This window comes from Adiantum capillus-veneris, chromosome 2 (genome assembly GCF_014529385.1).
Source record: "Adiantum capillus-veneris isolate H3 chromosome 2, ASM1452938v2, whole genome shotgun sequence".
Taxonomy (NCBI): Eukaryota; Viridiplantae; Streptophyta; class Polypodiopsida; order Polypodiales; family Pteridaceae; genus Adiantum; species Adiantum capillus-veneris.
In genome coordinates this window covers 128,621,417-128,693,505 of record NC_140932.1, presented here as the reverse complement: position 1 = coordinate 128,693,505, position 72,089 = coordinate 128,621,417, and the positions used below count along the sequence as shown (strand labels likewise).

The window sequence follows — 72,089 nt, the reverse complement described above, 5'->3', positions numbered from 1 at the left end:
CTAGTTTCCGCTACATCAAAAGTAGCAGGTGCACCCGCCTCAACTTTTACCTTAAGGTCAGGAAAGAGTCCGGCTATGAACCTCTCCTTCTTTAAAAATTCTGCACCATCACCAGGGTTAGCAACATTTCGTATCCATAGAGCCCAAAGACGTAGAAACTCTTGCTTGTACAAGTAGTAGTCATCTAAGTCTTTTTGCTTATGAGAAACAATGTCTTGCCATAATTTCTGAGTGTTTTGGGGATCAAAGAATTATTTCTTGAAACAATTCAAAACTTCCGTGTAATTCCCTTTAACTTCCTCAGGCAAAGAGTCAAACCAAGTGCTAGCATCTTTCCTAAGGACCACCTCAAACATTTCTACACGTTCTTGATCAGTTACTCTCTTCTTGATACGGCAAGACATCTTGAAATTCGCTAGAAATAATTTTGCATCCTCTCCAGGCTCTCCAAAGAAAAGAGGATATCCAGACATTTGGCGTTGGCTCTCCATTGAATTGATTTCAAAGTGACGCGTTTTTGTTTTTTCTTCTTTAAAATATTTACACAATAATATTTTCTAAATTGTAATCTATTCTACAACAAAATAAAAATATTCACATCAAATGACCTATGATAATCAATAAGAGGTAGAATGACAGAGTTTGGTGATGCGAGAATTTCTCCTACTCTTTGGGCACCAAACATGAATACCATACGTTGTTGAAAATGGATTTTTCTACTAATTGCAATGTTTAATCTAATGTGTGGAGTGAAATGAAAGGGAAAAACCTGTATTCTTGGGCCATTATCCATGGTCTATGCATGACCTAATTCTTAAAACAAAACAAAAATATAGACGTCCAAACTAAGGTCGTACCTAATGAGAGGAAAAATAAAAGGATTTACTGATGCGTTTATCTTTACCAACCTAAGAGGACCTAAAATTCTACGAATTACTCGCTGAAATTGCAACTTAGTACTAACAGTTATGTGTAACTTTTGCCTTGCAATGGGAATGAATGGATCATACAAATTCTCATGATTCATGAAAGCTACTTGATTATGCTAAAGGTTGAGCCTTCACAAAACATACACAAGCCTTTCCTCCATTGGGGCATCAATTTCAAGCGGTCCGGGGCGGGCAACAAGAAGAGCAACCTTTAGACACCCTTCAAGGCTCCCGTGCTGCTCAATGGGGCTGGGGCACATCACAACACAAACCAAAACAACAAACCCCCAGCCAAATCCCAACTACACAAGGGGCACCACCTAGTTTAAGAGCGAACTAGGATGCAAAAGAGGAGAATCGTTAGAGCAACCCACAAACAAGCAAGGAATTTACACTAACCCTAACACCAATGGAACGCTCTCACACACTAAAACACGAGAGAGAGAGAGAGATGGTGCTCGGGCTGCTTTGAAGTGTATCGTTAATGATCAAGCAAACATAAATATATATATATATGTAAGAAAGAGAGAGAAGGGGGAAGAGGGTGCTTGTTGCACTAATGCCTTCTTACAAATCTGTCATGAACAATCAAAGTGAGATTAGTATTTGTTCAACATAGCCTGAGTAAATTACACCACAACACATCACAAGAAAAAAGCCATCCCAATCACTGTCTTAAGGCCAGGGGAGTCCTCTCCACCCTGTCACCCTCTTACAGCATGTGGGATTTATGGCTAAATTGATAACAATACCCGGAGACAAGCTATCAAGAACTTAAATAAAATACCAAGACACTTACACATCATTATTGTCCATGACTTCACGTTGGAAGGGAGACAAGGTATCCATGCTTAGTCCAAATTCACCCTCCTTGATTCAGCAAATGTTGGGCTTACACTAGTAGGAGAAATGATAGATTTCCTACTCTCAATTTAATGATCACTCTCTCTTACAATGGCATAGAGTTCCCTTGCTAATCACCCCTAATACAACACATACATATGCCTAATGCCAATGAGATTCCACTCAAGAGCTCCTTCTCAAGAGGTTGAGCTTGGCTTCTCAAGCTATAGCATAGTGCTCTTTCTTCTCCCCTCTTTTTGTGCTAGCTACACCCTCCTTTTATAGCAATTTTGAAGGCTAGGGTTACTCCTCTAACCATGGTTGGGTTAGATTTTCAGCAATTTATCTAATTTCTTTTGCTTGGAATTATCAAGAAGTTGGTGGGGAAAGAGAGAGGAGAGAAATGGAGGTGATAGGACTTTTCATAGTGGGTTAGTGTTAGTAGAGTTAGTATTAATTTACAAATGGAATTGGATATTTACAATGGGAGTATCCATGTAGGATACAAATAAGGAAGAAAAACTCTAAAGAGGTAAGAAAAGGTGGATTTCTTACAAGGTTGATGCTCCAAGTGTCTTGAGTAGGGCCAATTTTGACGCTTGTTGACGGTCCACTAGCTTTGACGGTACATTTTTTCTCCACTCTTGACCTTCCTTGAGAGACAAGGTAATTGAAGCTGAGTAATCAACCACCATGATGCTATCTTTTTAGAGAAGAGGCTGAATTTTGTGGTTTTTTTGATAGATATGGGTAATTTGGAGGAGGAAAAATGAGACTAGGTGGTCAATTTTGGAATGGAATTGTGTGTGGGAGGTATGAGTTCACCATGGTTTCTCTTATTCTTCAAGGTTGAGGAGAAGGTGAGTAGGGTGCAGAGAGGAGTGGTGAGAGAGGTGGGGATGATGAGTGGAGAAGTGTGTGTGAAAGAGAAAAATGATAAAGTGGAAGAGAGAGTGTGGCTGCATAGCATGGGAAAACTGGGGTCCACTAATAAAATCATAGCTCACAACTCGTAGCTCAAAAAAATATGAAAACATTTGAGGCAAAAGTTCAGCCCACGAGCTACAACTTTTGTTTGTATCACCTTTTCAAATTCGGAGAGCAAATGAACTTTAAAAATTTAGCAAAACCGACCGTTTTTTTCCACTGCACAAGGTCCTTGTGGGGTCCTTCTTTGGATGATTCTTTTGAATACCTCCAAGAGTGAGCCCTCCATAGTGCATGTATGCATGCCACCTATCCTTGACCTTATTTGGTAGGTCTATAATTGAAGATATTGTTGAGATCATGATATAAGTGAATAGTACAACTAAGAAAATCAAATATTGAGGGGTCTAAAAAATATGTACATGTCAAATATAAATAATATAAGTGGAAAAAATATAAAGGGGTCAAAAGAAATCTCTCTCATTATGAGGCTACCATAAAAAGATAAATATTTTTGGTGTTCTAATTTTGTAGAAAAAAACAAAATAGATGTAGGAAGGGAAAAATCACAATAGTGAAAAAATATACACATAAATAAAACTAGTTTTTTTGGATTTTTGTTGGGGTGGAGTTACACCAAATATAAGAGAAGCTTACATGAAAATATTTCTATATGGAATAAAGAGTATGAAAAATAGTAAGAAAAATTGTGGTAATGGTGAAGCAATGTACAGAGCATAAATAACACACACCTAGGTAGAAATATTTAAATAAATACCAAAATAATTATGAAAAAATCTTTTATTTAGGCCCTATATACAAAGAAATATTTACATACGCATGGGCCATAATATACTTATATTTTTTATATTTTTTATTTTTTTGGCTCAACTAGCCCAATGACTAGCTAATTGAGGGTTTTTTTATTTCAGTAAGGAGATATGGGAAAAGTCCCCTAACTCACACGCACCATTTACAGTGAAAGGGTGAGGGTAACCACAGTGTTTGAGTGATTTGATAGGGTGAGATAACTCACTATGGCAATTACAGAGAGCCGAAAAACGGCTATCAATGACATACAGGTATAGGCACTACAGCTTGTTCCTCTGGTTCTTCCACAATGAGTGTATACCTCACATCTATAGGTCTTTCTCCTGGAAGTGGTGGTTGTTGCCCCAAAACTGGCTGTGGTCTTTCAATCCCTACTTGTCCTGGAAAATTCCCTTTCGTATATCTAGGCATTGGTGGTACTTGGGGAGGTGCTACTGTGCTTGTGGAGCATAGTGTTTTTCTCGCACATAACCCTTATTGTAGTAACACTCTTCAGTCGCGTGATTCATACATTTATATTTGATGACGTACCATTTTGGTTTCTTAGCCTGCGGCTTAGCAAACGGGGTAATCCTCTTCAACACCTCCCTCTATGAGTTGCTCTTTATTTTCCACTCACTAGCTCCTTTGTGCTGATTTTGTGGACTTAGTTCCACTTTGTTGTGATGATGAATCATCATCTCTATCTTTTTGGTCTCCATCCTTGTAGATCGCACAATTGTCTACCAAGAATAAAGCCTCCTTAGTTAACTCACTCAGGGTGGGGCTTTTCTTCATGTGCAAATCCTTTGGAAGGTTTTCATTTCTCAGTCCCTGGATAAATATCAACATGAGTCTAGGTTGAGTGGGTAATTCTTCCACCAGGAAAATTTTTCCAACCGTAAAGATGCTTTCCTGACAGATTCTCCCTCTTTCTGCTTGAACTTTTGGATTTTTGAGACCGTATTGTGGGCTATCCCTCTTTGAGAGAATTCCTCTACAAATTCATCAAATAATTTTTGGATGGTCTCAAAGTCTCTTCTTTCAACAGAATCAAACCAAGTGGCAGCGTCTTCCTCTAAGTTGAGTCCAAATCCGGCAAACTATGTATCAAAGTCCTTGACCTATTCTGCTCGGATCACTCTCAAGAATGCTGCCACATGGTCTCTAGGGTCTCTTTCCCGTGAATATGTCTTGTTAACCCATTTCTAGACTTGAGAAGTTCTAACATGTATGTGGTCTACTAGCTTGACTGTAGAATCTCCTTCTCCTCTCCTCTTTTAGGTTCTCGTTTATGTCTCAATCTGGCGTCAAATGCTTCTTCCAACCAGGCCCTTAACAATGAGGTAATGTATTCCCTCATCATCACAAAATTTGTCCCCATCATCATACACTAGAAGGGCTTCCACTCCATCGACTAGTTTTTCCTCTATACATATGCTTTTACGTCCCCTTGCATAGTCATATACCATAGCTCCATGGGCATTTGGTCCTTCTAAGTAAAGGGTTGTATACCTTGTTGTCCGAGTGGGGTTCCTAGAGGTGCTACCTCCTCCCACTTGGTTCTCTTGGTTAACAATGATATTTTGGTCATCCATGAGGTAAATAGATTGCTCTAAAGAGGTGTCAGACCCACTACCGTCCTCTATAATAGTGCTAGTGGATCTATTCCTGCTTGGGTCACACTCTCCTCATTAGACACTAAGCTGGCATGGTCTCCTAGTGATCTCTGATCTCTTTGGATATTTCTACCTGATCTCAATTACATCAATTTTGTTAATTACACAACTATCAATCCAGCCCTTTTACCTCAAAAGTTTGCTCGTAGTCGTTCCCTGTTCAGGGTAGTCTTCACTGCTCTCTAATTTGTTGATTGTTTGTACTTCAGATTGGTCTTGACTTGTTGGACCTTGTTGATGGCCATCTATACAAAACTTTAGACTCTAAAAATCTTTGTCAAACAGTGATTCTCACTTTAGTACTATTTAGTGTTGATTAGTATGAATTTGCAGGCAATTTCCACCCAAAAATTGTTTTTGGAGGATTGGCTCCCTATATATGTTCTTTACACTGATTTGAAATGACAAAGGGGGTGCTAGAGTTAGTTGGAAAACTCTAGCAGACTCAATCCAACCACATAAATTATACGCGTATGATGTTTATGTGCCAGATTCAAGTCAAATTCAAATCTTAGGTTCTCCTTGATGTATTAAGCCTCAATCCAATCTCCTTCTGTGGTCTTAACACCTGGAATCTAGTTAAATCCTCCTAAAATTGTCTGAATATTTCTCAATTCCCTCAGAGGTTTTTTAAACCAAAATATGACTCAAATTAGGTGGTGAAACTAGGTCCCTAAGTTTTTCTTGAGGTGTTAGACCCCTTGGTCAACCCTAAAGTCAGCTTTAATCTCTAAATATTCCCTTGAGACATCATATGGGTTGATGTCTATCTGGCCAAAATGAGAAAGATTTCCACTCCATAGGTTCTCTACCATGCAATCAACTCTCAAAAGCATTCAAAACTCAGTTTCAACACTTTTCGTGCTAGATATGAACAATGTAGTCATACACTTGTTTCAAACCGTCTTTTGGCACTTTTTAGCTCCAATAGTGCTTCCCACTTGATGAAATTGGTTCTATGCGCTCATTATTTGCTATAGATCACAAGGGTATACTCATATGCACAATTTGACTCAATTCTGACCTCTAAGACATTATATGCGTATGATGTCTTTTTGCCCTGAATGGAGTTCTGTTTCTACCATAGCTGCCCCTTGATATGTGCAACATGCATATGTACTCACATCCAATTTTGGATATCAGACACTACAAGAGCTCGCTTGAATTCCGACCTCAAATTACCGGCGTCAATGGCGGGCGTTAGTATATAGTAGGTAAATCTAGAGGGAGATCAAGTTTTTTAAATTTTTAATTTTTAATTTTTGACGCTCATACCGGCGCCTATATAGGTGCATGTACCGGTGCGCATTCCAATGCTCATACCGGCGTGTATATCGGCACCTGTATCGGTGGACTGTGCAAAAAACAAAACCGGGGTCTTTCCTGTGCATTTCCCTCCTTTCTTCGCTTCTTCTCTTGCCCTCCTCCTCCTCACTTGTTGCAGATCTGCTCTGCCAACGGACTTGCCGGAGGTGAGATTCTCACTCATGGACTACTCCCCATCAACAAGGTGAGATTCTTTTCAAGTTTCTTTCTAGATTTGTGTGTGTGTGTGTGTGTGTGTGTGTGTATGTGTGTGTGCATTTTTGCAAGTTTGGGGACGTTTTTCCAACTCTTCCTTGCTCAAATAGGCCGCATGTGAGTGCTCCAACATTCATTTTTGTTGTATACACACATACACACACACACATTCACATAAACATGCACGCAAGTAAATAAAAAAGCACATTAAACAATATAAACACAATATATACGACGCAAACACATATTTTTTAATTTAAAAACAATAAAATGTTCTTTTATAAGTAATATGAATTAAAAATCATCATTAAAAGAAAGAATTATTTTAATCTATGTTATTTTCTAATTAGTTTTGTTGTTTTTGTGTAAATAAATTTAAGAATTTTAAAAATATATTCTTTTTATGTATTGTGACTTATCGTAGGCTATTCCCTTAATTAGGTTCATTTAACACTAATTGATTTAGATAATAAGTGGTTTTATCGCTTAGATTGTCGTATTTAGATTGGCAAATAGTAAAAAAACCGCAAACGGACTTCAAAAACGCAAGTCTTCAAAAATGACTTGTGTAATCCAAAAACACAAACGGACTTCGACAAACAAAGTTAAATAACGCAATCGGACTTCAATAGTACATACAAGCTTCAAAAACCCTAATATATAGTCATTGACCAATGCACACAACATTATTACCTTGTGGTCCTGATCTCCGTGCACCTCTGGACCGAGGTGTGCGGAGATTGGTCATGGCTAGAGAATGTGAGGTTGTTACAGCTAGCGAGAAATAGTGGAAGAACCGCAAACGGACTTCGAAAACGCAAAAGTTTGCGACAATTAACTTGTGTACTTTAAAAACGCAAACGAACTTTGAACTAAGTAAAACAACGCAATCAGACTTCAAAAGCGCACATAGACTTCAAAAACCATAATATATAGTCATTGACCAATCAAGACGAGATTATTACCATGCGGTCCTGATCTTTGTGCACCTCTAGACCAAGGTGTGCGGAGATCAGACATGGCTAGAGAATGTGAGGTTGTTAGAGCTAGCGACAAATAGGAGAAACAATACAAACGAACTTCGAAAATGACGTGTACTTCAAAAATACAAACGAACTTTGACAAACTAAGTAAAATAACACAATCGGACTTCAATAGCACACACAGACTTCAAAAACCCTAATATATAGTCATTGACCAATAAAGACGAGATTCTTACCATGTGGTCCTGATCTCCATGCACCTCTAGACCGAGGTGTGCGGTGATCGGGCATCGCTAGAGAATGTGAGGTTGTTAGAGCTAGCGGCAAATAGTAGAAAAAATGCAAACGGACTTTGGAAATGACTTGTGTACTTCAAAAACTCAAAGGGACTTTGATAAATGAAGTAAAATAACACAATTGGACTTCAATAACACACAAAAACCCTAATATACAGTCATTGATCAATAAAGACGAGATTATTACCCTATGGTCTTGATCTCGGTGCACCTCTAGACCGAGGTGTGTGGAGATCGAGCATGGCTAGAGAATATGAGGTTGTTAGAGCTAGTGGCAAATAGTAGAAAAAATGCAAATGGACTTCAAAAATGACTTGTGTACTTCAAAAAAACAAACGGACTTTGATAAACAAAGTAAAATAGCGCAATCGGACTTCAATAACGCACACAGACTTCAAAAACCCCAATATATAGTCATTGACCAATAAAAACAAGATTATTACCATGTGGTCCTAATCTCCGTGCACCTTTAGACTTAGGTGTGCGGGGATCGGGCCTGACTAGAGAATGTGAGGTTGTCATGTATTGTCATGTAGTTAGTAGTGTGTACTTATAACAAGAGTGATTTAATTATTTGTTGCATCATTGGTAGATAAATTATGGATGATAGGATGACGTGTCCTTGTGCACATTGCAAGCATCAAATCTTTTGAAAACAAAAAATCTGTGACCAGCACATACGCAATAACGGTCTCTTTTCCAGAGAGCAACTACAAAACCTGCATCATCGATCTCATGTTCTGGAGGCAGTAGATCAATCTCCGCAAGTAGATATTGCTCCAACCTCATCCAAAGAAGAAAATTTTCAAACGAATGGCCATCGACTGAGTCCACCCAACCAATACCTGATTCAGAATTTCAAGAAGAAGATATGGAGCAGATGTTAGACGCGTTCTTTGACATGGATCCCATCATTGAAAACATAGAAGATGACAACATTCAAGGCAATACTTCAAACCAACCTCAGTCATCCCGTCCACATCAACGGCATGATAGCAATGATAAAGAGGGTGAGATGATGCAAACTCTTGCACGTATGTCACTTTATAATTGTGAAAAAATATTAGTTCTCCGTACCCCTTTGGCAATGCTTAATTTGTAGTATGTCTATTGGTGGTCTGACGTCTCTGTCATAAAGCTTTTCAGGTAAATACATTGTATCCTAAGCATGCCAAAGTGAAAATTACAGTTCAATAATGTGATCAAGGGGTTGACTTGTTCATGTAATGACAGGTTGCTCAACAAGCAAATCTTGCCAAAAGGCAATCATATGCCCCCTACCCATCCAGCCACTAAAAAGCTTCTCACTAACTTGGACTTGGATTATCACAAAATACATGCATGCCCTAATGATTGTATACTTTTTCACAATGAGTATGCAAATTTGGAATAGTGTCCCAATTGTGGATCAAACAGGTATAGAGAGGACACACAAGGAAAATTTATCCCTGCAAAGGTCCTTTGATGCTTTCCTATCATTCCAAGAATAAATAGCATGTTCATGTGCAAGTCTATAGCCGCTTTGATGACATGGCACTCAAATACTAGATCGACAGATGATGTGATGCGGGTACCTGTTGACTCTTGTGCATGGAAGCACATAGAGGAAAGTTAGGCTACATTTAAGGATGAGCCTTGATGTATCAACTTTGGTCTGGAAATGGACGGAGTAAACCCATTTGGATTACGGAGTTTGTCATGGAGCACGTGGCATATTTGCTCGGTTAATTATAATCTTCCACCATGGCTAACTATCAAGAAGGGACATCTGTAGTTGTCATTAATCGTCCCAGGAAAGTACAAAGCAAAGAACATGGATATCTATCTGGCACCACTTATAGAAGATCTCCAAATCTTGTGGACAAGAATTGATGTGGTTGATATGTCCCAACCAATCAGACGAAAAAGTGTAGATGTGCAAGGAATTCTCATGTGTACCATGCACAATTGGCCAGGCTTCGATGAGTGTTCACGTAAGTGCCTTTGAAACCCTCACATACATGTTATTCCTGGCTATGCCAATGCTTTTATATTTTAATTTTATAATTTTTCAAGCTTGAGTTACTCGGGCAATCATGCATGTCTGAAATGTGGTCCTCGACTTGGATTTTGTCGCTCTTATTATTTGAGTAAGATACTTTACAAGGAGCATGGTAGATTTTTGCCTAAAGGACATGAGCTACGTGGACCAAACATATGCAAACATGACATGCATCCACTGAAAGTGAGTGATTGGAAAAACATGTGACTGGAGAGGGGAGATTTCATGCCTCCCGGAATGAAAAGGCTTTCTATTTTCCATGAACTCCCGTCTTGGAGTGACATGTTGATTAATCATCTGCTCAAACCAATGCACATCTTCAAGAATGTGGGGGAGATCATATGGAAAACCATCACTGGAAAAGGGAGAGCAAGGCCCAAAGAGATGACCTACAGGCTGTGAGTCGAATGCCAGAGATGTGGCCTCGACTTAAACCCAATGAAAAGTTTGCTATACTAAAAGGTCCATGGGTTTTGAGTTGTGCAGAAGAGCAACAAGTGAAGAAGACTATATCTTCATTCAATACTCCCACTGGGTGCATGCGATGTTTGAAAACAGCTTTTACAAGAGATGACAATCTTAGTGGTCTTAAGTCCCGTGAGGATCATACAAACCGAAAAGTGGTGACCTGCATTTTGCTGCCTATCTTCATACGCGATTGTCGCACGGGGTGTTTCTAGGTAGGGTATCGAGTCAACCCCATAAGGTAATGACCTCTCGATGAGAAGAATATTTCCTATGAGTTTCGTGACCTTTCGAGTGTGTTTGGTGTAGTTTCAAATAGCATGAGCATTGTAGGTTGAGTTGCATTCACAAGCGCATAGGACGTCTAGATTTGGTTTCCTTGAGTAGAGATTGTCTTTGAAGGTCGAGTAGGTGATTGACACCCATCCTTGTTTTCATGCACCTACAGGTTAAGCTTCGTGCTTGGTTGACATAGAGTTGTTGGTCTTGTTCTCGTTATGTTAGTGTTCGCTAGCGGCGTATCCGCCAACATTGGCACCGTTTCCGGGGAAGAGAGCCCTCGGTAGGTGACCTTAGACCAATCCTACGAGGTAAAAGTCTCTCTGGTCTGCCAAAATTTTACTACTTTACTTTAGGTAGAATCCAATTGTAGGACTTTTGAGACCTTAGGGAGGTGTGAGGAGTGGGCATATGGCTTGCCCAAGCCATCGGCATTTGACAGTTTTGTTGTAGTTAGTGTAGCTAGAGAGTCAGTGATTTGTGAGGTGTTAAAAGCGTAAACTAGTCCGTGTGTGGTAGTAAAGATTTTTTCTACTCATGAGTTCAAAAAAACCCCATAGAATGTGTAGGAGTAGGGTAAGTAGAACTTGTGATTGAGATCTAGAGCTGATCATCATAGAATCAATTTGATTGTTTTCTTGTTTGCATTTGCAATCTTAGGAAGTGAATTTTAGGAAGAGAAATGCAATAAACAAACATCAATGGTTGATTGAACATGGTTGGGTGTTGTTGGGCATAAAAGAATACATCTGCAAGAGATCTAGGTGAGAAAACTGCAATTTTTCATCAGCAGACATCATATACGTATGATGTCTTAGGGCATAACGAGAGACCAAATTTGGAAAAACAAACTACACCAGAGTGTTGTAGAGGGGTGTTTAACCCTAAGTGCAACTTGAGACCAAGGCTTTGACCAACCCTTGATACCCAAAAGACAAAAGCCAAAAAGTCAAAAATGGAAAACTAGGGAACTGGTGATTCTGGGCACATTTGTTTGCATGAAAATTGATAAAAGTGTTTGAAAATCATTGCTAAGAACTTGTGGAAGCCTGCAAGAAAAATCTGTGCAAAAATCCATTAGTGAACATTATACGCGTATAATGTCTCAAAGGGTGATCTAACAATCAAATTGAACCTTTGACTTCATACTCACATTCTACATATTTGTGAAACACATTCACCAAGTTTCATCTTATTTGGGCAAACAAGTTAAGAATTGAGTGTATATTACTCTTTTCGGAAGGTTCCTGGGTGAAAAGTAGTGAAATTGTACAACTCTCACTACAACACCTCGCGCAAGAATCGACGTAGATGCCGATGGTTCAAAGCTTGTTTTAAAAGTAAAATGCACTGGAATAAGCATCAGAATAGCCGTCGGTATCGTGTCGACGGTATATGCACCGATATTTTTATCGTCGAAATAAACAATGAAAAGTACACCGAAATAAGCGTTTCAATACGTGCCGGTATGTAAATTTGCTATACCGACGTCTATGTCGAGGTCTATTCCAGCGTGTATACTGATTCCTGCACCGACGGTAAAACCTATAAAAAAAAATTTGGGCAGAGAGGAGGGCTGGGAACTGATGTGCATTATTGCAGTAGAGCAGAAAACAACCCTCTCTGCCCAAAGGAAGAGTGCACAAGCAACCGCACTCCACCTACAGTTTGACGCTAAAGAGCGAGTGTATGCAAATTAGCAAAATTGTAAGATAAACAAAACCACAAAGCAAAAGTTTAATCATGACAAGCTCTCAAAAACATAACCGTCGACTTGAAAACCGTAAAACCATAAACATAACCAACTTTCCATACCATAACCTGCTATCATACCATAACCATAACAACCATACCATCATTGCAAAACCATAACCGGCCCTAACCATAACCTGATTGTCAAACCATTACTATAACCATAACATGATTGCCAAACCATAACCATAACCTCTGTGCCATACCATAATATCAAAACCATTACCATAACCTTATTGTCATACCACAATCATAATTGCAAAACCATAACCATAACCTGATTGCCAAACCAAAAGGTTTCTAGTGCCACGGTTGCGCTTGAATTGTAAGCGAGCTGTCAAGCGTTGTTGCCTTTTTCCTTCGTACCTCTCTAGCCACTTTTGCATGATGTCTGAGTTGAGAAGGCAAAATCTCATAACCTGTTCTCGCATTGTGATATCCATCTTCCTAATGATTCCTTGTCCCTGCGGCTTGTCCCCTGTCACCGTGACGTTGACCTCAATAGTCCACATTTGGGGCATCTCTGGATCAATTGAGCCCAAAAATCCATTGATGATGACAAGAGACTCTTGTACAAGCTATCCTTTGTCCATGCTACCCTCGGGATGAGCCCTTTGACAAAGGAACCCCTTTAAAGTCTTCATGAATCTCTCCAAGAACAACATCCACCTGCTATGGACTACCCCAACAATTGCAACTTCATTGACTACATGCACAAGTAGATGCATTTGGATGTTAAGAATGTTTGTTGGAAAGTACTTCTCCACCATACACACGGCTTCAATAGCATTTAAGCGTGCTGCATCGATGCTGTCTTTTCTTATCTCTTTTGAACTGATCCAATTCTCTCTCCAAACATGTCCTTCAATTCAATCAACTCTTTGAAATTATATGACTTTACACAATGCCTTCACATGAATGAGAATCCAAGGTGAGATTGCAATAGGAACAAGCATACATCATGTCGTCAAACTCATTTACAAAGTTTTAGCCATCATCATCTTGTTCATTTACAATAATCATTAGGGTCACCAATCGAATACACGGTTTGCAAGAAAAATCACCCAAAAGCTTGTAGGAGCTCGCTTCACGACAACACCGGAATAGTGCAAGCTTGGCGTTGGATTAAAGCCCCCGATATTGCTAATGCATTGGTGGTTTTTCTCTCACAGTGGAAACTCCATAGAGTGCGTAGGGAAGAGAATAAGCCTCACTCTCTCACTCTCTCTCTCACTCTCTCTCAGACACAACGCGCAATAAATGTGAGATTAGATTAATTCAAAAGTCTATCTTAGGGTTACAAAAATTAGCTTATATACAATTCCTTCTTAGAGGCTCGTTCTCACAAAGAATATTGGCCTCTTGACCCATTACAAGATATCATGTTGTTTCAAAAAAATAAGTGATACAAAAAAGTTGGGAAACGCTTCTTCTATGTTCAACCGTCAACAACCATCTCTTGGTCTCAGATTCTAGAGAGACGGAATCATACGAAGAAGATATGCAACACAAATCCAAAGAAGAATGAACGAAGAGCATGCAAGTAGAGATGGACTCATTACATCGCAACCAAACATGGGAATTGGTTGAGTTGCCTAAAGGTAAGCAGGCACTACAGAACAAATGGGTGTATAAGCTAAAGGAAGAAGAAGGTGAGAGGAAAAGGTACAAGTCCAGGCTTGTGGTGAAAGGGTATTCTCAAAAGAGAGGTATTGACTTCAATTAAATATTTTCTCTTGTTGTAAAAATGAACTCAATTAGGTTTTTCTTAAGCCTTGTGGCTGTTCATGACTTAAATCTTGAGCAAATGGATGTAAATATGACTTCCCTCATGGTGACTTAGAGGAGGATATTTACATGCTTCAACCAAAGAGGTATGAAGTAAAAGGTAAGGAGAAAATGGTTTGCAAATTAAAGAAGAGCTTGTATGGTATCAAGCAAGCATCAAGACAGTGGTACTTGAAGTTTGATTGATGGATGCTAGATCACAAATTTAGGAGTTGTAACTCAAATCACTGCATCTACACAAAGAATTTTGGAGATGGGAAGTTCATCATCCTAATGTTGTATGTTGATGACATGCTGATTACAAGTGCTAACATGTAGGATATCAAAGACCTAAAAGGGGAGTTGTCTAAATATTTTCCAATGAAAGATTTAGGTGTTGTAAATCGGATACTCGGTATGAAGATATCAAGGGACATGACGAAGAAGACAATAAAGCTATCTCAAGAGGATTACATCAAGAAGGTACTAGAAAGGTTTGCAATGAAAGATGCAAAATTGGTTTCTACACCTTTGGCTAGTCACTATAAACTAACCAAGGATATGTGTCCAAAGACACAAGAAGAGATAGCCTATATATCTAAAGTTCCATATGCTACAGAGGTAGGTTCTCTAATGTACGCTATGGTCTGGGACAAGGCCAAACATTGCACATGAAATGGAAGTTGTGAGTAGATTCATGGATAATCCATGTAAAGAGCATTGACAAGCTGTGAAGTGGATACTTAGGTATTTAAAGGGGACAACCACAAATGCTTTGCATTTTGGAGGCACTGACATTTTCTTGCAAGGTTATGATGATGCAGATACAGCAGGTGACAAAGACACTCGAAGGAGCACTACTTGCTACGTCTTCACATTTAGAGGCACATCAGTAAGTTGGGCTTCAAAGCTGCAGAAAGTGGTTTCACTTTTTACCACAGAAGCATAATATGTAGCAATGATGAAGGCAAGCAAAGAGATTTTGTGGCTTTATAGACTCTTGGAGGAGGAGGTGCCTCTCATGAGAGAGGGTAGCTACCCCTTTTGGCCTATAAAAGGAGGTCTCTTCTACACACAAAATGCATTGTGGTGCATTGTGAAGTTGATCCAACAAGGTTTGTGTGAGGTAGTGAGAGTGAAGCAAGGCGAGCGCTCTATTAAGTGTATAATCTCTTTGTAAGCTACTTCTAGTTTGAAGTACTAAAGCCATTGAGTGACTGTTTTCCCCTATATGTAGCCCACATTGGGTGAACCACGTATATCGTGTATGCTCTCTCTCTCTCTCTCTCTCTCTCTCTCTCTCTCTCTCTCTCTCTCTCTCTCTCTCTCTCTCTCTCTCTCTCTCTCTCTCTCTCTCTCTCTCTCTCTCGTGTGTGAAAATTATCTCTCTCCATTAACTAAACTACTCTAATATCTACTTAGCTACGTCCTATTTCCTAACATTTAATACCATTGTATTTGCAAAAAAATGGGTGCTTATGGTAATTTCCACAAGCCTTTTGTATGCCCTCAGTACTTAAAATGTAAGCCTTGCTTATGCCCTTGGTACTTATGGAAGCCTTGCTTCACATAAGTTTGTCCAAAAAAAAAACAAGATGGAACCGATATGGTCATAGCTAATGGATGTTCCGGCCAGCTGCAAAGTGTGATGTGTAAACCATGCACGGCCTTGCTATTACAAATTCAAGTCGTGCTTGTTTATGTAGAGATGTTGTAATAATTGTGTATCAATTCCTGCATCAATTGAGGAACATCTTAATGGGTTAATAGCCTAACTATAACTTAACACAATCCATGCTTGTTTGAAATGATGTGAAAACATATTGTATATGCACAAGTTATATGCACGTGCAATTCTAGATGAATGGTCAACCATGCTTGCCAATCCATGCAGAGAAATGGAATTGACTAAGTCCAATAACAACCTTGTTGTAACAACACTCCATCCATGCTTGATCAATTACAACAAACCCCTTGGGTGGCAATGAGTGCACAAGTTGGAATTCACAAACTTAAACAAAATGCAAATGATTGCATAACCAATACAAAAGTGAAGCGAAAACTTAAACATGAGTACCTGGAGTCTTGGTGGATGTACTATTATGCCGTGCAATACTTCAAAGAATCCTCAACAATACTCATTTTCATTAGGAATCTGTCAATGCTCTATCCCATGGATAGCCATGCATGCATATGGGAAGAATTTTCCCCGATTGCGTCTTTTACGGCCTTCAAGTCCATTCCCAAACTTGTTCATGCTTTGCAAACTTATAACCATCTTTCATCTTGGTTTGACCATTCTCGAGGAAACTTTCATGATCCTTGGATCAAGGCTCCATGGAGTAGCTCGGTACATAATTACCCATAACCAAATTCGTATTTGGCACAAGGGAAATCATAAAAGAAATTTGTGTAATTTCAAGAATTACAAGGGTTTTGCAGCAACACATCGATCAATATTGCCTCCCTCCATCGATGTTTGTCGGGATTGTTCCTTCCGTCATAGTATCCGCCGAAAGCTAGAAGAAGGGGGATGTGTGTACGCATGAGCATGCTCTCTTGGCCCATTTTTAGAACCCCCTTATTTGCACCTAGTAGTTGGCCCTCGAGGCCTTCAATGTTGAACTCGATATGAAGCTATGTCTTTCTCTCTCCGCACTCTCTCCTCTCTTACTCAACTTAAATACACATTCAATCCTAAAAAACAGCCTCTGTGTCTTTTATTTTAGATATGCCTGCACTCCAAACTAGCTGATAAGATCTTCTAAAAAGTCATAGCACTTGAAGAGATCTCCGTTTTGATTTTACAAAAATTTGAATCCTAGTTTTCTAGCTCAAGTTATGAGCAAAACAATGACCTACTATCACTCTGTCGTAAATTGAGCACCTGTTTCTCTCTCTCTCTCTCTCTCTCTCTCTCTCTCTCTCTCTCTCTCTCTCTCTCTCTCTCTCTCTCTCTCTCTCTCTCTCTCTCTCTCTCTCTCTCTCTCTCTCTCTCTCTCTTTGAGCTCACAGAAAGCTCAATCTTTCGCCCCTTGCAGCTTGTGGTGTTTTAGTCCCTTGCCACCTTAATACGTGAGCTCTGTGTGCCAACCTCACAATGCCTCCATAGTTATGAAAGTTCTGAGCTTAGATCCATTGCCAATGTGAAGCTTGATCGGAAGAAGGAAACGTCGAGAGAGGAGTAACAGTACAGTCTTCGGCTCTGATACCACTTGTGAGTGTATATATATATATATATATATGTGGAGAGAGAGAGAGAGAGAGAGAGAGTTGGTGCTCTCCCCCACCATCATTGTTTCCAAGATCAAGAAGTCGCATCTTGTAGTATTGTGTCCCAACCAACCTAATGGAGCAATCCCTAGCATAGCAAGCAACTTCCATCTTTGTTAGAGTGAGAGAAATTATAGATGCCATCGCCTTCAATGGCTCCATTTTGTGCATGTGTTGCTCTATGTCCATTTATAGAAACCATATGCTATGTTTGTAGTTACTATTGTATCTCACAACAAATGGATTGAGGTAGACCCTCACGCAAACGTCACCTATGCCACACACTCGGCTACACAATAGCCACACCCACTGCGCCATCTTCAAGACATTGATTGGCCACAGCAAGGTCATCATCCAATGGTTGCAATAATGTACAACCCACTACCTTTAGGCACCCTCATGATGTTAGGGCCATGTCCTTACACGCTTCACCATAGCCAACTCCTACTCACATTCTGCTTGGTTTGCAATGAGATTGCTTAATTCATCCATTGGCCACAAAAAAAGGTCATGCACATGCTACCCAAGCTAGCTACTTGGGTATCACCATTTGTTGCACACTCATCTTTGTTGATGAAAGTGGACGATAGTTAATGAGTACACGCTATAGATGTTGGATAGGCATGCACATGCTATCGATGGGAGTTTATGTGCACATTCCAAATGGGGCAAGGAAGCGACTCCAATGGCCAAAACCACCTCCTACTATGTGAGTGTGTGTGTGTGTGTGTGTGTGTGTGTGTGTGTGTGTGTGTGTGTGTGTGTGTGTGTGTGTGTGTGTGTGTGTGTGTGTGTGTGTGTGTGTGTGTGTGTGTGTGTGTGTGTGTCCACTTTATATTTGCATGTGGGGGTGTTTTTCTATTGTGGTTAAATGTGAATTTATAAGGCTTGAGTATTTGGAATCATGTGAATGCTTTAAGGGTTGCTACTATAGTTTTTACATCTAGGAACCCCCTACTGGGGTCCTACTGGCTTGTATTAAAGAAAATCATTAGTTTCGTAGATTCTCTCATAAGATTCTCTTCCCCCCAAACCCCCCCAAGCTACCCTCACCATTGCTAGAGAATCTCTACACCGCGCCAAGGCACTTGAGTTGTAGATTGCTCGCAAGAAAGGCATACAGATGTGACTGCCTGCCTCTTCCCTCGACCCAAGAAGGATTTGCCCTTTGACCTGGGAGAATAAAAGCTATGCATGGGTAGAGAGAGAGAGAGAGAGGCCTCGGAAAGAAATTTTTCCGAGGTAGAACTCTACGCTGCCAGTGGAGAGAGAGAGAGAGAGAGAGAGAGAGAGAGAGAGAGAGAGAGAGAGAGAGAGAGAGAGAGAAACAAAAAAAGGCTCCCAAACAGATTTTGCAACAGCCTACGTCTTCTTGCACGAGAGAGAGACTGACATCGCTCATGCGAGAGAGAGAGAGAGAAAGAGAGAGAGAGGGGGGGGGGGGGGGGGGGGGGGGGGAAGCAAAGGGGAAGCGACACAGGTGTTAGCTCCCTTCTATTTTCGAAAACCACGGCAACCTTCACCTTTCCTACCCTGCGTGCCACCCTTGCTAATGAGCGAATTTTTGAATTTTCTCCAGCTAGTACCCTCTACTTACCCCCTACCCTACTGAAAAGATGAAATAAAATTCATAAGACAGAAGATCCTTCAGAATCTTTGTGCAATATCCTTAGTGCAGACGAAGGGGTCATGGAATCTCTGTAAGAAATGAAATAGTTTTCTCGTAGCTATATGAACTCAAAGGGCCATAGGGTGATCTCCCCCCTCCTGCACGGTGCGACCTCCCTCCTGCTGTCGCTGCTCTCGCGGAGCCTACAGAGAAAGAGAGAGAAGCCAGAGCCTGTCCTGCCTTCGTCCACGACTGACCCTATCTGGCTATGGAGAGAGAGAGAGAGAGAGAGATGAGATGAGTGCTCTCCAGGCAAAGAGGGCATTGCTTCTGCCTTGGACGACACACAAAGAGAGAGAGGGCAACCCTGGACAGCAGAGAGAGAGAGAGAGAGAGAGAGAGAGAGAGAGAGAGAGAGAGAGAGAGAGAGAGAGAGAGAGAGAGAGAGAGAGAGAGAGAGAGAGAGAGAGAGAGGGAGCGCATATGAGCCACTTACAAACACGACCCTATCTGGCTGTGGAGAGAGAGAGAGATAGATAGATAGATAGATTTTATTATCGTCCTCGGAGGTCAAATATGACCTATGGGACCAAAGTTACATGTGATGTAGTATGTGTATGGCTGATGAGTGACTCTTGATGCTCCAAAATTGTAGTGATGAGAGTCGCAATGGAGAGCCCACACTTTGGCTGGGAGAGGAAAGTGTGTAGGTCTAAGTTATGGCTGAAAATGTGAGAGAAGCAAGTTCGGATGTGATAAAAAGCTGAGCACTCTAGTAGTGTGTGGTACTCAGACTCTCGAACTTGCAGTGAGCATAATGTGCACAATCGACTTGACTCTTCTCCATTGCCCCAACGCCCTATCTCGCATCGAAGGAAATGGGAGCTAAGCCGAATTGCTGCGATAGTGCGTATCGCGGACAAGGGAATAGGCTCAAGCATGTAAGTGTGAGTACGGTTTCCTCTCTCAGCGAAGAACATGGTTTTGTAGTTGGGGGCAATATAGGTGGTGTAATGTATGAAGCGTGACCCACCGGATTTCTCCCAAGCCGTAATACATTGGCGTTGTAGAAAAGCTTCATTCACTTGAGAGTCAATTGAAGCATCATGTAGCAAGTGTAATGCATCCCATCTCCCAAACCACTTCTTTATGTCTTGCATCCATCCCGTGCTCAAGATCTTGCTTTTATGCATCTTTTGAACTTTTTTGCTTGCTTCCCATGCAATTGTAGGAAGTCGATGTGAGGGGTTTTGACGCATCTTTATCATGTACTCCACAACCCTTTCCATGCCCATAACCTCAATTGGAAGAGATCCCGACTCAAGAAGTAGGAGCATATATGGTGTTTGTGTCTTAACTTGGAGAAAGTTTGTAAGAAAACGCTTTTGGACATTCTCAAACTCTTTCCAAGTAGACTTTGAGATGCTCCCGCCCCACACTTCAACTCCATAAAGAAGAACCGGTGTCACCAATGCATCAAAAAGATACTTCTTGAGAACCCAACACTTGATGTTTCCCGCATTACACATGTTCTCAAATGCATAAGATGCTCTCTTTCCCGCTTCCAAACGATGCATAGCACATTCATGCCACTTGTGATTGGATGGAACCTCAAGGCCAAGGTACTTAAAGCTCTCAACAACTTCAAGTGTCTCCTTGTTGTACACAATGCATGGCTTCTCCTTATGGTTGGTTTTCACAAGCATAACCTTTGTTTTGGATTCATTTACAATCAGCCCACTATGCAAGCAAAAGTTCTCAAGGACAACCATAAGCTTTTGTGCATCTTCTAAAGTGTGTGCTAGAAGCACTACATCATCCGCATACAACAAAAGCATGATTACCGCATTGCAAATAGTGACCTCTTCAATGCCTTCTTCTTGCATAAAGTCAAGTACCATTTGTTCCAATTGATCGATGCATAGACCAAAGAGAGTTGGTGACAATGGACATCCTTGTTTAACCCCAATAGTGCTTACAAAAATTTCTGAAATTTCTCTTCCCATGCGCAATTGACAAATCACCTTCTCATAGATTCGAGAAACCGCAAGCATAAACTCACTTGGCACTTGGAGTTCTTCCATCCTTCTCCACAAATTGTTACGTGGAATCATATCAAAGGCTTTCTTAAAGTCCACAAAACAACAATACAATCGCTTGCCTTTCAACCGACTTTCCTCCATGAGAACACGAAGAGTGACAAGATGATCAATGGTGCTATGGCATCGACGAAAACCCGCTTGTCCCTTTGCACGCTTGTCATTCTCTTCAGCCCAATCACTCAATTTCATCTCCATTATGCACCCAAACAACTTTGCCATAAGAGACCCAATCATTATAGTCCGGTAGTTGCTTACATTCTTTACATCCCCTCCTTTATGCAAAGGCTTAACCCAATTAGTACTCCAATCATAAGGCATACCATGTTGAAGTGCAAGGTTGAACATATCACACATCCACTCATGGGTAAAATCTCCCGTCCATTTGATCATCTCCGGCTTGATACCTTGAAGATCTCCCGCTTTGTGAGTGGCCAACTTTTCAAGCCCACCGCATACATCCTCAATAGTAAAAAAAGACGGCATACATGGGAGTGAACCATAAAATGACATTTTTTCAGTATTTTCTTGCTCATATAATTGCCTACAATGTGTGTACATATCCACTAGACTCAAGTTACCAAAATTCTCAACCCGCTTGCCTCTCAAGTTTCTCCAAAATCTTCCACATGCATGTGCCTTTTCTTGGACTTGAAATTCTTGTTGCTTTACTTCCCATCTTCTTCTCTTCTTTTGAATCAATGCCTTGTATGTATGCAAATGACTTTGATAGTTGTCTTTGTCCATAGTTGCATCAAGCTTTATCAAGGACTTTCGAGCATCTTGACATTCTTTATCAAACCACCTTTTGCGTGATCTATCTTTGTTGATACCATGGAGATGCTTTATGGAAAAGCATTCTTCCGCACAAGAACAAATAGCTTTCTTGAAAGCTTCCCATTTAATTTCCAATGGTGCATCACATTGAAGCTTTGTCATCCATAATTTTTGCTCAACCATTTCAATGTACATTGGTGCCCGTTTGAAATCCATACATAGTGATAACTTCTCTTTCCTTTGGCTGAGATTATCATGCTTAGTTGCTTCTCCACATGAAAGGTCAATACATAAGGTGCGATGGTCGGACTCCGGGGTCCATTGACCAAACATAAAACTCTTTATGCGATACATGATGGCTTCAGAGAGTAGCATATAGTCAATCACACTATCCCCATTATGTCTTCTACATGTAAATCCATTGGTTCCACTCCACAAAGATACACCATTGGCAATGAGCATACCGGTGCTATTACACATGTGTAAAAGTAACTTTCCATAGTGATCCGGCTCTTTCTCATCCATTGAAGTACGATCATACAAGTGAACTTCCTCCAACTCCCTTGAAATGTATGGCATATCAAATTGTTGAGTATCATGTTGCAATGTTTTTGTACGAGCATTCATATCCCCAAATACAATAACATCACCTTCACCTTTGAAATAAGCAATGTCCTCTTCCAAATCACAAAATGGTTGATCTCTATCCATGCAAGCATAAAAGGGAGAATCATGATGAGGAATGTAACAACCGGCTACAAAAATGGGTACTCTTTTTGGTGTCATAATTTTCAGCCATACATAACGTTTGTACTTGTCATCTTTCACAATTGATACAAAATCTTCCAATCCTTTCTTAACCATACATGCTAACCCTCCTTGTCCTCTTCGTTGCTTGAGATTCTTTGACCACATCAATGAATGTACATTGTAATCCTCCAAGCCGTTAATCCTTTGTGTATCATGCTCCCAAGTTTCAACAAGAAGTACAACATCGGCTTTGCTTGTTAGTTCATCAATGCCAACCCCCGCATTCCATGGGTATCCATTACAATTCCAAAAGCATATTTTCAATTGTAACTCGGTCTCATAGGTCACGCATCCCTATTTTCTTGAGAGACTTGCCTCCTCCTTGGGCACATTTTCTTCATGAGAGATCTCCTTGTTTTTATTATTCTTTTTCTCATATGCCTTGCGACGCATATTTTGTTTCTTAATAGTGCGATCTTCACATACAAAACATTTTGTATCCCTCAAATAGATCCAACTATTATCAAGGATAATCTTTCGCTTGGTCTCATCTGGCATGGTGCATACAATTGGCCGTTCTCCCGAGCGAGGAGCTCCTTGCTTCCCCACTCTATGTGCTCCATAGACCATAACTCCGGACATGCCAAAGTGGGTTTTGAAGAAATCTTCAATAACAATGGCAAGAGAAGGAGGTGTCTCTAACTTCTCTTCGGGAATTCCACGAATAAAAATGTTCTTGGAACATCGCTCCCGTTCCTTCAACTCCTCCACATCCACATTCTCAACATTCTTTGTTTGAACCATAGCTTGCATGAGTGAGGAATTAGAAACCACATTGCTACCACATACATCAGCCCAAGACTTGTTTGTGCATACATTTTTCATGTCGCATACATCCCAGCTCATAGTGTCAAATTTCTCCGCTTTCAATACATGGTCATGCTCTACTTTGCTCATCCGCTCCTTCAAAGCATTCAAGTCCACAAGAGAGCGTTTACATTCCTTGACTTCCTCTTCAAGTTGCATCAAACGTGTTGTTTGCATCTCAAGTGTCCTCTTGAGATTCTCATTCTCAACCACAAGTACCCTTAGTGTGCCATTCTCCATTGCAAGTGCTCGTAAGTCTTCGCCTTGTTTGTTTACGGTCTCTTGCAATGATACCAAGTACGCCATGATCATGGTTTCCGATGTCGTTGGTTGGGTGGTTGTGTTGCTATCTCCACACTTAGGATATTTTGGATCATTTTCCACAATGGTTGTGGACCTTGTTGAAGAAGAAGAACCCTTGCGAGTGCCGGAAGACATTGTATGTAAAATAGGAGATGAGAATCAATTTTGTTGAACTTGTTCATTTCGGAAATGCTGCTACAAAAACGCCTTCCATAACTCTGAAAATTTCTGTCTTTACATCAATGCGTAGAGGACTTCGTGCTCTTCGATTGAGGCTATAGATCACCCAAATCGGAGTTCGGATGAAGAAGTTATGATCAAAAGAGTGGACTGCTGTCTACTAGGTCAAAAAACGGTTGCACTGAGAGAGAGAGAGAGAGAGAGAGAGAGAGAGAGAGAGAGAGAGAGAGAGAGAGAGAGAGATGAGATGAGTGCTCTCCAGGCAGCGAGGGCATTGCTTCTGCCTTGGACGACGAGAGAGGGCAACCCTGGACAGCGCACAGAGAGAGAGAGAGAGAGAGAGAGAGAGAGAGAGAGAGAGAGAGAGAGAGAGAGAAAATACGAGCCACTTGCAAGTTGCGCATCCAGAGAGAGAGAGAGAGAGTCTAAGTGACCACTCTCGCGAGTCGCAGGTAACCTGACGCGTGCACGAGAGAGAGGGAGAGAAAAAGGAAAGAGAGGTATGGTTTCCACCTGGTGTGCCTTTTCTTCTCTCGCATCTGAAGGCTCATACATCTTTTTAGATTCTTCAAATTTTTTGATTAAAAACGATTGGGTACCCCCTACTACCCTCTACTATGTTGTTTTTTGCGTTTAAGGTGTTGGTGAATGTGAAGAATCATTTTTGGCTTGCTAAAGAAAGGCCCTAGCAGTGTTAGAAAAAAACCAAGGTCTAGTGTATTTTAACCGGCTGAAATTATAAAATCCCGGTTAGATTTTGAGCTTGCCTTTAAGAAAACCGGCAAATTTACACAAGTTTTAGTGTAATTACCGGCAAAAGCTTCAAATTTTGACCTAAAAACCAAGAGAATTTCAAGTTTCCCCTTATTTTGTTCAGTTAGGAAAAATGTATTTTTCTAGCCTTGGGCCCTAGTATTGGGTCAGCTTAGGTGCCCTTTAACGGATGGCATCCACGTGGATGACCATTATTTTTTTTGAGCGTTTCGTTGCAAGTGAACTCGTGAGCCTCAATCCTGCAGCACTGCGTTCAGCAGACAGACTTTGTGTCTGTGTCATTGAGAGAGAGAGAGAGAGAGAGAGAGAGAGAGAGAGAGAGAGAGAGGGAGAGAACAATTTTCACGTATGTGGCAGTGTCCTCTGGTGCCCCTCGTTTTCAGAGCTGACGGAGCCTTATCATCGTCAGCACAGAAATGAAGCACTAAATGCAGGACTCGTTCCTGTTCCGTGCACGCACACATACATAGGGAGTCATCTGTGTGTACACTGTACTGTGTGTGTGTGTGTGTGTGTGTGTGTGTGTGTGTGTGTTGAGAGAGAGAGAGAGAGAGAGAGAGAGAGAGAGAGAGAGAGAGAGAGAAACTGTCTTCGTGACTCGTGAGAAACTGTCTTTGGATCAAGCAAGACCTAGCTTTGCCTCTTGTCATGGAGCTAGACCGTGTTATCCGCATAGAGCAAGAAGTAGCATTAATTTGTACCCTTTGCAGAGGGAGGTGGATCAAAGAAAACCCAAGCCCAAAAGGCTGTGGGATTCACAAGAAGATGCCGCCCTCTTTGCAATGCCTATGTCAGATGCTCCGTCGTTTACTATCTTGCAATGTCCAAATGGTTATGAAGCAGCCAATGAGTCGGCTACCTGGTTTCACACCGTATCTGATGTGACCGAATCGCCCACTCTGGTGTCTGAGTCAAGGTTGGGTACCAAGGCCAATGGAACCAAACCTTGCAAAATAGTCCAAAATGCTCCCTTGGACCGGAAGAATAAGAATGGGAGTATGGTCAGGCCTAGGAGGAGTTGTGACGACATTTTGATGCTATCAAAAGGGCTGAATCAAGTGCCAGTGCTTGGAATCCACGCTGAGCAGAGCCTCAGAACTACGCATGCAGCCGAGAGTGTCAGCCCCAAGGCGGTGCTCCCAAATCAAGCCTCCAGAATACATGCAGTGGAGGGTGGCCTGTCAAGGCTAAGGCGGGCATCAACGGACCCTCAAATTGTCGAACATCAGCCAGGTGTTACAGATTCCAAGCAATCAAGGGAATGTGATCACCAGAACTGCTTCTCTGTCGCTCCCTGAAAGGTGGGCTGGGCCTGCATATTGTGCTTCAACAGCACCTAGCTCCCTGCCTCTTCCAAAGTTCTCACTCCTCGGCCAAGAGATGCATGGCTCTCCTTCGGTTGGAGAGGGACAAAAGAGTAACATAACAAAGCCCGTAGGGTCAAGATCCACATTTTCTGCCTCTGAATCTCACCATGCGGAAGGGGAGTTGGATGTGGCCATTGCAACAATGAACCTGCGAAGGATGTTGAAATTGGACCCATCTTGAGTTACAGATAGAGTTAATGCTCTGATGTGGAGCAATAGAAGAAGTTGCAGCTTAGTTAAGTAGGTTTTCTAAATGTATGTGCGCGCGTAGGGGATGAGTATAGTCAGGGGGAATATGTAAAACTTAGTCAACATATTAACTTACTGCAGGGTCAAGTATCTGCAAACATGTAAATATACCTGGCAGGTGACCTCACTGCTTACTGCATGAGGCGGATAAGTCTATGTAGAGTGTTTAGGCTTGCCTTCGGCTTGGAGTGGCACAGGGGTGCAAATCATCATCGACTTGTATGATGGCAGGAGCTCTGTTGTCGCATGGATTTTTTGACATGCATGACAGCAACGAGATGCTTCTGGGGAGGGTGGTTTTTCCACATGCATGAGGTGGAATCAGGTGAATGATTCCAGAAGGATGGAGGGGATGGATGGTTGATGCCAATGGTGAAGGAAAAATTGTGCCAGGTATGTGTGTCATGGAGGGAGCGGAAGGGATAGTTGTGGAATAAGAGCTGCTCTTTGGGTGAAGAGCGGACAATATCAACGCAGCAATAAAGGTGGCTCTCTTCATTATCATTCTGTGTAGGTGTACAAAATGTAGTATCACCCCCAAGATTTTGATAGTGGGTGGCTGTGAACTTCTATCTCATCAAGTAGATATACTTGTGTCCGTTTTAATATGGCAAATTGCACTTATCTTCTAGTAAAGATCTAGATATTGGCATGCCCTTGGTCTTGTATTAGTGGCTGTACCAAGACTGCTAGCAATGACATGGTGTGGATTTGAATATATATAGAGGGTTCTGATGCACTACATATTATGGTCATCTGTGTGCTTGCTTGTGGCAAGTTTTGTTGGCTCCATGATTACGTATTGATATAGATGTCTGCTTTCCCCCTTGTTTCTCGAGTGTCCTTTTGGCCTACATAAGGCCTTAGCCATGTATGGATCTTTTAGGATCATTTGCGGACTGCTGGATAATTGTTGTTGATTAGTGTGCAATTGCACGATGAAGGATCATATACAGGTCATCCTAGTGCTCCTTTTCATTGTTTTCTTTGTTCCGACTCTCCTCTCTAGTTTTCCTTAAAACCCGTAACTTACAAGAATCTGACAAACAAACTAATTTTTTCAGCAGTAGAGCTAGTATCACATCTTTTGCCCCCAATTCATTGTAATTGGGTGATGGAGGTGTATAGATATGTACGGAATTAAGGAAAGTCCCTGCTATTATGTTAGTCTCAAGTATTTTAAGCAAAGTGATAAATGTTGGAGGTCTAGTTTGTGGAGGGAGCTTAAGAAAATGAGGAAAAGATTCTTCGGGACAATCAGTTCTCCAACAACACATTCTCCAACAACACATTATCTAGCTCTGCGTGCATCAAAACTTGAATTGCACATAGATGGAGTTATATAGGTAGTGTGCTTATGATTGGTTTTCTGAAGGTTGATTAGTTCTTAAGCAATACAAACCATCTAGTTCTTGGACCTTAACGCAGAAGAAAGTTAGTACGAGTAGTAGAGCGAGTACTGTCCATGTCTATGCTTACCACTCCTTTGTGCTCTCGAGAGATGCGTCACTTGTGCATTTCAAACTTTGTTTCCTAATCAATGACCTACTCTACTTGAAACACAGTGAATAGAAAGAGGATCTGTGAGTACATTTACATTCTACAATTAGCACCACTAGAAGAACAAACTTTGAGCTTAAACAAACACTTAACAAAATCATATAATCTTGTATTAGGTCGTCCTCATGTCATTGGGATAGCCTTGGGTTGGACAATTTCTTCTAGTTCCATAAAATGCAAGTGTTTCTTTTCTACTTGGCTTCATAACATGAGAAACCTTGAAATTATTTAGTAAGTCTAGATGAATACAATATGAATTTTTTTGAGGAGTTCAAAGCTCGCAAAACATATGATTGACCTTTATGATTTTGCACGAACGATTAAGCATGATGATGGTTGCTACAATGAGTTTGTGAGTAGCAAATGACTTGTTCTGAAAGCCATTTGTAAATCTTGAAAATCTTATCAAGTGTCCTCAAGGGACCTTGATTTTTCTTCATTTAAATGGATATTTTTTAGTAGAAGCACCATGTCTTTGTATGCGTGCTTTACCCAGAGTAGATACGTATCCCCCTAATATCTTCGTTCGACCTACTCAACATAACCTTTAAGGAGACCTAAAAGACAAAAATTCACAATTTCAATTTGCCCATCCATTCGTCGGCAACAAGTAATGAGAATTTCAGCTTAGAACCCAAGTCCTCTTCGAAGACCACTTCTCTCAAGTGGGTCGCTATCACTATCAAAGACATTATACTTGGGCAAGCCATGATATCCAAAACTATGTGAGACAAAGAATAGCTATAGATGAGGTTCAATACTTATCTTTTTTTTTCTGGGCAAAACTCACAATTGTGAGTGATTGTATTATAATGTCATCCAGAAAAATACAAATCAGTGTCGAGATACTTCCGAGCCTTGAGGGACAAACCTAGTAACGAACTATTACCAAAAGCCCAAATTTTCTTTACACAGCAAGGCTCGATCGGATGGCGAGGTTCAATACTCATCTAAACAATTTTAATTGTCTTAATTACAAATCATCTTTTTTTGCCAAATACCATTGCTTTTAAGCAAAGACTTGAAAGACAAAAGATAAAGTCCATGGATATACTCTCCCATGATCCTAGAGGTATTTGATGGGGTAGCAACAACCATGGTTGTTTACCTCTTATCATATTTGACCTTTTGGCGTGTCATACATTGAAAGACATATTCTTGAAGGTCCTTTTTTATTGTCGATCAATAAAATGGCTACATAGATCGCTCAATGCCCTACATCAGGAGGGACTTGTGGCTCTTGCATAACCTTCTTGTAACTTTGCAATCATAGCACCACAAAATTTGGATCCATAGTATATGCATCAACTATACTAGAAGCAATCTTTGTGATATGCTATTGACACATAATTTATTTCAGGTCTACAAGTGAGCTCTACCATATGACAAGCAAGTTTTTTTCGAGCAAGTCCTATAGGATATATTTTTACATACTGATAGTTATTGTTAATCTTTGCACCTTCTCCAAAAGGTTAGATGTAATTATACTCCATGTGAACCATTCCCTTTCATCTTGAAACCCCCTCCTTCAAGCTTGGAGAGAGAGAGAGAGAGAGAGAGAGAGAGAGAGAGGGGAAGATTGTGGTGTTAGTAGGCTCTTGTTGTTTCGATGGTGAATGTTGAATGGTAATTTTAATTGAAGCTAAATGGAATATCTAAATAAAAAGTGTGACTTTTTTTGGGGGAGGAAGAGAAGGGGGAGGGAAAGCTAATTAGAGAACATCCGAAAAAAATTATGTGATTGTATAAGAGCTCTTAGTTCTTCGTTGGTACCATGAGAATAGTGGGTATTAAACTGTAATTTTGGAAAGAAAGTCTCTCCTCATATATGGAGAGGTTTTTTGCCAATCAACAAGGGAAGCCTTTGACAAAAGGTTATTTCTTTATCTATCTTCTCGATAAATACACAAGTAGTGCAACTTCCCTTGCTCTTTTCCACCATTGGGGTGTGACCAAGCTCTAAGAGGTTGTGTGAAATCTAGTTTGAGTTTTTTTTTCTTTGAGAGAAAGTGATGGTCATGCTATATGTTTCATGAGCTGATCTTCTTTGAAGGCCTTTAGCCTTTGAGTATAAAAATCAATGTGTGTATTTGAAGAAACTTCAAAAGCATTCGTTGGGTTGCATAAAGCTAGTTGTATTTGTTACAAGACTGGGCACCCTCCTGTTGTAGTGGTTAGCTGCAATTGGGATAGCTGGACGTAATGGTTAAGTATGCGATCTCTATTTATTTTACTAATTGAGTTGATGATGATTTTGTAGAATGGAATGCGGGGAGTTGACGAAGAGGCGACGGCAATTACTCTTGGCCATTTTATATTTGCACAGTATCTTAGAACATCATTGCAATAAGCCATTATGGCTCTGTAAATAGTTGTAGTGGGAACTCCCCTTATGGGTCATGCAAGAACTAATGAGCTTCACTCATTTGCAAAAGTAAAGTGGTTGTAAAAGAGGGGCCTCAAATTTTGGCACCTTAAACTCAAAGTAATATATTAAATACCAACTCCACAAGAAAGGTGTCGTGGAGTTTGGGGCTAGATTTAGGCCTTTCTCTTGCAGATTCTCTTCTCTACTCTCTTAAGCTATGGTTATTTTTTTGTGTACTCTCTAATCTAGTCTCCATCTCTTACACATCTCTTACAAGCTTGTCTATGTCAATTCTATGTTTATTGTGTGTGTGTGTGTGTGTGTGTGTGTGTGTGTGCTTGGAAATTGGAAGAAGAGGTGGACAGTTTGGTGGTGATGGCTTGAAAGGTTATGTTGAATATTCTAAGCGGTTGATCTCGCCCCTCTTCTCCCAACAGTGGTATCAGAGCATCAGGGCTCATGGAAATTCGAAGTATAATTGATCGAGTTCGCAGAAGAAAACTCGATTGTTAATTGGTGGCTAATATACAACTGATTTTCAATCTCGGCTTCATGATAGTCAAAAGACGGTATGTCGAGTCTCAACTTTCTAATTTAATGCATAATCATTGCGGATTGTGAAGGCAAGAAGAAAGCATAAAGCTTGGAGAGTCGAGAAATTCTTGATTTCGAAAAGCTAGTGTACTCGAGCAATTACATTGTCATATGGACGACATCGGAAAATTTAGTTAAGAAGGAAAGAGAGACGGATTGAAGGAGAGAGACTTGTAAAACTTGTCACAGAAACTCGAAGGTTGGGGCAAACAAAGAAGACGCGGGCCAAGAAGGGAGCAAGTCTAACTCAAAAACCAACAATTTTCTTGGTTTTTAACATCACTGTCGAGTCCGCGTGGGAAGCATCACCTACAGTCGAAAAAGTTCCTCTGTCGACTTGCTCGAAAACTGTCGAAATCGCCATCAAAGTGGACGCCCTGCCCGTGGGAGTGGTTTTGCCTCCTAGCACGTGCCCAGTCGAGGACCACATCGTCCTACAGCTCATCATCTTCCCCACAGCGCTGCTCGCTGTCTGAGTATTCCCTGCCATGCAGGCTTTTCCAAATTAAGCCTCAAAAGTTACCCCAATATTCGGCCGGCCGCCCATTACAGTTACCAAACTTTCTTTTTTTTTACCAAAAACCTCCAAAGGGCTTTCACATGTTACTTCGGCCGCCCTTTGCTTCACTCCCATTCACCCCTACTGCCTATGGTGCTCTCCACTTGATGGTCTCCCAAATCGATCGGCTCCCCCTCATTCGGTCACAAAGGGCTACTGTTTTCCAATAGGTATCGAACTCGTGCCGCCAAGAAGTGGAAGGATAACCACCGAGTGCTAAATATTTTTGCAACGAAAATTCTCGGCTCCTCCAACTTACTTCCTCCTTGACACCGACTATCTCAATGGAGCTGCAAATTTATTTATCGAGAATCCCAACATCGTCAAATTAATCAAAAAATATATATATCACTCAATTGAATAAACTGGGGACTCCTCTTCTACAATTGACATTTTTGGCTTCTTTCGGGAGGATAAGGGAGACCGGACACTACAAATTCAACTGGCTCGGTGACGCACCGTCGGACTGTCTATTCTCTAGCAATTTCCTAGCGCATCGCCATTCTGGACTGGACGCCACCGCTCGTTATCAGCTAAGTACATTACATTTCTGTTATTTATTTTATTTTATTCCGCATATTGCATCTGCAAATACCACCAAATAGATTTTTTAAGCATTACCATTTAATTATTTATTAAAATTTTAAAAAAAAGAAAAGCACGCAATCATGGCACATCTTCCCCATGCACCCACGATTGCAAAACAACTTCAAAAATTGTAGCAGTCACTCACATATGAACGCATGCGAAGGCAAGAAATTGAAGATAAATTATTGCATTCTGCACGCACCGAATCTGCACCGGCGCCCAAGAAAAACAAAATTAGCAGAAAAGCCTTCACTTTCAAAGATTTTGATGGCACTAAAGATGCTAGCACGGTTCTAGCATGGGTTAGTCAACTAGATGACTATTTTCATGATGAAGACTTTTCCGAGCGTGAAATGGTAAAGTGTGCATCCAATCATCTCACTAGCAGCGCTGCATTGTGGTGGAACGCCACCAAACAACATGGAAGAAGACCACGCACATGGAATGCATTTAAAAAAGTGTTTTTGCCCCAATTTTTTCCCACACAGTACAAAGCTAAAGCACGACGTCAATGGGATTTAATTCGACAGGGTAGAAATGAAGATGTACACGGTTACACTGACCGTTTTTGGAATTGTCTAATCAATTGCAAGCTATTGAACATGTTAGCCGCAGGAAATTGAAGCGAAAGTACATATCAGGCTTGGCACTACAAATTAGTGTTGAGGTAGATATGTTCGAACCCGGTTCTTTGTCAAAGGCCATTAACTTGGCTCTCAACGCAGAAAAGAATAAAGGTGGACATTCCTCTCACACTGATCAACCTGCTAACACTAACCGCAACAAGAGACCTCTTTTTTCTCCTAACTTTGACAGAAGTAAACACCAAAGCCGTACCTTTTTCAAAAGGCGAAGATTTGACAATCCTCCTACCACTGCTCAACCTCATACGAGCAACAACCACAACAACACTCAGCAACAAGGCAACCAACATCCTTTCAACCAGCGTTCTCCTCCAAATTCTAATGGTAACAAAATGGTGAAGTGTTTTAAATGCTTTCAATATGGTCACTATGCAGACAAGTGCCCAAATGGTCATGCTAAGGGCAATGGTCAATCCAATGGCCATTCAAATGGAGTCAACGGGAATTCAAATCAGAAACCCTTCAACAACAACCGCCCCAACGGAGCTACTCTTAACCTCATCGAAGATGCTACACCCGCGACAATGAAGTGGAAGTTAACTACAGTGAGGGATATGATCCTGATTATGATAACGATGACAACCCATCCTCAGGTACTCCTATATCTCCTCACACTTTGTTTAAAGTGCAAGGCACTGTTAAGGGTGAAAATGTCACCATTCTACTAGATGATGGTAGTAGCCATGATTTCATTTCCACACGATTGGCACAGCAACTATCACTCTCTGAAATTTCATCACCTCATAAGGTCAAAACTGTTTTTAATAATCAACATTTTAATTGTAAAACTCAAGTCACTGTTGAAGTTTGCATTGGTGAATTCACACAAGCACGTACATTTTTGGTAGCACCATTGCATGGTCTTGATATGATTTTGGGAATGCCATTTCGTCATGAATTTGACCCGTTGATTAATTATAAAACACGTACAATGTCTCTCACTCATAATAATAAAACTTTCTCCATCCAAGCAACACTGGCACAACAAAAATTTCCACTTCTCTCTCACACTCAAGCCAAACGAGCCATTCGAAAACAGGGGAAAACATATCTAGTATTGGTAAATCAAATTTCTGCTGAAACTGAAACTTCACATAATTCCACACACGATGAATTTCTCTCACAATTTAAAGATTGTTTCATGCATGATCTGCCACCTGGAATTCCACCATCACGCCCCGAAGACCACAAAATTGACATCATACCGGGTAGTGAACCTCCTTGTAGAGCACCTTATCGTGTAAATCCTACCGCACAAAGGGAAATACAAACTCAAATCACTGATTTACTTGACTGAGGCCTAATCCGACCTAGTAGTTCAGCATACGGAGCTCAAGTACTTCTTGTCAAAAAGAAAAATGGAACCTTTCGTATGTGTATCGACTACCGGGCTTTAAACAAGATCACCATTAAGAATAGGTTTCCAATTCCTAGAGTGGATGACCTATTAGATAAACTGAAAGGGGCACACATCTTTAGCAAAATTGACCTTAAATCAAGATATCACCAAGTCAAAATGTTTGAACATGACGTCTACAAAACTGCTTTCAGAACACAAACTGAACACTATGAATTTCTTGTCATGCCATTTGGTTTGACAAATGCACCAGCCACATTCACACGCATGATGAATAGAATTTTCATTGACCATTAAGATTTTGTGATTGTATTTTTTGATGACATTTTGGTATTCAATAAATCTGAAGAAGAGCATAAGCAACATTTAACACGTGTATTTGATATGCTTGCACAAAATCACTTGTATTTGAATCGTGAAAAGAGTTCATTTTTCCAATCTGAAATTGAATATTTGGGACATATTGTATCAGGTAAGGGAATACATGTCGATCCAAAGAAAATTGAAGCCATTCAATCCTGGCCTAGACCCAAAAACTTGCATGAGCTACGATCTTTTATTGGTCTTTGTAGCTATTACAGGAAATTTGTTCGTAATTTTGCTTACAAAGCACATTATTTGACTCTCTTATTGAAGAAAAACACGCCTTATGAATGGACTGATTTGCAAGAAAGCTCATTTAATGCACTTAAACATGCTTTGACTAATGCACCTGTATTGCAATTGCCTGATTTTGAAAGACCATTCTTTGTGGTAGTCACTGATGCTAGTGGGAAAGGTATCGGTGCAGTCCTTATGCAAGATAACCATCCAATTGCTTTCGAAAGTCGTAAATTCAAACCATCTGAAACAAAGTTCAGTACTTATGATAAAGAGTTGACTGCTGTGGTACATGCATTGAAAATCTGGAAACACTATGTAATGGGTACTGACTTGATCATTAAAACTGATCAACAAAGTATCAAATATTTACTTTCTCAGCCCTTATAGATAATAGACATATTAAGTGGGCCGCTTTTATTCAAAGTTTCCATCCCAACATTCAATACCAACCTGGTAAAGAAAACGTTGTAGCTGATGCCTTGAGTAGAAGACCCTCACTTAATCATCTATCAACCATTACGGGAACTTCCTTTGACACTATGCCTGACACTTATGCACATGATGATGACTTCAAAACGACATGGTTGCACATGCTTGATAATTTTGTACACACATTTCTCGAATACACTATTCAAGAAAACTTCCTTTATTTCAAACAAAAATTGTGTGTGACTAAACCTTTTCGTACATTAATTATTGAAGAATTGCACAAACCACCTTATGCTGGACATAGAGGATTTGCCGCAACTTTTCAAAATTTATGTCGTGATTTCTATTGGCCTGCTGTGAGAATGGATGTTAAACAGTATGTGTCAACTTGTTTGATTTGTCAAAAAATCAAAGCAGCTACAGGTAAGAAATTGGGACTTTTACACCCTCTCCCCATTCCTGAAAGACCTTGGGAACATATTTCCATGGATTTTGTTACTGGTTTCCCACTCACAACACACAAACATGACATGATATGGACTATTATTGATCATTTCTCTAAACAAGCGTACTTTGTTCCATGTAAGAAAACACTCACAGCACATCAAGCTGCACTTTTGTTTCTTAAGACTGTTTTCCCACATCATGGTTTGCCTGAAGTGATTATTTCTGATCTAGATTCAAAATTTTGTAGTGCTTTTTGGACTACTGTGTTTGAAAATCTTGGCACTACACTTGACTTCACTTCTGCATTTCATCCTGAATCTAATGGTCAAACCGAAGTCACCAACCGCAATATTATTGACTTGTTGAAGGCTTATGTTTCCTCTCAACCTAAGAAATGGGATGATTACGTACATATTCTGCAATTTGCATACAACAACACCACTCACACTGCCACGGGTAAATCTCCCTTCGAAATTGTATATGGTCACTCACTTCCTACTCCTGCTTCACGTCTTTCTAATGTTGTGCCTGCCGCTGATGATTTCAACACTGACTTTCATGATATTTATGCAAGTGTGCATTCTGCCATTAAACACTCACAATAACTTTACACCAAGCACGCTAACAAGCACCGCAAGGCACACCAATTCAAAGAAGGTGATCATGTTTTACTTCGCATCGAAAAACGAAGGATCAAAAGTGTTGATACTAATGTCTTTGTTAAGCTTGCTCCTCGTTTTTATGGACCTTTCAAAATTTCAGTTGTCATTAATGATGTTTCTTTTCGTTTAGACCTACCTGCACATTGGCACATTCACAATGCCTTTCACATTAGTCTTTTACGCCCATTCCGAGGACCCCTACCAACACACCACATTTATGAAGACCCACCTTCACTTGTAGACCAAGAAGAGCAACTCATCCCTGACAAAATAGTTGACCATGAGACCACCACTACACGCACTGGAATGGTTTATAACCGTTACCTTTTGACTTTCAACGGCCACCCTAGAGAGGATGCCAAATGGATGCCTGAAAAGTTTTTTCGCAACTTTCCCGACCTTCTCCACACTTTCCATCACTCACGGTCCAGTTGATTTCTCTATTGAGCAACTGAGGACAGTTGCTATCCCTGGTGGGAGGGATGTTACGAGACTGGGCACCCTCCTGTTGTAGTGGTTAGCTGCAATTGGGATAGCTGGGCGTAATGGTTAATTATGTGCTGTCTATTTATTTTACTAATTGAGTTGATGATGATTTTGTAGAATGGAATGCGGGGAGTTGACGAAGAGGCGACGGCAATTACTCTTGGCCATTTTATATTTGCACAGTATCTTAGAACATCATTGCAATAAGCCATTATGGCTCTGTAAATAGTTGTAGTGGGAACTCCCCTTATGGGTCATGCAAGAACTAATGAGCTTCACTCATTTGCAAAAGTAAAGTGGTTGTAAAAGAGGGGCCTCAAATTTTGGCACCTTAAACTCAAAGTAATATATTAAATACCAACTCCACAAGAGAGGTGTCGTGGAGTTTGGGGCTAGATTTAGGCCTTTCTCTTGCAGATTCTCTTCTCTACTCTCTTAAGCTATGGTTATTTTGCTGTGTACTCTCTAATCTAGTCTCCATCTCTTACACATCTCTTACAAGCTTGTCTATGTCAATTCTATGTTTACTGTGTGTGTGTGTGTGTGTGTGTGTGTGTGTGTGTGTGTGTATGTGTGTGTGTGTCATAGTCTAGGTGAGTGTGTGTGCTTGGAAATTGGAAGAAGAGGTGGACAGTTTGATGGTGATGGCTTGAAAGCTTATTTTGAATATTCTAAGCGGTTGATCTCGCCCCTCTTCTCCCAACAGTATTTTGGATGCAATTGTGGACCATTGGATACAGCTTGCTTGTTGATTAGTGCCACATGACAACAAACTTTCTTTTTTACTATTTCTTGTCAGTTTTTTTTGAAAGGGTGTTGACATTTGTGTACCTCTCTCTCTCTCTCTCTCTCTCTCTCTCTCTCTCTCTCTCTCTCTCTCTCTCTCTCACACACACACACACACACACACACACACACACACACACAAGAGAGGCATTAAGTATTCTGTCACACAATCTTTTTTGTTTTTGGCCTGCACAGCAGAAGGCCATAGGGTCCTGGTGGAAAAATCGTGCATGTTATGAGCCGTTCATTTTCGAGAGCTAGATGGTTGCCATGTGTCTGTGAGGGCTCCTAAAGTTAGGACTCAACTTCCTCATGCGTCCTTTTTGGGCTAGGTCCGAGTCTGCATCACGAGCATGAAGGCGGGCGCCATTTTTGCAAAGTAAAGCGCCATGAATGCTCCTGCGGGTGATGGGGAAGGCCAGGCTTGTCGCGTAGTTCAGCAAGAGCTATAGCCTCTAGCATGATTGCTACTATACACACCCACACGACATGAAGAGTATGCTTTGTTTACAGGTGGCGTGGCTGGATTTTCTATCGCTGGCGTACTCTTTGCTTTGGGGCTTACTGCGCATTCAATGTCTCATGGGAGTGCGGTCAAAGCTAGGAACGGGTGTCTTCTCTCAGCTCTGTGTTGTTGTGCATTCAATGCGTGATGGGATGCCGCTCAAAGCCAGAAGCGTGCAGGCCTGAGGCTTCTTGGGACAAGTTTGGTATGCGTGCTCAACATTTAGTGAGCACCTCAGTGAACTGGATGGGCAAAAATGGTATTTGATGTACCTCGAGACCAAGAGCAAATGGTATGGCTCATGGATTTTGAGGGCTAGAACATGTCCATGAGTCCATTGAGGACAGCTCAAGAGACAACATATGTTCTTTAAAATCAGTACCTTGAGAGGCTTGCGTATGCAATCCTGTACAATCCTCCTAAAGTATTTGAAATGTTTTGGAATGTAAGTTCTATTTTCATGGACTTTCTCTTGTCATTATCAAGTTATCCATGGATCCAAGGTTTTCTCCTCAGACTTTGTTGTCTTGCCTCCCTCTTTATCTACATTGTGCCGTTATTTTCACCCGATGGGCTCAAATATATATATTCTTTTGTGGTTGTCTTGGTTTTTTTGGTGAGATAGGGAGTTCTCTTGTCATTAATTTATAATGTTATTGAAATTTGTTGTGGTTACTTCTATAATGTCCTCACTATACGTGCTCAATCAACGATGTTTGCTTGATGGTTTGAAGGATGGGGAAAGCCAGAAATTGATGTAAAGTTTGTTTGATTTAGAGAAGCTTGAATTTGCATTTGGATGAAGAACTGCGTGCATGTTCGACAAGGAGGAGGCCAACTTTTTGAAGGCAGTGTACAATCATCTACAACAATGATCAAACATACATTCATGGAGAAGCTTGTCCAGAAATGTAACCCTCGTTTTTTAACTAACTCGTGTTCCTTAAGAGCAAATTCATGTTGCTCATGATTTCTGCATATGCAATCTGGGGCTAAAGCTGGACAGAGCGTTTTTTTGTGAATAGGGCCCTTTTGACGCTATGATGATTGCCACACCCTAGCACCTTTTATGGGCCCCTTTGAACCTTTCTTTTTATCACATTTTTGCATGCATTTTATTTCTTGAAGATGTGCAGGGCTATTGTGTTAGAAAGGGGTTTTAGCAATTGAGCTTGCATGTTGGCTATGGCGACAAATGCTTCTCATGCCAAGCGATCTAGTTGGTTGATTAGTGCAAAATTTGAGATTTTTGCTCTTGGGTAGCTGGGGTTTTTATATGAAGGTCGAAAGCCTTGAGGACGGCTGCTACTGTAAGAGTGGACGACAAGGCAGGAAGGCTATGGAAGCAGCTCTATAAAGCCTGGAGAATATGAGCAAGGTCTATGTTGGAGCATAGAGCTCTCTCTGGCCTTGCCATAGCCATAAACTTGGAGGAGGAGGAGAAGAATAAGTCCTTGCACATGAAGCACTATGTTGTCTTTGGCACGTATTTCCACAAACAGAATATACACCTCGTGGGTGGTGTTCAAGAAGCTAAGTCAGAGCATAACCTCATTCATGCCAACTTCCCTTGTAGAGAGAGACTCACTCACATGATACTTAGGGAGAGAGAGAGAGAAACAACCGTAGAAAGCCCTATTGTCGGTCTGAGGATGGTAGCTAGCTTGGATCCTTTGCTCAACTTGAGCACTGCAGAAGCTAAAAGGGGACATCAAAATCTGGTAATTGAGTGGGAGTTCTCACCAGATATGCTCATGTGCCATACAAGGTGATGCTCAAGAATGCCTACCTCGAGGGACTCATTTCTCCTCAAATTTAGATTGTGTGAAAACATGATAAAATGATCAAAAGATTCAATTGGATAAGGTTCACAAGTCAAAGTGTTTGTGGATGTTTCCATTAGTATTCTTGTATATTTCATGGAGAGAGATGGTATTACATAGTTGTGCATGGGGATGTGTAGTTGCACATTTCTCGTCTGTATTTGGAAGTAAACTTCCCATTTTGTTCATGTACGGATTTTGAGTTCAAATAGATGTGCTGAAACATGGTTTTACAATTGCAACCGTGTACATCATCTAAATCTGGGCAGTGGCCAAGTTAGGCTTCTCGAAGATGATAAAATCTCTCTCTCTCTCTCTCTCTCTCTCTCTCTCTCTCTCTCTCTCTCTCTCTCTCTCTCTCTCTCTCTCTCTCTCTCAACCTTGTCAATCTTTGCTATGAATTTTACTAAGATCTTCATGCTTACATCAAGACTGATTGCCAAATTCTTTTGACTATCACTTGTATGTCCCAAAACCACTCTAAGGACACAAATGGTTAACCATCTAGAGGATGGAAGATCCTCTAGCACTAGGCCTCTTATTAGAAGAGTAGCAAAATTTGAGTGGGTGTCCTCTCTCTCAATCCATTGTAGAAATGTGATGTATCTATATGTATTCTATAATGGCAAAGCGAGTGCCCTTTACACATGGCGAAAACTACGATATGAAGACTAAAGTCCAAAATGAGAGAAGCTCCTCTACGCATGATAAAGAGGGAGGGAGAAAGAGACAGAGAGAGAGGCCATATTTACTACAAATGGTAAAGGAATTGTACAAAAAAATTCATTGTGGACACCCTTAAACATTGGTACTCCCCATTCCTTTGCTCTACTGCAGGCCACCGTGAAAAACTACGATATGAAGACTCAAGTCCAAAACGAGAGAAGCTCCTCTGCGCATAATAAAGAGGGAGAGAGAAAGAGACAAAGAGAGAGGCCATATTTACTGCAAATGGTAAAGGAATTGTACAAAAAAATTCCTTGTGGACACCCTTAACATTGGTACTCCCCATTCCTTTGCTCTACTGCAGGCCACCGTGAACTTTCACCTTGTTTAATCCATGGTGCATGCATGTCAAGACAAATCAACATGGATACAATGATTAAATCTATTGAATCAAGACCGATTCGATAAACATTTGCAAAGATCACCCCCGCTTCCTCCTCCTTTGGTCATTGGGTATTTGGGTGATTTGCCCTCTTTTGTCAATGGTGCATATTTGGGTGCTTTGCTTGCATTTTATGAGGGGCTCAAAGAGTGATTTTCATGTAGGAGTGGAACTCTAAACTATAGTTTTTTTCTGCTTCATATGATGTGGCTTCCAAAACCATGACCGTGTGTTTTGTCCTTTCAACCCAAGTTGTGCATTAATCATGGTATGTATAATTTTTGTTGATGAAAGGCAAGTCGAATTTGCATTTTAAAATGTATTTGTTGACACTAGGTCTCCTCTAATTTGCATATAGGACACATGCAAATTATCTTGGACACATGCAAATTTCTTGCAACTCTGAGTGGTTTTGGTACTACATGCATATGTTTTCTTAATTGAAACCAAGCCTTACACGCACCCTACACTTGGATGAACTAGTTTTGGAGACACATTCATATACTCTATCAAACCGGCCACACAAAAAGTGAAGCATGATAGTTTTCTCTGCACGTTTTTGCTTGCTACCATGGCGTTGGTTTGTGAATTTATGTGTGTTTGGGTTTGTCTAAAGCCCAATATATGACTAATTCATGCCAAGATAGTTGAGCACCTATCTTGGCATGAGAGCAAGTGAGAAGATAGAACCACAATTGCTCCAAAGAGTCCCATGGTTAGTTTAAGCTCTTCCATATCTTTAATCCTCTTATTAACAAACAAAATTGGCGATAAAGTAATGTAACCTCTACAATTTTGTTCAAAACATCTCTCTTCAATTTTGTGCTTATTTGTACTCTGTGTGTGTGTGTGTGTGTGTAGTATACACATGTATCAAGAAATGCTTTCTTTTGTCGTCGAAGGCGGAAGGAGTCTCACCTGGAGAGATTCAAATTTGGGACTCTCTCTCTCTCTCTCTCTCTCACTCTCTCTCTCTCCGAAGGCGGAGTGGGACAAACCGACCGGTAGGCCAAGTTGAAACATTAGTCTAATTAATATATGTAAACTTAGTGTTTTTAACTTGCAGTCACACATCAAGACCATATACCACATCAGCAAATGTTTCGACTAGTTTGGCCATCTTTAAGGGAAAAGGAGGAGGAGAGACAACTTTCTTTGAGGCTCAAGATGCCAAAATTACACATTGCCTATGGATCTAGGGCAGTTTGGAACGCTAGCCCACTATATGTAAACAAGGACTGTTTTTGGACTCGCAATAACACAACAATACTACATACACCACGTCAACAAATTTTTAGAGAAGAAGAAGAAGAGAGTTTTAACGTCGTAGGAAACTATCCCAAAAGACCTTAAAGATCTTGCCGACGAGGAGAAGACCCACAAAATCGAAAGTGTGTGACGAGAGTGGGATTTGAACCCACGCCCTTTCGGACCAGAACCTTAATCTGGCGCCTTAGACCAACTCGGCCATCTCGTCCTTCCTGCTCAAGCACTTTAAATATATATTTACTGCATACTTAGAATGGCAGCCCTGCCGCTTACAGGAGGGAAACGCTACTCACTGTCTCACTGGTGGTTAAAGAATCTTAATGCTGGGTTTCACAGAATGAGTGGGCGGGCTCTACACAAAAGAGCAACGGATTGCTTGCAAGCAGCATCAGCACTCTTGAAACCCAAAATGCCCTCTTCGTACACCACCTGTCAGAGCCTCGGATGATGAAAGTTGTTGGCCGCTCCGAAAAGACGGTTGCTAGATGCTGTTCTATTTTCTGAATTGTTGCAACAAAACCACATCCAAAGTAGGCTCGTTGGTTTCCAATAAATGCACAAAGGGGCCAATGACTGGCAACATTTGATTGATCGACATAGTAGTTTTGTAGAATGGCTAACTTTGATGTGAGTTTTGGAGAACTGCTTCCCTCGAGCATCAATGATAAGATGCTTCTTTTGAGAAATGTTCAACCTTCACCCAAATCATGCTGTTCATTTAATAAACAATCCTTGGATCGTGCTATATTTGGCGGTTCAGGACGACGAGTTCTCTCTATGAAGGAGTACATCAAGTGCTTCAAAAGCTTCTTCACTGGTTGAAACCACATAAGTTAAGAGGTTCTGATGGTGTCAGGCCTACCGATTTATGCAATTTCTGAAGCTTACTATTGAAAGTCCCCAGCCAATTGAAATGTTGAAGCTTGCCTATAAGCGCCAGTTAGAAGGGAAGCACAAGAAAAGGTTCAATTTGTGTCCGCATTTAGATGCCTCTCCCCCTCCTATTCGGAATCATTCTAAACAACAATGTGCAGCCAGGGCAACCAGTTAGCTTGATTTTTAAATCACTCCAAGAAAGGAGTGGAATATGAAAAATACCCATCACAAAAAGTACATATTCCAAGGAGAGACCTATGCCTCCCAAATATGACTCTAGACTTGTGATAAGATAGCATGGGAGACAAAGAGCAAAACTATGTAACCATGAGCTATATCATGCAGTGTTGACGAAAAACCAGGAAAACCACATTAGGGTCATGAGTGCCCAATAGTGGGTGTAGAACTTGGTATAATATATTCTCACACGCGCAGGTAGCGAATGATGGTGATGGTAGAGCCCATGCAGGCTGACAAGTTGCCATTGATGCCATCTCAGCAGCTGGGATTTCGGCAGACTAACGTGCGAGGCTGTGCAATGATAAATCTGCCGACTCAGTAGCCAGAAAGACCCCTGGCATTCCGCATGTTGGGGTATCCGAAGATTGGGCATCCCGCAGTTGATAGCGCTGCTGACAGTGTGCAACAGTGTTGGCCCCCCTCCCCCTGACTTTGAAGGCCAAGAAAGGACAGCTACTGTCGTTTTCCATTATGTGTGCTCCCCGGCCTCCGCCGTCGCCCACATTACTGGGCAAGGTCAGTAGCAATCCTTCCCCTAGACCTTCGTCTCTCCAGCTTACCCCACGTGCATAGCTTATGGCTGTGTGATTGAGCAAAAGCATTAAACCAATGGTAAGAGGTCCCTAAGAAGGTGATCAAGGAAGCGATAAAACCCCGGTAGTGCTCATATCTGCTCTCAAGATAGTGGCTTTGGGCTCAACATGGTAGCTCTGGGGACAGCAAAATTAGAAGCAGATAATTGTAGTCTAGCCAAACTGGCCAGAGGTAAGAAGTTCTCATAGGCCTCTCAAAGTAGGGCAAGTAACACAAAGAGGCTGCAAGCATTAAGAACAATTATAAACGTCACAACGTTTGGCTCTACATTCTCCTCTCTCATCCTATTCAAAATACCCATGACTTTATCACTCTCTCCAAGTAATGCATACCCTGTAACGAGTGCATTCTATGTGGTCAGATCATAAGCACTTTTCTTAACACGCCACACTTCGCATTCATATTGACCAACGCATTTCCAACAAATTGATTCAGTTGTAGAAGCCCTTCTTTCAAGATGTCGTCGTCAATTTCGCAACCCTTTCCCAATGCCCCAATATTATCACATGCTTTCAAGCTACACGAGAAAGTAAAGGCATTTGGAGAAACACCCATCTCTTTCATCTTCTCAAAGAACATCAATGCTTGCTCATTTCGGTCATGATCTACGAATCCTGAAATAAGGGCAGTCCATGCTTCCACATCTCTGTCCAGGAGCTCATCAAACGCCCTCTTTGCTCTTGCCAGCATGCCGCGCTTTCCTTACATATCCACCAAAGTGTTATCAACAAGGCAGCGTTCTCTCAAGAATCCTCTTTGTACAATATCATCATGCAACTCCTTACCCTTCTCTCCATTGCCAATGCTTTCACATGCCTTCAAAATGCATGCATAATTGACTGCTCTGGGAGAGATACCCTTCCATTTCATCTGCTCAAAATAATTCAAAGGAAGCTCACCAAAGCCTCGATCAGCAAGCCCTGCAATAAATGCTGTCCATGTGACCACATCTTGCTTCAAGAGAAAATTGAACACTTCCTGTGCTTTTCCGAGTATACTCAATTTTGAATATAGATCAACCAAGATGCTGCCCACATAAGGATCAAATCGAAATCCCCTTCGTGCTGCTTTTCTGCATGTTGCGGCAAACAATAGAACCCACCAGCGAGGTCACCAACTTACTTCCATGTATTTCTCTTTAGATATGACCTAATGATACATATACAAACCTCCGTAGACAAGTACAAACCAATTGTCAAGGCTGCAAGCAACCTCCTCTCAAAAGGGATCTCCAATCTCCTCATCAAGGGCGGGTACACTGGCTGAAATCTAGCCTCCTTGCTGCACAAAGAGAAAAGTTAGTGATAGTAATATCTCAAATTGTAATGCATGTAGTACTATCTCAAATTGTAATGCATGTAAAGGAGCAAAGAGAAAACAAAAGATTTTATATAGATCAGTGAAAGAAAAAGGTCTTAACAAAAGTACTATCTCAAATTGTAATGCATGTAAACGAGCAAGAGAAAACAAAAGATTTTATACAAACCACTGAAAGAAAAAGGTCTTTAACAATGAGATTGAGCTTATCAAAACATTGAACAAAATAGAAGAAAGACTAATATCCCCGCATATACCATTAACAAAAATACGTGAATTAACATACAATGGTCAATATGGATTACGGGGAAGCATTATCAATGTACTAACAGATGTTGAAAAGACTCAAAATTCATTATCTCATTTCATAGATGAAAACTCTATATTAATAGGGCTGAAACAAAAATTACAGTATGATCATACTATATCTCAACGGACTTGTTTGTCCACTTCTGACGATTCGCCAATCGGCTGGATGAAAATCTGCGAAGGTACTCCGCTCTAACCGTTGCACGTGAATCACTTCAAAACGCAGCCCAGATCTTGTCCAGCATGATGCTTAAAATCAACAACACTCCTCGGTCAAGACTGCAAGTACGCAATGGTTCTTCACGACAAAAACGCTGCCGAGACAGATCAGTCCCTCTCTTGAAGCAAAAATGGAGAGAGAGAGAGAGAGAGAGAGAGAGAGAGAGAGAGAGAGAGGAAAAACGTGGACAAGCCTTGCGTGGAACTCTGCTTACAATAGATACAAAGCTCTACACATAACAATATGCCAGAATGGGGGCACCCCTTCCTACCTATATAGGTGATCAAAAAAATGCCCAACCCACATCCATAAAAATCCCACAACCCTAAATACGGGAAAAATGAAAAACTGAGAAAAAAATAAGGCGCCCACAAAAAGGGCCACGAGTGGCCAGCCAGACCACATCTAGGACATCCCCCCACATGCCTAGAATCTTGAAAACCCTCACAAGGTCAGGCACAGCCACAAAGAAGCCCTCACTCACAAGGTCTATACAGGGAAACCCAAGAGATGACCTCCAATACTCCAACATCATGCCCACTTACGCTTGCCTATGACTTCTACGTCAACAGTCATTTAACGCGATGCATCCTCTCAATCATTCCTTGCCTCCAAACATCATGCCTTGGCTATGACTTCTATGTCAACAGTCATTCTTCCTGATGCATCCTCATAATCATTCCTTGCCTCTTGGCATTCCATTATTGCTCCCGCGGTGGTGGTGGTGTGTGTGTGTGTGTGGGGTGTTTTGGGGGGCGGGGGGGGGGGGGGGGGGGGGGGTTCTCCTATGTAGCGTGTCTCTGACTCACACTTGTAGGATCTCTCACGGACATTTTGTCTCTACTCCAAAAATGGTCGACTTGCTCTCGCACATGGACATAGCCAAGATCTCCTCCCACTATTGTGTGTTGGTCTTGGAGGGCATATTATTTTGGAGCTTATGTTTCGGCATCCTCCTTCCTATGCCAAAGACTAATCAACTTTGACTTGATGCCCATTCCTTACCTTGGCACTTTTCCGTTCTTTTGGTCAGAGTGCTCCTCTCCAAGGGGTCTCCTCGCCTCGTCTTGTGCTACTCCACTAGGCTATGTGATTGCCCTAAGTGTGCTTTGTCTGGAGACCAGGTTCTTCAAATTCATCAGAATAAGCGAACTTGGGCACTTTACCCGATAGGGCTTGACAACCCACATGGCCACACTAGACTACCTTCAGCACTTATGGCTGGATCTGGAGCCTATCAAAACCACAAAGAGCAATTACCAGGGATTCCCACTGAAGAAGAGAAGAGAAGAGAAGTTTTACACGCCAGAGGAACAATCCCAAGAGACTTCAAAGATCTATCCAATGAGTTTTGAACTCAAGCCCTGTGATTCAAGAGGAAGAGGGAACTGGAATAACCAGGCCTTTTGATCAAGTGCATCTTCATAGCCCTTCATCTCTTGGCACTTGGGAGACGGAGACAAAAAAAAAGAATATAAATGCCAAGGGTTCCACATTCTGCAGTGATTGTACATGCACATAAAGTGCAAGCCAATCCTTCCTCATGATGCACTGCCCCATTTTTGTTGCTTCTCCGCTCCAAATCGTGCACCGGTATCAATAGAAACCATGTTAGAAAGCATATGTTTCGAGAAAAGACAGGAAAATGAAGCACTGACGTCCTGGTGAAAAATCAGATACATCCCAAAATAGATGTCATGATGGTGTTACAAAAGCTATGTTTGTATCATCTCTATTTCTCCCGTGTCGCATTCATGGTGTTGCCAGACCCAATTCAATACCATGTCAAATAGCTTACGCATGGACTCAATAAGAGGGCATGCACATGAGATGCATAGTTTTAACAGCAAAATGAGGAGGGAATCCCACCACAAGTATGACTATTGTCTATGGCAATAACAACCACAAACCTACACATTTACATTTGCTTGTTCTCCCCTGAACGGCAGTCCTACATCAAGACTCTTCGCTCACAAAAAGAGAGTCCAAAGCTTTTTCAAAATTATTTTTCCGCATCATTGCCCTTGACCTCATTGCTTCCACTTTATTTGCATGCTCAGTCATGCGAGCTCGAGCATAGATGTTATACATGGTAACATATGCTGCTTCGGCCTTTTCGTCCAGTAGTACGGCCTGTTCAAAGGCCTTCTTGCCTAGATCCAAATTCTCCCACTTATGACAAGCACCCAACACAGTTAGCCATAAAACAAGATTAGGATGAAAAGTTGATTCCTTCATGGCTGCCACTGCCTTATCCAGCTGACCTGCTCGACCGAGAAGATCGACAATACAAGTAAGGTGCTCCAGACTTGGTCTGATCTGATAGCCCTTGCACATGATCCCAAAGAAGACTTCGCCTAACTCAACGAGCCCTCCGTGGCTGCAAACATTAAGAACACTTACAAAAGTCACAGCATTTGGCTCCGCATCCTCTTCTCTCATCCTACCCAAAATAGCTACGACTTTATCATACTCCCCCAGTAGCGCATACCCTGTAACCAGTGCATTCCATGTGGCAAGATCACGAGAGGGAAGCTTGTTAAAGACCCCTAGCGCTTTTCTCAACACACCACACTTTGCATACATATCAACCAAGGCATTGCCAACAAATTGATTCAGCTGTAGAAGCCCTTCTTTCAAGATGTCGTCAAGAATTTCACACCCCTTACCCAATGCCCCAATGTAACCGCATGCTTTCAAGCTGCACGAGAATGTAAAGGCATTTGGAGAAACCCCCATCTCTTTCATCTTCTCAAAGAACTTCAATGCTTGCTCATTTCGGTCATGATCTACATATCCTGCAATAAGGGCACTCCATGCTACCACATCTCTGTCCGGGAGCTCATCAAACACCTTCTTTGCTCTTGCCAACATACCACACTTGCCGTACATATCAACCAAAGTGTTACCAACAAGACGGCTTTTATTCAATAACCCTCTTTGTACAATATCATCATGCAACTCCTTACCCTTCTCTCCATTGCCAATGCTACCACATGCCTTCAAAATGCATGCATAAGTGACCGCATTGGGAGCAATACCCTTACATTTCATCTGCTCAAAATAATCCAAAGCAAGCTCGCCAAAGCCGCGGTCGGCAAGTCCTCCAATAAGTGCTGTCCATGTGACCAAATCTTGCTTCGAGAGAACATTGAATACTTCCTGCGCTTTTCCAAGAAGACCCAATTTCGAATATAGATCAACCAAGATGCTGCCCACATAAGGATCAAATCGAAAGCCCCTTCTCGCAGCTTCTGCATGTAGCTCGAGACCACGTTTCACATCTTTGAGCTGGGCACAGGCCTTGAGGAGGGCTACAAAAGTATATCCATTGGGCTCTAGAAGATCCTCTTGCATTTGCTCAAAGAGAAAGAGAGCCAGCTCTGCATGTCCGTGCTTGTTGTAGCCATAGATGAGGGTAGTCCAAGTGAACTGATTTCTGGGTAGCTTATCAAAGACCCTTTGTGCATGGCATAGGCTTCCTACATTTGAGAGCAAGGAGAGCAAGCAATTGCCAATCAGATGATGCGCATCCAGCCCAAGCCCACAAATGTGTGCATGCAAGCGTAAGGCAAAAGGGAGAGCCTCTTGCACTAATACTGTTTTGACATTACACTGAAGGCTTGCTATGGAAGGATGCGGAAGCATTCCCTCCTTTCATGATGCTGAATCAACAAGTGCAAGAAACGGATCAATAGGCAAGAAAAAGAAATGATATGGGTGCACATTTTAAATATGATACAAGAGGTTAAAATTGAGATGCAGGCTACAGCTGTAGAAATCCCCCTCATAATAGGGACAGAATGAAGAACCTCACCTGAGTTTTAGTTACATTCTGACCTCCCTACTGGAAGCGCCTGTTAGTTTGAGCATCACGACAACGAAAAACGTTAGACAATTAGCAAGATGTGGTACCTCAGCGTTGCTCGATTATCGCATGATCGCGCAGCTGAAAAATGGCGGGTACTACTCCTAGTCATGCAAATGCAAGCAAAAATCAGATGTTGCGAAAGAAATGGAAAACATCAGCCAGGTCACCTGCTCAACCTACTTCGCATAGATTTCTCTTCAGACATGACCTAATGATGCATGTACATTCCATTACCTCTGCAGGCTTTGAATGCCGCTGTGAGAAGCAGGAGCCGAAGGCAAGGTATCTGTGCTGACATGTCTACTCTCTGAGTAAAGATTTCTCTCTCTATGCGGTACCTCACAAGCCATCGTCCCATACAAACATCAGAAGAGAGTTGCTACTGCTCTAGAGAGCTCAAAATAAAAAAACGACTCATTTAAAACATGCCTTGAGAATATCTTTTTAATAAATAAAAAAAGGATGAAACAACATATTCAATAACAATGACTAGGGGTATTTACATTTTAACAAGTGATAAAATCACGAGGCCTGCCCATACATTCAAGGGTAAGTTTCATGAAATATATCTAAACACTATTCGGAAAATCCACATGCACTTGTTCATTTTAATTGTATAGTACAATTTTAATTGTATAATAAGGAGAAATTACGTGTTTGCCTACTTAAAGATTTTAACAAAAGTTTGTATCAAGTGATACCCATCGAAAGCCATGAAACTTTGTTATCCTTGTAGTTTATTGTATCAAATCGTGTACACTAATAAGTTAAACTACTGCTACATAGCAAAAGATCCATCAATATATTAAACATATGCCGCAATTCTCCTCAATAAAGTGAGCACAGATCCGAGGATCGCACGCCTGTCAACCAAATCAAGTCGATGTTGCAGGCACCGTAAAAAATGCTAGCTGATGAGACTGCCCTCCACCAAGAAGCAGTTGCTATGCTATGAAGCAGTTTTCAGCATGCTCATTTGCCCACTAACTCGATCAGAGCAATACAAAAGGTGGAGCAGAATGGGGATTCAAAGATCTCAGCCTATAGGGGGCACAGAGAATGGTAAGCTAAACTTGCACAAAATAGTAGCTAGAGAGGGAATAATACCCTGATGTGTGTGTGTGTGAGAGAGAGAGAGAGAGAGAGAGAGAGAGACATGTTGTGACCTATCTATGGCAAGCACAACCAGGAAAAACATGAGGCATCGTCCAATTGATGAGTTGTGCAAGACAACGGACACGAGCTACAGTAGTGCTAGGTCATGAAGCCAACGGAGCTGCAATGCATGCAGATGTAGGGTGCAAGATGCAAGAGGGAGAGGGGTTGATGCTTATCCTCCTTCTGATGGCATAGACAGAGATGGCTGCAGATAGAGCATGACGGGAGAGGGTCAACAGAGGCACAGAAGCGAAATCACTACTGGACACCCGCGTGAAAATAGGCTATTGTAGTTCTCTTTCTTGCATTGACAGAATTTTTGTGGAATCAAAGTTGAAAAATTAATACATTCCATCCAAAAGGTGCCTTAGTAGGTAATAAGTTGGTGGGTGCTCATTGCGTAGTATGTATCCCATCAATGAGTGTCCACTAACTTATCCAGGTCCAATCAAAAAATTGTAAATTTTAAAAACAAAACTATCATTTTTCATTAGCAAAAAGGGGAGGTGAGACATCACTAAGGCCTCATCCCTTAGGGGTCGGCAAAAAAAACCCCACACAAATATACAAAATTCCATCCAATTATCAAGTGCCCAAATATGCTCACCTTAGTTTGCCTTTTGCCAAAGGCAATGCCAACAAAAGGCAAAAGATAAACTCTTAAGAGGTGGGTGTAAAGTGGTACATAGAGCTATCAAATAAAGCCAAGAGGCCTGATGTGAAAAGGGAGGCTTGGAACAACAAGGGTTGCTTAATATTTTCTAAGATGTGCCATCAAGTAGCCAAATCTCTGTCATCTACATATATGCAGATTCCTTAAGAAACTAGACATGAATGAACCCCCTTGCTTGCCACAGCAAGTCATTTTAATCCGAGCGGTGCTTTAACAATAATACCCTTCCCCCAATCCTCTTTAAGGGACAGATGCAACATGTTGTTTTACAACACCAAGGAACTCAGAGAAATGACCAAGGACCAAAAAACATACATATATGATTGTGAAGACCCAGTATGACATACACATCATTTGTCATATCTTAAGAAGATCTCAAAAGCCAAAATTTATGCGAGCAGCAAGTGCAACAGCCCCCTTGAGACCTCCAACGAAGTTCTCTTCAGTAGCCTCACTTATCCATATTGTCTTTAGCTTCAACAACATATTGAGTGGACTTCAGTGCATCTCAGATCATTGTACATGTCTTTCAAAGCATGGAGTCCTTCACACAGCATCAATGTTTATCATAGAGTAGTTACATTCTCCTTTGCCAGAGGTGCTACCTCATCACCATCAAAACCAGGCTTGCTTTCCTCCACCCGTTAGCCTAACAACACTTCCTCCCATTGCTTTGCGGGTCCTCGAAAAATACAAAACAAATTTTAGATAAAAATGTAGTTCTAAACAATCAAACTAAAGCCTTGATCTTTCAATGTTCTACACAATTAGACTTCGTACCTTCTAGGATAGATCTTGTGCCATGCAAGATTTTACCATCTTATCATAGGTTGGAGTCCCATAGACTTGCAAAGCATGTTGTACAGTAGAGACAAATGCTTGCACATCAGCTGGATCCACCACCTCACACTGCAGAATCCATCATAAGCACATCATGAACTCATTGCATAATTGCACAAAAAAGATGATTAGAGGAATAGCCCTGCTCACTTTCACGTTGAAGGGCTAGTCTGTCGGAAAAGCAGTCGCTCCCTCTCACAGTATCCGAAAAACCACAGTTGAAACAACGACTCGAATCTGATGCAATATGTCAAATCGCCAACAAAACAGAATGTTCTTACAAACTCGAAACAAGAAACTGATCTTTTGGCCTAGTGAGCAAATGCCATGACCCTTTGTTCATACATGCAAGCACTGGTATACTGTTTACCGGAGACAGAAACAACAATAGATACACAAAAGGAAAACTGCACCATCGCATCTAGTTGGTAAGACAGGCACTAGTGTAAAGATTAGTAGAAACAAAACCGGCACACATAGACCATATTGTGTCATTAAGCATGGCTTGAAGTTGGATGAACCCACATGGCTCAAATCTGTTGGGGACAAGCATGTAATTAGTTACAACTGCTATCAAATGTGCTAAATGTGGGTTGAATTTAACAATACTGCAAGCTTTGGTTGGAAATTTCACTTCCAAGTCTTCAAGTTTTTTTTCTAATTTCTTTTTGCCGGTGCCCTGATACATGAGCCAACAAACATTCACAATGCTAGATGTGCATAATATGTTATGTAAACTTCTTACCACAACTATTAGCTACACATTATCCTTGAGGATTTTCTACAGCTGCTTACACAAGGATATTTGAACCTTTCTATTCCGGCAAACCTACCTCATCTTGTAAAGCTTCTTTTAGGGCAGGCTTTGCTTCTAACACCTGCCATGTCTAAGACAACAAAGACAAATAGTCAACATCCTATGTAGTGAAGAACAAGAACAACTAGATGCGCAAACAAGCTTCAAAACGGAGCATGTTTGTCCAATCAGCTTGGTGACTTAAGAAACTACAAAACATGCAGTAGAAGAGGGACATTTGTGTGCCTAAAACCTAGCCGAAAAGAGCTTTTATGGGTTACGTACATGACATCTCAAGCTAAGGTTGTAGGGATTGCACTAATCCAAGGGAAAGAGTGTGTGTGTGTGTGTGTGTGTGTGTGTGTGTGTGTGTGTGTGTGTGTGTGTGTGTGTGTGTGTGTGTGTGAGAGAGAGAGAGATACCTCATGATTACAAAACCTTGCAGCAGCACCAATGCACCAAACTAAAAAAACCCCACAAAGAGGTAAAGCAATACTCACACAAAAAAAACACCGTGTTGGTAATAGAGGTCCATATACTCCACATCAAGCCTTTTCGGGCTGGGTTCGGAAGCCTGCCTCACATACTCTGCACTACCCTTGACTGAATAAACACCATTCTCCACGATGTTGCCAACATTTGTAGCTAGTCGTATACGTTCCGAACAAGAACCTCATTGGTGAAGGGGCCATAGATGTCATCAATGTCAAGGAAGGAGGCTCCACTATTGATAGCGTGGTTGATGAGGTTGATGCTCACCTCCTCTTGCACATGCGTTCCATAGAAAGCAGAGAGGCTCATGCAACAAGCCCGAGGTGGGACACCTTGAAGCCCTGCGATCCAAGGGGCACATATATTTCTCGATTGAGATGTTGCCGCATTTGCAAACAAGTGACTTTGAGGTCCATGCCAAGTGACTCTGAGAAGAGTAGCTCCATGCTTTATATATATATATAGAATATAGAGTATCCATTTTCAACAAGATGATGACTCCCTCTTTTCTTTATGAGTGAGAGATGCCTTGGGTCGTTGGGTGCAATGCTCTCTCTTGATTATGGGTGCCTCTTTCGCCTCCCTATTCCATCTTCCACATGTTCACCTCTCAATCCCCACTCCCCTGTCAAAGGCCAGGTGCTCGTCAAGAGAGGGTGAGTTGAGGGGTCGAGACCACTAGTTGAGAAGCCATGTCGAAGTATGTGCAAACGCGAGCAAAGGTGTGTGGAGCAGAGGACGGGTGGGAGCAAGCAGCAGATGACACGAGCATCAAGGGAGGGACGAGGAGGTGGGGTTGAAGTACTCCCCCTCCGGCAGTTCAAGGCCATGTGGTTGCTGGCTCATATGGTGGGAGGTTGGAGCTATGGCGTGCAGGAGGGTAGGGGAGAACAACAACTCATCATGAGAGAGGGAGAGAGAAAGAGAAGGAACCCATCATTAAGCAAAGTGGCCACTAACTCCATGCACCATCACAAAATAAAAAATAAAAAATTTTATTATATTTTTTAGAAAATAATCTTCTCTTTTTCATTAGAAAAAAGGGAAACCATCACTAGGGCCTTCCCCCTTTGGGGCAGGCCAAAAAAGTAGGAAGGCATGCTAAGTCAGAGTGGGACAAGAAAGACACTAAAGAGGGTGACTTGGCAAGAAGAAGAAGAGCAAGAAGGGGACTTGGCAGTCATGAGAGGTTGGCACTTGGAAAGCATGGGAGAAAGGGGGAGGTCATGAGGGGTTGAAATGGGGAAGCTTACAGGCAAGGAAACGAGGGGCTGTGCATGAAGGAGAGATTTCCACAAAGAAACGAGCTGGAAGGGGGCTCTGATAGCATTATTGGGAAGGTGGGTATGCTCATGATGGAAGTGAAGAGCATGACGTAGAGAGGCATGATTTGCGAGCCCCTTGGCTTGCAGTTCTGTGATTTCAGGCACCTGCTTGTGTGCACAGTTGGCGCACGTTCACTATCCTTCTCCTGCAAATGCTTGAAGACTCTCTCTCTCTCTCTCTCTCTCTCTCTCTCTCTCTCTCTCTCTCTCTCTCTCTCTCTCTCTCTCTCTCTCTCTGTGTGGTTTTGCCTGCCAAGCGAAATTGGGTTCACCAACATATGGACAAATTGGTTGGGGAATGAGGGCCAAAGATTGGTGATTAGCATGGGCATGTGTGGGTGAGTAGGAAGGGGCTGCTTGTGTAGGAAAGGCGCACACATGGTTGGGAGGAGATGAAGGTGGGCACTATGGAGATGGAAAAGGTGGGCACAGAGTGTGGAGGGATAAGTGTGCATAGGTAGGGTAGCCAATGTTCGAAATAGGGGAGGATGGGAATCCTCCTACTTTTGATTTAACTAGCTCGCGCAACCCGCCTTTTGGCAGGTTGTTTTCATAGTTAGCACATATGATGGATGGCTTGTTGAAGTAGTTGCCCACCTCTCTCTCTCTCTCTCCCTCTCTCTCTCTCTTTATATACATATATATATATATATATATATATATATGTATGTATGTATACACACACACACACACACACAATACAATTTGTCCACGAGAGACCGACCAGCAAAAAATGATTCTCTCTCTCTCTCTCTCTCTCTCTCTCTCTCTCTCTCTCTCTCTCTCTCTCTCTCTCTCTACCTCTCTACGTGCAACGATGAGGTCCTACGAGAACACTATCAAGAGAACAAAGTTGGCCGGATTGAGGATTTTGAACCACGTGTCATAAGGTATAATGGTATAGTTATAATTATATGGTATATTAAATATACATAGCAATGGCAATCTCTCTCTCTCTCTCTCTCTCTCTCTCTCTCTCTCTCTCTCTCTCTCTCTCTCTCTCTCTCTCTCTCGCTCTCTCTCGTTCAGGTCTTGGCCACTGCTCACCTCCTACAACTCACTCACCAATCATTCCAATCAGTGGGCTTGGGCCTTAACGAAAATATCATTGGTGACTTGACGAGTCTATGCCGGTGGGCTTGAGATACCAACAGCCTACATGCACAGGTGAGCTTGTAGACAGATTGGGTAGGGGCTCGGGGGTGTAGCCTCTCTCTCTCTCTCTCTCTCACACACACACACACACACACACACACACACACACACACACATACACACACATTGTCCTAGATGCCTACGCTACAGCCTCATGAGTGATCAAAGCGCTGGGAGCGAGTAGACCTCCAAGCATGGAGATGATGGCACACAGGTAATCAAAGAGGCTTTCTGCGAGAGAGAGAGAGAGAGAGAGAGAGAGAGAGAGAGAGAGAGAGAGAGAGAGAGAGAGAGAGAGAGAGAGAGGCATACGTAGTTCCACAAGCTTTCTCACAGCCTCCCTCAAAAGCTTACTCTGCTTGATAGCACCATGGTTGCCCTCCGCAAGCTTAGCATCTTGCATTGCCTCTTGGCTCTCCTACTTCTACCGAAGGCCTCAATCTTGTCCTCCTTCTGGCACCATGAGCTCCCCACACGAGTATACCAGACACCCTCCAAAAGTTGATTGCCCCTTTGTTGGCACACCACTACCTTACTCAGCTCAAAGCAGGTATTAATCATGTCTAAAGGGGCAATCTGAAATGTCATAAATATTAATTTTTAACCTTCCAAAAGTATTTTCCAACTTAATTGGCAACTTAAGACCATGGAAAATAAAAAGAGAACAAGTGAAATTAATTAAGTGCTAATGGACCAACCAGTCAAGGCTTTGGACCAGAAGAGGAAATCTCTTTTTCAAGAGCAAGGGTAATTGCTAATTAATTATCTCAGTCATAGGTACATATCAATGAAGGATAAATGTATCCCAAGCAACCTTGATAAAAAATACCGGACAAAAAAGATGACCGAGATAAATTAGAGGAGTCTAAAAATAGAAAGTGATTATGCTACAATAGAATAACTCTTTAGACTCTAAGTATGAAGTTTGGGAAGCCTTAGGGTGAAATTCTAACTTGCCACAAAATGTCTAAATTTAGCGTGTCTAAATTCAACAGGTTTTGGAGCAGCTTGGCGGCACCTCCAAAGCATTGTGCTAAGGTTTTTCATATGAGGTAAAAGTTTTAAAGCCCAAAGGGTGAGTTTTATTTGCCAAAGTTTATCATAATTTAGCATGTCCTAAATCAACAGGTAGGCTGTAGGCCTGGGTCATCTTCATAAGCCTCCAAGGTTTGTGCAAAGGTCTTGCACCTGAGCTAATTAATTAAAAGATAAGTTTATCAATTTAAGTAAACGAAAGAAAAAAAACTAAAGAATAAAGCTAGATCATCCCTTCCTCATTTAGTAAGTTGACTCTAGTCTTTGTTTATTAAGCTTAGCTTGGGCCACATGTCTAAAGTAGAACACACTTGCTTGTGTGAACTTAACAAGTGTGTGTGGTGTGTGCACTTTCAAGAAGAGTCCAAGACAAGTGGGGGTGAGTTCTAGCATGCAAGGCAAGAGGGGACAAGTGTTGCGCATGCTTGAGTTTCACTAGGAGGTGTTCCCACCTCATTGGTCAAGATTGAAGCATTCTAATTCAAGTCTAGTGCACATTTGCATAAGCTATATAAGAGGGGGCTCGTTGCATTTTTGGAGATCTTGCTCCTCTCACACTCTCTCTCAAGTTCCCAAAATTCAAAGCAAGCTCTCTCTCTCTCTCTCTCTCTCTCTCTCTCTCTCTCTCTCTCTCTCTCATGGGAGCTCTCGAGATGGAATCCAAGCTCAAGCTCTTGGATATGGATGCAAATACAAGCCAATGAAATTTTCTTGTTCTCCATCTATACTATTCTATTACTATGCTATGCTAAGAGCTTGACCATGAGCAAGTGTATAAAGAGAATCCATTATCTTGCTTGCAAATACTTCTTTTTACCTTCATCTTCCTCTTTCCCCGCAGTTCCTTACCTACTTAGTAGAATAGATCTTAAAAATGGTTATCACCAAATAAATATAGTGCTTGAAGGTATTCATAAGACGGCCTTTTGAACAACTTTTGGCCTATATGAATTCTTGGTACTCCCTTTTGGACTTACCAATGCGCCATCTATTTTTAATCAATTGATGGAAAGGCTCTTCAAACCTCATCAAAGCTTCACGGGGGTGTTCTTCGACGACATTTTCATCTACTCAAAGACTATTGAGGAACAAAAGCAACATGTTTAGGTAATATTTCAAGTTTTGAGAAACAATAAGCTTTACATTAATAAAAAGAAAGTCGATTTTTTCTTAAAAGAGATGCAGTATTTATGTCATATTATCTCTCAAGCAAGGATCATAATAGACCCTACAAAATAAAGAATGGACTAAACCATGTATATACACGAATTAAGAAGCTTCATAGGAATGTGTGTATAATATAGACGCTTCATAGAAAATTTCTTACTCATCGTAGGCCTATTGTATGATTTGACTAAGAAGAATGTTGAATTTGTATGGATTGCAAAATAGAATGAATCTTTTGAAAACTTAAAGGAAAAGCTTATCTCTCAACCCGTTCTAATATCACCAGACCTTTCAAAGCCTTTTAGGTGCAATGTGATGCTTGTGGACAATGCCTTGGAGCTATTTGCTTCGAGAAGGGCATGCCATATCATATGAAACACTACAAGACGTTCCGTGCACTTGTGACGGCTATAGCGACGAAAATACACGGGGATACTTTCCCCCCCGGTGTTGCTAAAATCGTCACAAAGAGAACGTTGCTATATGCATCGCTTTATGTGTTGCTATATAGAGACACATATATCGACACATACAATTTCCAATTTAGGGACTCTCATAGAGACGCTGCACAACCTAAAATAGAGATGGCTATAGTAACGCCCGCCAATAAAAAAAATTAGATGCAAAACTGACAAAATTATTTCGACGAAATTGAATTGACAAAAGTAATACAATGACAAAATTATACACCATACGCAAAATCACTTGATTGTTAACCTCTGACCAAAATGTAATAGTTACAACACAATTGTCATTATTGAGAAAATATATCATTGACCAATAGTTACAAAAATGACGTACACACGTCATCTCATTATACATGCTACGAGAAAAGAAAACTAGTGCTATCTAGCTACGGATATATTGACGTCGTCTAATCCAACGGCTCATCACGTCCAAGTGGCGTATCTGTCGAATTTTGCAGTAAAAAAACAATAAGACTTTCTGTAAGTATAAACATATAATTACAAAACAATCTATTTTTTAGCTTATCATTAAAATACAACAATTGTAAGAGAGTAAAGTTAAATACTAACCAAGCTGGAGCGAGAACTGAGAATTTTCATGAGGGTGTTTAAGCCCTTTCGACCCGCATACTCGCACTCGTACGGTGTGGGGTCACTTTCTGTCATCGACCACTGTTTAAAACATACAAATAATATGTTATGTTAGAATTTAAAAGTACAATTACCCATAACTACCAAACCTAAAGAGCAATGCAAATACATTTACAAAGTCGGGCTCAAATGATGCCCACCCACCGCTCCCCAAGTGGTGCAAGCTCCATGCCTCTACTCGCGCTTTGGCTGCCTCCTTTTGTTGCTTCCACTATTAGGATTCTCGTGCGCTGCTCGCTTTGCATTCTTCCAATCTTCTTTGGCTAGTCAATCTGGCCTGTTCCACCCATGCTTTATTGCTCTATTGATTTTTGTACTTCAGAATGCTTGTGCTTGCAATATTCGTGCATCCGTACCTTCATCAGGTCTTCATTGAAGTGCTCATCCCAATTTGACACGAGAAACTCATCATGCAATATGCTAATGACTCTTTCTTTTAATTTGTTTGTCACTTCACTCCATGTGTTTAGTATGTAGTATCAAAACACCTAAGAGCAGAGGCCGCACATGTGCGAGATCACCTTCTTATCATCGTCATCCAAGATGATGCTGCTGCTGATGTCGACCGAGTACGGCAAGCCCTCTTGCCTATGACGCGTGAGCTTGGGTGTCTCGACAGGGGTCTCGAGTGGCATCTCGATGGGGGGTACGGACGACAGGTGTCTCCACTGGAGTCTGGGCCCCGGAGTGAGGAGTGTCAAGTGGGGTGACTCTCGGAGGAGTAGCGAGTGGTGTGTAGCCAGGAATAGCCGATAGTCATGCAAAACTTGGAGTAGAGGGTGATGTTGTGGCTGGTGTGGGGGCAAGCAAAGAAGGGGAAGGTATGAAGCCTCGATGACTACGAGGCAGTGTTGAAGCATCAGCGACGGATCCTCCACAGCAACCGCCGCTGCCACCACTAGAGCATCGGCGGCTAGAAGAGTGTGTAGATCGTCTAGTCGGCACCGAACTCTCAGAACACGCCGATCGCTTTGAAGCAGAGGGAGATGCTGAAGGAGTGGAACAATGTGATGGTGCTCCAAAGCGATGGCGGTCCTCGTACCACCTCCTCTGCTCGGGGTCCAAGGAAGAAAGAAACTGATCATCATCCATACCTGCATTAAATACATAAACATTAAATCTTAATGGTGAATGGAGAAGAAAATTTGAACAAGCTATAATTTAATTAATCACAATTTAAATTTCACAAGCATAGCATAGAGACAAGAATGGACAAAACTCCATATGAATACAATATATATTATAAAAAGGAGCAAAATTGCTCTGATACAATGTCTATGGCTTTAAGAGGTCTCTCTCTCATCCTCGCATAACTCAACATAACTCTCTATGTCTATATAGAGCTCTCCGTTTAGGCAGTTGTCCTCCGTTCATTTTGTAGATCCTCCGCATGCATCCCATAGAGAGTAACAACGCCAAGCTCGTCTGGCACCACCTCAACGGCTTCCGAATCAACATCCTCTCTGATATCCTCCACTGATGCCACTATGATTGACACATTGTAGTCCTCATACGTCTGTGCACTACGAGGGGCTACCTCTATGACATACCACCAGTTTGGTGCAAACTTTGTAGGATGAAATACCATCTGCAAGAGCCACATAACTTACATGAGTGCTTCCAGACCACCAATCCTCTAAAGTTGGATGTTAAATATTTATCGACTTACTTGTTCACAATGCTTGGGTAGTATGAAAGTGTTTTGAAGGTCGGTCCATTTTTTGGTTGAGTCTACCTCAAGGAAACCTGACTCTCCTCTATGCATAGTAGCGTTGCGACGCTCCATGTTTATCTTGAACCATTGCACGTCGAACAAATCCACAAAAAATCCTCTATAATCAATCCTCAAAATCTCTTATAGCGTGCCAAAGTAAGTGAGTTCCACCACCACAGGATCTGCATCAGAAGATCGTCGTCGACTAGCTTGTTTGAATTTTGCCATGATTCCACAATCTTGTGTAAAACGCTTTTTGTCGATCTGTTCCACCCTAAAATATCAACCTTTACACCAGGCTGTCGTGTATGACTTATACTGCAACTAACAAAGATTATGAGTGGTCGTCCAAACATCTAGAAAGCCACGAGTCGTACATTGCAAACATACCTTCGTCGCGCAACCCCGAGAGTACTCCCACTCCTCCTCAGTCACTTGTTCGCCGCACTGTTATGTGCTTTTCAATTGGTTGTGCAACCATCTTAAGCTCATGAATGTTGGTAGGCTCTCAAGACCCGCCGGATAATGCATCGAAGGTCGTCTTCCCCGTCTCCACTCGATTCGTGTCCTTTGTCGCTCTTGCTTTGCATCCTCGTACTGTGAAATCCACTTTTGCATCACTAGATTGTGAAGCATGCAAAATCGATTGATCTTAGCCTCTAGATCTTCCATCGTTTTCTTTTCAACATCGAGATTGCACATGACAATCCCAGATATACGTTCATCATCTATGGTTTGCCAAAGCGTGTCTCGTGCACGATCAAATCCGTTTAGCCACTCTCTAATGTAAACTAGAAACTCTGATACCAGCCAACCCTCTACCATGCTACCCTCCGGACGTGCCTTCTGACGCATATGCTATTTCCACGTCATCAACTATGTGAACAAGAAGATGCACTTGACTGGTTAGCATGATAGTGTTTCTCGAACATGCATAAAACCTCCGTAGTGTTTAGTTTGGCGGATGGTATGGAACCTACATGGATCTCCTTTTGGGAGATCCATTGCACCAACTTTGCAAGTTTGTAGATTGTGGTACGGACGCCAGGAGACAAACAACCCTCAATGTCCACATGTAAAATAAACTGCAAAACACGTCTAGCAATGGTATTAAAGTCCACACACGGATATGCTACACAATTCCCACTATGATCTATTCCCCTTCAAACATACCCGACACATTTTATGCCAATCGTGTGACTTCAAATCAGTAGGCTTCCCTTCTTTAGTGAAACATGTTTGGAGCTAGTGCATTACGCCAGTGGGTGTCCGCATGAATTGAATGATCTCTTTTACTTTGCGTTCTTGGCCTCCTGTCAAAATCCATGGTGCTTTAGGGTGTTTTATTAATCCATTGGGTGCTTGCGGCCAGTATTGCTCCACACAATCCTCATTTCTAAGGTCAATTCTGGCTCCCAAAGTATCTTTCTTGCCTATGAGATGGTCCCACAGCAAATTACCCACATTCTTGAATATGTGTATTGGATCAAGCAAGTGATTGATCATGATTTTGGGCCAATATGGTAACTCGTACCATAGAGAGAATCTCTTCATCCCTAGGGGTAAATTATCATCACACATCTCCTTTTTCTCTAACCATGCTTGAGCAAACATCCTCAATGGCTCTCTTCACAAAAACCGTTGCGTAACTCGTGATTCTCTGGAAGATGCGCTTGATGACCTTTTTAGATTTGCTTCTTCAGTGAGGGCGCCCGATGTGCATTAAGTATAGTCCACATGTGACACATGCTCTATATCCACTTGTTTGAAGCCCTGCATGTATACACATGACAATAGATAAGCTTGAGAAAAACAAAGGTTTGTAGTGTTTGAGTTTGAGTATATATCACATAAGCATTTTGTTAGTCAAGGAGCATTCTGTTAGTCCGGATAGTTATGCATGGTCCACCACCGCTTCTATGCCAATCCACAATTGTTGTAGCTCTTCCAACAGTGGACGAAGATACACATCCATATTCTTCACTTTATACCGCCTCGGCACAATCAAGCTTAGAAACAAGTGCCCCTTCTTGGTAGTCAACCACGGAGGAATGTGGTTGACAATGACAATTGACCATACACTGTAAGATGTTGACCTCTAACCAAATGGATTTACGCCATCCATAGCCAGGCCGAGGTGCAAATTTTGAGCTTCCCTTGAAAAATCCGGCCATGTGTCATCTATATGCTTCCAAGCCCCGCAATCTGCAGGAATCTGCAGCACACCATTTGAAGATGTATTCTCCTCATGCCATGATGTTAGGGCGGCCATGGACTTACATTCAAAGAAATGCTTGATGCGAGGCAATAGAGGAAAGTGTCGCAAAACCTTCTGCAAAATTTTTTTTCCGTGAAGATCTACTTAATATCTCTCGAAATCACATTTCGGACACTTCTCCATGTCTATGTATTCCCCTCTGAAAAGAATTCAGTCGTTAGGACAAGCGTGAATAGAATTGTAATTCATCCCCAAGTTTTGCAAGATATTTCTTGCTTCCTTTTTGGAATCTGACATTACATTATCAGTTGGCAGTATATGCTCTTTGAGCAATCTACACAACGAAAAAAATGCGGTACACTTGTGTAAGTAATTTGGTACATTATACATTTAGATTTTTTTATTGAAGTAAACACATTGTAATATATCACCTGAAAAGTGTTGTGAGGCTAGTGTCACTCCATCCAAAATTTGTCTACATGTTGAGAAGAATCAGGAGCGTCTTCAATATAGACACACGTGCTCCACCATACAATGGCGTATTGGCTTCACTTTTCATATCATAGATAAGCCTTTTTGAATCCATGATCATCTCGATCATTTCATCGATCTCGGACTCAAACATAGCCTTGTTGGGAATGTGCTCTGTATGATCACCCTCCAAGCTATCAGAGGTTGCATCTTGTGGCCTCACGTATGTTGCTTGAGTAAAGCTCTTGCAAACACGTCTATTGGGTTGCAATTGTTGGCCAACGTCAGAGTCCGATGAGTTGTAAATGGCAACAACTCGATCTATAATAGATGAGTTAAACTTGCCAGATTTGCGAACGTGCTGCAAAGAAACGCATCTTGTCCATCGCACAACATGTTTGCATTGATTACAAGGACATAAGATCCTTGTTGAGAGATAGGTGTTTTGATTGGACGGCCCCACATCGTCCTCACTACTCGTAATGGATGTAAAAAACTTATAACCTGAGCATAAATTTAATCTTCTATTGGAATCCCCCGTCTCTTATCTCTCTCTCTCTCTCTCTCTCTCTCTCTCTCTCTCTCTCTCTTCATCTCCCTCACAATCAAGAAACCATAGATCACACTGTAAACTACCTCATATTCTCTAGCCATGTCTGATACCCGCACACCTCGGTCTAGAGGTGTACGGAGATCAGAACCACCGGGTTATAATCTTGTCTTTATTGGTCAATGCCTATATTTGTGGGTACAAGAAATCTACACTCCCACGTCTACATGACAATGCATGTAGTGGAAAAAATTCATTTGCCTCTTGTTCAGCTGTAGCAATTCACAGCAGCTTAACATCTCTCACAACAGCTCCTTGTTCGAAGGATTACTATGCACATTACATGTCTGCCTCCATTCTGAGTATCATGCCGTTGAAAGATTTCCAACCTAATGCCGCATCCGTGGAGAGAAAGATAGGGAGAAAGAGAGAGAGATGTTTGCACTTGTGAGCTTGCAAGTAGCTACATACCTAAACTCATGTGAGCTACATGCAAACTATTGCAAACATAACCATAAACCTAACTCCAAATTTAAACTATAATCTTGAAGCTAAAATTTAATATAAAAACTAAATCCAAAATCTAATCTTAAATCTAACATAATCTCTCTCTCTCTCTCTCTCTCTCTCTCTCTCTCTCTCTCTCTCTCTCTCTCTCTCTCTCTCTCTCTCTCTCTCTCAAACATGCATGCACATACACATAACAAAAATGCAAAATTTTCAAATGAAAACTGCTCTTGCTACGTCGTCTACTTCAGCTGCTCTAATTCCTGCTCATCACCGAGAGTGCTCTCTCTCTCTCTCTCATACACACACACACACACACACAGATACAAGCCAACTTGATACATTGTGAAAGTCCTGATTTATCCACTTTCCTCTTCCATCACTCAAGCTCAACAGAAGGAGAACACTTTTAGAAGGAGAACTGTTGGAATTAGGGTTGCAAAGAAACACACACAGCTTGGAGAAGACGAAGGAAGCTCAAGGCACACAATAGAGAGTATGTTACTTAGTGTGCAATGGAAAGATAGATAGCCCTAGAGTGATGGGCGTATATACAATGCACGGGGGAAAAAACCTCCTAAAGAGGGAAAAAATGCCCCGACGGTCCTAGTGTGTTCACACACATCACTACCACATGTATATGGTAACAAATCCCCCTTGGAGTGATGTGGTGAACGAGAGCTGGCACATGAGTAAAGGGAAGTGCCATGCCCTGAGGACAGGATCGGTACACAAAGGGGAGTAAGCCCAAACCTTTGCGGAAAGCTTCAAGCTTCTCACGAGACAATGCCTTTGTGAAAAGATCTGCAAGGTTGTCCTGTGTTGGCACATAACCCAAGCTGATCTCTCCTGCTGAGAGCCTCTCCCTGACATAGTGGTAATGCACCTCAATGTGCTTTGTGCGAGCATGAAAAACTGGGTTCCTCGCAACTGCCAATGCGCTCTGACTGTCAGTGTAGATAGTGTTGGCAGTGTCCTGTCCAACACCCAAATCAACCATAAGGCGTCTGAGCCATACACACTCAACCGTAGCTGTGAAGGCTGCCCTGTACTCAACCTCACAACTCGAAGTGGCCACACTAGGTTGCTTCTTGATCAACCATGATATACATGAACTGCCAAGCATGAAACAAAAACCACTTGTGGACACTCGTGTGTCAAAACAACCAGCCCAATCTGAGTCCGAAAAAGCATCAGCAATGATCCCCCCTTGGGATAAAACAAGCCAATATGTAAAGTGCCACTAAGGTAGCGGAAAATCCTCTTGACAGCCTGCCAATGCTTAGACCCTGGTCTATGCATGAATCTGCTGACCTGTGAGACTGCAAACTGAATATCTGGCCTCGTGTTGCATACATAAATGAGGCAGCCAACAGCAGTTTGGTAAAGAGTGACATCAGCAGGATCAGCAGCATCATGTAGACTCAACTTCAAACCTGTTTCCATGGGAGTGGCAATAGGTTTGCAATCCTCAAGTCCAAACTTACATAGCAATGTCTCTATGTAACTTTTCTGACACAAGGCAATACCACCATCACACTGCTTAAACTGTATACCCAAATAATGATGCAACAGCCCCAAATCTTTCATCTTGAAAGTAGCATTCAAATCAGCCTTAAATTCAGCAATATGTCTCTCATTTGGTCCAGTGATCAGCAAATCATCAACATAAAGAACCACAATGAGAAGTACATCACCCTCACGCTTTACATACAATGTGCTTTCTGTTGGACTGTTACGAAAGCCTTGTTTGACCAAATGAGTGTCAGCTTTCTCATACCAAGCACGAGGAGATTGCTTCAACCCATACAAAGTCTTGTTACATTTGCACACTTTGTCCTCTTGTCCTTTTATGACAAAACTGCGAGGCTGCGTTACATAAACTTCCTCAAATATGTCACCATTCAAGAAAGCAGTAACAATGTCTGATTGATGTACATCCCAACCAAAATGAGCTGCCAATGCACATAGAAAACGCATAGTAGTCATACGACAAGTGGGAGCAAAAGTCTCTTCATAATCTATGCCTTTTTGTTGTGCATAACCCTTTGCAACAAGTCGAGCCTTATGGCGATCGATCTCACCATCCGGCTTGCGTTTCAACTTGTAAACCCACTTCGTACCAATGGCCTTTTTGCCAGGAGGCAAATCACATAAAGTCCATGTGTCATTTTCTATAAGTGCATCATATTCTGATTGCATGGCAGCCATCCAATTTTCTGAATTTTGTGCTTCATCAAAAGTCAGAGGCTCCTCAACATCATGTAAGCTAGACACAGCCAAAGCATAACAATCTGATGCATAAGATGCATGGCAAGAGCCTGAACGAGTATGACTAGACAAAGGTGCATCCAATTTACTGTCACGCAAAGTGTGCACCAGCCATTTTGGCATACCTCTAGCCTGCTCATTTTCAGCCCTTTCCTCATCAAGTACATCATGTATATCTGCATCAATAATAGGTTGATCTAGAACATTTTCAGAAACCCCCATAGGCTGTACATTTGCCTCATTGGAACTTACATTCGTATTTCCACCACTGAAAAGAGGCAACAAAGTGTCATAAATGTCCTGTGAGCTTACATTCCTGTCTCTAGTACATGACAGCAAGGGCTGAACAGAATCTTCCACAAACACTACATCCCGTGAAACCAGAATATGTTTTTTTTGCGGATGATACAACTTGTAACCTTTGCTTTCAGCACTATAACCAACAAAAATACATTTGACAGCCTTATCATCCAATTTTCTGCGCTGCACTTGTGGCACCAAAGCATATGCCAAACAACCAAAAACAAGCATGTGCTCAATAGAAGTCTTTCTATCATGCCATGCTTCATATGGAGTAATAGACTGCAAAGCTTTCGTAGGACACCTGTTAAGTACATAAGTGGCACACATAATGGCCTCAAGCCAAAAAGAATGCGGCAAAGCTTGACTTTTGACCATACATCGTGCCATTTCCGTCAGTGACCTGTTTTTCCTCTCAGCAACACCATTTTGTTGAGGTGTATAAGGCACTGTACATTGGTGTTTTATCCCACGACTAGCCAGAAATGCATTAAATTCATGAGACATATACTCCCCCCCTCGATCAGAACGGAGGGTGCCCATGGTACATTTCGAGACATTTTCAGCCATAGCCAGAAATTGTTTGAAGCACATAAAAACTTCGGACTTCGCTTTAAGCAGAAATACCCATGCATGCCTGGAGTAATCATCAATGAAAGTCACGAAGTACAGGTAATTGCCCAAGGACGGAGTTTGCATGGGCCCACAAACATCACTATGCACAAGCTGCAACCTGCATGTGGCCTGAACTGAACCATCCTTTGGAAACTTAGAACGCTGCATCTTACCCAAAATACAGCCTTCACAAACATGTTTGACAGGTGCTTCAAGAGGTGGCAAAGAAGCAACCATATCAGATTTCTGCAAACGCAGCAAACTGGCAAAATTCAGATGACCAAAACGTGCATGCCAAAGTTTTGCATCTGAAATAGCCCTTGAATCTGCAACAGCATTTGCAAAAAATTTTCCACACTTGTCCTACAAAGTGAGCTTATACAGCCCATGGCACAAAAGCCCAGATGCAACAATTTCATCACCGAAACTGAGATCATGAATTGTACATCTGTCATCCACAAATTTGACTACAAGTCCAAGTCTAGCAAGTGCCGATACAGACAAGAGATTCTTCTTGATCCCAGGTACATAAAGTGCATCAACAAGTGTGAAGAAACTGCCATTAGCAGCAGTGAGCACAATCTTTCCAACTCCCTGAACTGGATAAGAGGCGTTGTTGGCACAAGTGACTGAATTCCCATGAGGGACAGACTCGAGAGAGGTAAACAATTCACGATGTGAGGTAATGTGCTTTGTAGCACCACTGTCGAAATACCACACATGTGAATCTACAGCAACTGACAAGCATGCATCATGGACAGCAGGATTGTAAGTGCACTCTGCGCTAAAAGCCCATTCTGCATCAACATCAGCAACACAGTCTCCTTTCACACAAGACTCAACAATGGCTGCATTTGTAGTGGAACCACCCTCTTTCTTCTTAGCCTCTTTGGCCTTCAACTTAGGACACGATTTGATCAAGTGATCATTGGCTTTACAATAATGGCAACGCATCTTCTTGTTGCCCTTATCACCAGAATTGCCAGACAAAGTACTGCCGGTAGCAGAAGCATTAGGAACATAATTTTTGCCACTCGCAGCAGAACCATAAGAAGTGGATGCATTAGTGTTACCACCCTTTCTTTGAGAAGCAATAAAAGCCTGTTCAACTACACGCTGCCTAGTCCTGTTTTTTCTAGAAAGTGACTCTTGCAATAGCAATGTGCATAATGCATCAAACTTGACAACTTCAAGATTTCCTTGGGTCATTAGTCTCCAAGTACTAGAAAAAGTCTGGTAGGAATCTGGTAAGGCATCAAGAACAGTCTGCACAAGGGAACTGTCTGAAATGACTTCACCTGCAGAAATAAGCTGCTCATTGATATCCTTGACACTAGCAAGGAAAGTGTCCATATCATCTTCCTCATGCATAATCTTCGACTCCAGCTCTTTACGCAGCAAAGCAATTTTAGCCTCATTGCGGCTTGCATAAACACCTGCTAAAATATCCCAAGCCTGTTTTGCAGATTTTGTTGAACGGATGTGAGGAACAATGGTGCGCTTCATAGACAACGCAATCAATGCATGAGCCTGCGCATCCTTAACATCCCAACGAGCTTGTTCTGCCGTAGGCAAAACAACTCTAACAGCTGCAATCCTTGCAGCAAGACCTGCAACATCCTCAACATCGCCTACATCCTTAGAAACAGGACGTACATCAATGCCCTGCACAATGTTCCAGACACCCTTTGACACAAGAACATGTTGCATCATATAAGCCCACATAGGGTAGTTGTCCCCATCCAACCTGTCCTCAGCAGCAAACATCTTGAACACATCTGTGTTGTTGTTGTTAGCCATGGTAAATGCTGCACCTGATGTGAAAACTGCCCGAAAATAGGAGAAACGGAGCCGGAACAACCTGTGCTATATAGCACAAACCGTAGAAGACTATAAGCCACCTGTAATGCAGAAAACGGCACTGACAAAATTCTACACAAAATGACGAAATAGCCTGTGCAGTACTGCCTGTAGTGGAAACGGATGCCGAAATGAGCCCAAATCAAAATTCCGAAATGAGCCCAAATCAAAATCAAAAGCTCACTGAAATTGGAGAAAGTGAGCAGGCGTGTGCTGGAGCAGCTGGCGACTAAGCCTGGGAGGACGTGACCTACTCTGATACCAATTGTTGGAATTAGGGTTGCAGAGAAACACACACAACTTGGAGAAGATGAAGGAATCTCAAGGCACACAATAGAGAGTATGTTACTTAGTGTGCAATGGAAAGATAGATAGCCCTAGAGTGATGGGAGTATATACAATGCACGGGGGGAAAAACCTCCTAAAGAGGGAAAAAATGCCCCGGCGGTCCTAGTGTGTTCACACACATCACTACCACATGTATATGGTAACAAGAACTCTACAAAAAAGAGAGAGCTGGTTGGGCCTCTTAAACCTTAAGTTCAATCCTAAACCTAACCCCAAAGCTCTAATAATAAATATAAACCTAAACTTTAACTTAAATATAAAAACTAAATCCTAAACCTATGTCGAATCTCTCTCTCTCTCTCTCTCTCTCTCTCTCTCTCTCTCTCTCTATTTCTCTTTCCCTCTCTCTTTATCTATATATGTCATAGTACGTCTATTTACAAAGACAGACATTGACGAAGCCCTTCACCGATCGATGCACTTGGACATCGCAGACATTATATTAGATCCACAAGGAGTTTATCGGATTGGTCTCATAAATCATTTTGAAATTTTGAAGACGTTCAATATAACCTTTCATTTCATATTGTCTCTCTTTCTCTTTTTTTAAATCTCTCTTTCTCTCTCTCTCTCTCTCTCTCTCTCAATGTGTGTGTGTATGTTCTTTGTTTATGCATGTGTGTGTACATCCTTTGCTCTCTCTCTCTCTCTCTCTCTCTCAATGTCTGTGCGTGTGTGTTCTTTGTTTATGCATGTGTGTGTGTTCTTTCTCTTTTTTTAATCTCTCTTTCTCTCTCTCTCCTCTCTCAATGTGTGTGTGTGTATGTTCTTTTTTTATGCATGTGTGTGTACATCCTTTGCTCTCTCTCTCTCTCTCTCTCTCTCTCTCTCTCTCAATGTCTGTGCGTGTGTGTTCTTTGTTTATGCATGTGTGTACATTATCTCTCTCTCTCTCTCTCTCTCTCTCTCTCTCTCTCTCTCTCTCTCTCTCTCTCTCTCTCTCTCTCTCTCTCTCTCTCTCTCTCTCTCTCTCTCTCATACCACGTGGTCATACGTGCGGTCAATCTATACCTTGGAGTCACCAGTAACATAAAAAGACATTAGTAAATAATCCCAACACCATTTAGTCGGAGTCGGAGACTATATGCAGGGTAGTAAGTGTTAAACCTATATTCATTATTTGTTCAAAAAAAGCCAAGGATGTGTGCCAAAAATTCCCATATCCTCTATGTAATACGCGACCATATATGGCCTTATGATCAACTTAATTTACCACCAAAATTACCATAATTCACATCCCATCCTAACCATAACCATATTCGGCCACCATCCATTATAACCAACCAGTCATTCGACGGATTTAATCAGTTATGCCCATGAACCATAGATGCAACAGTATGAACCTTAATTGAACAAGAGTGGAACCCTTGATAACCAACTAGAGTCACATTACCTTAGTATAACCATCACGGCAGAATTACCAGACCATACAAGCCGATGTCTATCACCCCACAAGTAGGTTACTCCACTATAAAGGGTCATACACCAATCAACCCTCTATATAGGTACAATAGAATAACCACTGTGGCCACCATCAATCACAAGCACCTAATCATGGCTAAGTGAGAATAATTTGACAGTATAGACCAGAATTGAGAACGAGTGGTAAGCTCGATTTCCAACCAAGAATCACCCTCTATACAGACGGTATAGACCATGAGCAAGAGTAGTAAGCTCAGTATCCAACCCAGAATCACCTAATTACAAGCATACTTGTTGTG

The 72,089-nt window shown here is 41.6% G+C and overlaps 2 protein-coding genes, 1 non-coding gene and 1 pseudogene across 5 annotated transcripts; 1 reads left to right on the top strand and 3 right to left on the bottom strand.

The window, feature by feature from the left end:
- Positions 1-25,697: 25,697 nt before the first annotated feature.
- LOC147463606 (uncharacterized) lies at positions 25,698-26,704 on the top strand (annotated as a pseudogene).
- A 15,751-nt stretch (positions 26,705-42,455) lies between these two features.
- On the bottom strand, positions 42,456-42,536 carry TRNAL-AAG (transfer RNA leucine (anticodon AAG)). Its single transcript has one exon. It is a non-coding gene; the product is annotated as a tRNA-Leu (tRNA).
- A 487-nt stretch (positions 42,537-43,023) lies between these two features.
- LOC147463604 (putative pentatricopeptide repeat-containing protein At1g56570) lies at positions 43,024-47,052 on the bottom strand. The gene is made up of 2 exons (XM_086489803.1): positions 44,824-47,052; positions 43,024-44,739 (listed from the first exon to the last, which is right to left on the bottom strand). Exons 1-2 carry the CDS (start codon positions 44,906-44,908, stop codon positions 44,396-44,398), a joined length of 429 nt encoding a protein of 142 aa, XP_086345929.1. The 5' UTR covers positions 44,909-47,052; the 3' UTR covers positions 43,024-44,395.
- A 142-nt stretch (positions 47,053-47,194) lies between these two features.
- On the bottom strand, positions 47,195-50,129 carry LOC147463603 (pentatricopeptide repeat-containing protein At2g13600-like). 3 transcript variants are annotated; one of them, XM_086489786.1, is made up of 3 exons: positions 49,990-50,129; positions 49,702-49,741; positions 47,195-49,549 (listed from the first exon to the last, which is right to left on the bottom strand). In XM_086489786.1, exon 3 carries the CDS (start codon positions 49,530-49,532, stop codon positions 47,841-47,843), a length of 1,692 nt encoding a protein of 563 aa, XP_086345912.1. In that variant the 5' UTR covers positions 49,533-49,549; positions 49,702-49,741; positions 49,990-50,129; the 3' UTR covers positions 47,195-47,840. The 3 variants fall into 3 exon arrangements, with proteins under 3 accessions (XP_086345912.1, XP_086345907.1, XP_086345917.1); XM_086489781.1 differs by having other exon boundaries at positions 49,702-49,856; positions 49,990-50,081; XM_086489791.1 differs by lacking the exon at positions 49,702-49,741 and adding an exon at positions 49,800-49,856 and having other exon boundaries at positions 49,990-50,072.
- Between the last annotated feature and the right edge of the window lie 21,960 nt (positions 50,130-72,089).

What these genes read in the sequence shown, in the direction of transcription:
- LOC147463604 (XM_086489803.1), bottom strand. Translation starts at nt 44,908, where the DNA reads ATGAAATGGAAGGGTATCTCTCCCAGAGCAGTCAATTATGCATGCATT. An exon ending in CATTGGCAATGGAGAGAAGG is followed by an intron (nt 44,740 to 44,823) that starts GTAAGGAGTTGC and finishes TGGATATGTAAG; the next exon opens with GAAAGCGCGGCATGCTGGCA.
- LOC147463603 (XM_086489786.1), bottom strand. Translation starts at nt 49,532, where the DNA reads ATGCTTCCGCATCCTTCCATAGCAAGCCTTCAGTGTAATGTCAAAACA.